The 62,312-nt window shown below is 43.5% G+C and overlaps 1 protein-coding gene across 1 annotated transcript; it reads left to right on the plus strand.

Annotated features, from left to right (window-relative positions):
- Positions 1-19,556: 19,556 nt before the first annotated feature.
- LOC108552400 (zinc finger protein 18) lies at positions 19,557-57,438 on the plus strand. The gene is made up of 5 exons (XM_017906913.1): positions 19,557-19,724; positions 19,859-20,104; positions 23,507-23,718; positions 25,930-26,156; positions 53,854-57,438. Exons 1-5 carry the CDS (start codon positions 19,566-19,568, stop codon positions 54,027-54,029), a joined length of 1,020 nt encoding a protein of 339 aa, XP_017762402.1. The 5' UTR covers positions 19,557-19,565; the 3' UTR covers positions 54,030-57,438.
- The last annotated feature ends 4,874 nt before the right edge of the window (positions 57,439-62,312 follow it).

A 62,312-nucleotide genomic window follows, 5' to 3' on the forward strand; every position in this document is an offset into this window, starting at 1 on the left:
CGGTTTCCCGCGTTTCCCAATCGCGGGCCCTCTCGCGCGGAGGGTTACAAATAACCGTCTAACGAGAGTAGACGCGCGGCCGCTCTTAACGAGGTGACGTCACAACAATAACAAACAATTGCAGCCTTTCGTTGGACCGCACCCTAACGAGACCATGGCTGCTGGCCCGCATCGCGTCCTATTGCCCAGACGAGGCTGCTGGCGACTGTTCGTGGACGAGGGACGGCTGAATTAGTCGTAAGTCAGTCAGCCACGGCTTGTTAGCGTCGTTAACCCTGACCCTGGGCCAAGTCGCTCGGTCGACGGCTGGTCCCGTTGGATTTTCGACCGTTGGAAAAGCCTCTGACTAGGTCTCTCTGCTAGCTTTCCACGATGCTCGCGGCCACGTCTTCGCGCGATTGTCCCGCCTGATCCGCACACCACTCGCGCGGAAACGCCTCCGAAGGCCGCTCCATCGAGTTCAAACAGGGTAGTTTCGACGTTCGCTCGAATATTCATAATCGAATTAGGCGAGCCTCTGAATGGAACGCTGATGCTCCCTGGGGACGATAGGGGATGCGCAGGATTGGGGAGAGGATGCGCGGGGATGAAATATGGCGTGTATCGGTGCAAACATCGCGGACGCTTCAGCAGCAAGGAATTTCGTTCGATTAACGAGGTTTTACGCGTGTGCGGTATGATTTGGGAGATTAGAGGGTAAATCGACGCGGTTTCCATGATAATTCGGTGTGTCGACGCTCTGCTATTGGTAGCGTCTGCTGCAATTCGATCGAGTTGAAATTATGCACAATTTCGAAAAACTCGCTATGGAATTTTAGCAGGTAACTCGACGCTTCCACGATAATTTCGAGGGGGGTTGAAATTTAAAACAATTTACAAAATAATCCATGGTGATGGTATTTCAACGATCGAATTATTTATGTATACAATAAATTATTACATTAAAGAGACGGAGAAAGAGAGGTAATTAAATCTTACAAATCAGTTTAATCTGTCACCAATACAAAAATCTCAAAAATCCCCCTAAATTTTCGAAAGCTCTGTCAACACTTGCAATGATCTCTTTCTCTAGAAATCGCTATTACTTTATTAAATATGAAAAAATCTATTTATTCTGAAATATATCTAATCTGTATTACACGTGGCTCTTCTGTTCTTACCGTTTTGTAATAAATAGTAATTAGTCCTAACAACCATAGAATGGCGACACAAATCGGTATTTAGGCAGAATACAAATGTATATACTACATGTATGTAGAGGATACTTTGACGAATATAAGGAATAACAGATATTGTTTAATTCCAATATATATTTATTACGAGCTAAAGAGACTTAGGAGTAAAGTACAAACTAAAAGATTAGACTAACAACTGGTCCATGAACACGCAACTCACTCACACATCGACTCTTCTTCAAACTTCGTAAAGAACTCGACTCTAACTCTTTGTCAGTGACAGGACTGTCTTTCAAACCTCGTATAGAACTCTCACTGTCTGTACCTAGGACAGTCCTTGTACCCTTATTTAATCCTTGCTCTTCGTCTTCTTTCACACTAATGCTTTCTTTCTCAATCACGTACCCTAAACACTCAAACACCTTTCACTCTTCTCTTGCGTTCCATACAGTCCATAAATATTCTGTTTATCCGATCCTTGCACGCAGTCACTCGTCCTTCCATGTGCACTCCAGATGACACTCTGAACATTCTCTCTGAACCCTAGGCTGCAGTTCATTGCTCGTCATCAGCTAGGTAGACCCAAGTGTTCCTTTACATTCACTCTCAAGACTATTATTCTCACATGTATACTCAACACTTCTTGAACAAACTGACCTACTTAATCCTAATTGCAGATAAAAATCTCAGGAATCTCTGACAGAAATTTTCAAAAGCTCTGACCTAGACTCTGCCAACCTCTCTCCTAAGACAAAGTCTAGAGTACTCAGCTCCACTGACGTTACGTTTGGCAAATGTATATCGAACAGTCAAGCCTAACTCGACGATGATTTGGTCCTTCACAGTCGCACATCCGAGACTTTCCCAAGCTTGCATCGTTAAATATTCATCGCGAACCCTAAACGTATACCAGACATGTCCTATCAGCGGAAGGTAGTGCACAGAATCTCAGGACCTTCCGAGATTTTCGTGCACACTGTCCGAAATCCTAGAAACGCACGAGCTCGAACCACTAGGACCCCGTGTGATCACCCCACACGATCGTTCATCACTAAACTCTCGGATCTCCGCGCTTCCGGCGCGATAAATCTCGGGACGTTTCGGCGTCCGCGTATCCGTGCATGCACTCTCACAGCTAGAGAAGGAAAGTTGGCATGGCGTCTGGTCGTTCGACGCTTCTCTCGATTTCGTAAAATCGAGACAGTAATTCAAACGCCTAAAGGGCCGCGATCGTAAATCCTGTCCGGGTCGCGCGACAAAGTGTCGCCGTGCGGTTTCGTATCTCCTGCGATTGCAGCGTACGTGTACGTGGCGCGGAACCAGGACACGATATATTCCATTTAATCAGTTCCACCGACCGAAATCCTGATATCCGTGGAATGCACCTGACTCCGCCCCTTCGTCGACCTCTGCGTCCGTCCCTGCGTCCATCCCTCGCGAGGCTTGCAGAGGAACAGAGAAGCAAGAAGAGGGGGAGTCGAAGGAAGAGAAAAAGGACTTCTCGGGATGCTTTCGTGGAAATTTTGTTGGTCGAGTACGCGGAGAGTAGGGGCTGGTCGTTGGGTATGAAGTCGAGAAAGTAGGAGGAAAGGACGAGATAAATTCGCGGGTTTACGGCACCTTTAAAGTTGCGGGAATCTCTTTAACGACCTGGCAGCCTGCCACCGTGTTGGCCTCCGCAGGAGGGCCGAACAGCATCGATGGTTCTGCGCGCCAGACCGGCCCGGGTTATCATTCATTTTCTCTCGACCGGGCCATGGACTCTGTTAATGACAGCGCTGCGAAATTACTGCGGAACTTCGAGTCCAACGGGCGCAATAAAAGAAGTCCGTAGACCATGCTAGGGACGCCACACCGCGACCTGGCCAGGCCTACCTGCCTCTTCGGGGAACTTTATCCGGGGAACTCGCACGGTGGACGGTGACTGAGGTATTCCGGGTACAGGAATTCGATAATCCCGAGATTCCCGCGGGTTTTTGAAAGCGTTTAGCATGCTGCACGGTTGGTCCGTGACGTGGTACCGTTGGTTGGCTTCCGGGGTCGCTATCTTCGCGAATACTGAGGAATTGACAGGTGGATTCTGATGTTGGGGTCCAGCGATGGTATAAGATTGTCATATTTAGGAATATTAATGTTGGTTATGTAGAAGAATGTGTGTAGGCAGTCGCAAATGTCTTTATTGGTTTTCAGGATTAGGTATATGACATATCTCAGGTATTATGTACCTAGGAATTCGCTAATATTGAAGTTCTTCCGGGTTTTTAAAGACACTTAACGTGCTCTATGGTTGGTCCATGTCGTGGTACCGTTTGTTGGCTTCTGGGATTGCTATCTTCGTTGATACTGAGGAATTGACGCGTGGATTCTGATGTTGGGGTCCAGCGATGGTATAAAATTGTCGTATATAAGGATATTAATGTCGGCTATGTAGAAGAATGTGTGTAGGCAGTCGCAAATGCCTTTGTTGGTTTTCAGGATTAGTTGTATGACATGTCTCAGGTATTCTGGGCCTAGGAATTCGCTAATATTGAAGTTCTTCCGGGTTTTTAAAAGCACTTAACGCGCTCCATGGTTGGTCTATGACGTGGTACCGTTTGTTAACTTCTGGGGTCGTTATTTTCGCGGATGCTGAAGAATTGACAGGTGGATCCTGATACTGAGGTCCAGCGATGGTATAAAATTGTCACGTATAGAGGTATTAATATTGGTTATATAGAAGAACGCGTGTAGTCAGTCGCAAATGTCTTTATAGGTCTTCGGGATTGGGTACATCACGTGGCTGTGGTATTCGAGGGTTCAGGAATGAAAAAAAATTCTTTTGGGGTCCCTGAAAGCGTTTAACGCGCTTTGTGGTTGCTTCATGGCGTGGTCCCTTTGCGTGAATTTCGAGATTCCTGGCCTTGTGGATGTTATAGGGTAGACACGTGAATTTTGGGGTTGTGGTTCATTGACAGCACGAAATTGTCACGTGCGTGGACATACATGTTGGTTAGTGTGAGTAGCTCACAAATTCAGATCACAATTATTAACTTTACTTTCTGAATTTTTTAAAATTTTAGTATTAGTTGGTACTCGTTTTTTATTAGTTTAGTATTAATTTGATCTAACTTTAGTATTAAATCCCTTAAGTGATGTGTAACTATTTTATTATTACCTTTTTGGAATTATTCAATTTGATCAATGTGTATATAATCGATCATGAACACGTTTATACGTCTTTGGAATTATGCAATTGTCAATCACACCAGTTTATCGTTCATTTTTATTTTAGAGACATTAAAAAGTGCTATTTATGGTTTAAAATATCACCAAAATTAAAAATATGCATATGTACAGTTTAAAAATAGTCATATTTTTCTTCCTTCCTCTCAAGTTCTAATATTTTTAACTATATATGTTCTATTAGCTGTCAAAGAAGAACAAAGTTTGCTTTAATGAAGTCACGAATGCTTCAACTATTATCAAATTATATAATTTACGTATGTCACTATGAGAATGTCAAGAAATACGTGGTCAACTATACCCATAACACTTTGTACGTATTAAAGCAAGACGCGGTGATGATATTACACGCACCACATACCCGAAAACATTAAATCTTGCCCAACTGAGGTAACTCGAGAAGTACAGTCACTAATCCCAGGTCTTCAAAGCGACTCTTCGAACTTGCACCTCCGCCAACTCGTTCTCCTCCGCTCCTAATCGCTTACATTAGGTGGTCCATACCCGTCCGCACCGGCAGCGGCGTGTTTAGGATCATCCGCATTAGGTCCCTCTGAGCCGAGCGCCGCTCTAACACGCGCATCCGGTAGGTGGAGTCCGATCCCACGAGCTTGAGATTCTGCAGGTCGCATCCGATCGGTGGAAAATCGTCGCTGCCAACCGTCAGCCTGCCTCTTCCGTATTCTATCCTGTTAAAATCAATCTCCTTTTAGAATCGGGCTTGACTGAATATTTCAGCGGCGTAGACGTTAAACCTGCCCTGCCTTTCCGCAGTTTCCGAGCCCGCGAGCCGCGCTCTCCTTACCCCTTTCCTCGTCCATCACGATCTCTAATGTTCCTCCAGCCGCTTCGGCCCCGCGTTTCCAATGTTCCCGGCGTCTCAGACGCGTCCTCTCCTCGATGGTTTATTTTACTGTTACTGCGAGGACCCCTGGTTCCGCCATCATTACCGTCAAAGCGCCTCCGCAGGCTAAGTAACGCGGGATTCCAAGTTCCGGGGCACCAGGAGGATCGAAAAGAGGCTGAATTGCGTCGGGAAGAAAGTTCAGCTGGATCTATGAGAGCCACGGTAACAGGATCTTGGAAAAACCGACCATTTTCAACGCGATCCTTCTCTGGTTCTTGGCTGATCAGCTTTCTTCTTTGTCTCCATTCCTGCGCACCGTTTGACAAAAATTGACAGCTTTTAGGTCGATTAGACGACTGATATCGTTATCCTAATAGTAGGGACTTGGTCTTCAGGATCATTTGGGACAAGGATGGTATCTGAGATTCGCAAGCTTCGAATTTGGGTAGTAATAGAAGATTTTATCAGTTTTTGATGACTCCTGAAGCTGAGATAGTGAAGAATCCTCTGATAGTGGGATTTTCAGTGGTGACACAGTGTTCCTTCATTATCGATTCGTTAAAACTATCGAATTAACAGCAACCTCATACGGTTTTGCAACTTTCTTCTTTGTCCCCCTTCCTGTGTACCGTTTGACAGAAATTGACAGCTTCTAGGTCGATTAGACGACTGATATCGTTATCCTAATAGTAGGAACTTGGTCTTCAGGATCATTTGGGACAAGGATGGTATCTGAGACTCGCAAGCTACGAATTTGGATAGTAATAAAAGATTTTATGCGTTTTTGATGACTCCTAAAATTGAGGTACAGAAGAATCCTCTGATAGTAGGATTTTCAGTGGTGACATAGTGTTCCTTCATTATCGATTCGTCAAAATTATCGAATTAACAAACTCATACGGTTTTGCAATGTATTCGATAATAATCTAAAATTTATACGCATTTGTGCGACGCTGACACGCGTGACAATTGGATTGCCAATAGGACATCGTACAGTGTGGATGCCGCTTTCGATTATTATTGTCCGCAGAATTATCGAATTAATCGCTATATATATCAGACAATTTGCTGTTTTGACCTCAGTTGCTCCTCTGCGAACCTCGTTCACCCTCGTTTCCTAGATTCTGCCGAATTTTCCTGACAGAGTACTCCATTGATGCTTAATTTCTCGCAGTTTAACTAAATTTCTAGCCTTTGTTCCGTGGAATTAACCGATTCGGCAAATGACCGTCTCGTATACCACGTGAGCCACGGTTAGCCTCGTTGAGCGAAATAATGGAGTGAGTAAAAAAGCTATCATCCCGCAACTATGAAGGCAGAACAAGCGAAGGTAACGACGATGAGGAAATTCCTTAAACGCGAGGATAACGCGAATAACGAGGATCTTTAGCGTGAAGGAGGCACTATCGCGATGACGAGGAAAAGAAATCAGGGACTGGGACGAATCCGCCTGCAGCGGGATAGCCGTGAAACGGGTGGAAGATGGCTGAGCGGGGCATTAGCTGGAAGGAAACGGATCCTCTCTTCGAGTTTTCCTCTCGTTATGAATGAACAGAGGGAGACGTCTTTGTGGATGCCGGAATCCGGCTCGTTACAACTCCAACCAGGTCTGCGGAGAATCGCGTCACATAGAGCCACTTGTTTACACAGCCCTCCGGGGATGCTGTTCCAGCGACACCACACACGGCTGTCTCCTCGTTCCTGCGTTTTCAGCCGCTTTGTCTTCCCGTCCACGATCAGTCGCATCCGATTCGAGAGAGTTCCAGACGTGGAACAACGCGCGAGGATATTGCCGACCCGCGCCACGTCCCCGTTCGCGTTCCAGTTCCTTCATTCCGCGCCATAATCCATCCGAGCCTCGGCAACGTAGCAGAGAGACTCTGCTGGAAGAGGGTGGGACCGATGAAGGGCAGGGATAACAGGGAGAGGATCGAACGGTAGATGTTTCCATTGGTAGAACACTCGCGTTCGATCGAGTCTCGTGAACGTGGAGGAAAGGATCTGTTGACTCCGAGATTGCTCCAGGAGTGGCTTCGCTGGCAAATAAGTGACTCGTGACGGTTCGATTTTTAGGGGTTCAGGTGTCTTTCTATCCAGTTTGTAGATAGTATAGTTGATTTGGTCAGGAAAGGCTATTGAGTCTGTGAACTGTTTAGGGATAGCCCTTATTGTTGTCAGGGCTAAATTACACGCAGTGCTTTTACTTTTATATTGTAAATTTATTATTTTGGACTCGAGTTATTGCACGTGCTTAGTGTACAGGACCTTGGATCTTTTTGGATAATAATGACTCGTTTGTATATATTAGCATATGTAATGAGCCACTAGGTCTCACTATGTTTTTCTTGGTGTTTCGTGATTTAGTAGTTACATTACAATACTTATGATAGGCTTTTATCTCATAATTCTGAGGAAGAAATGTAAGAATGTGCTTCCTGAACACTATTTTTATGATCGTCTTAGAGATAATTAAGATTGTGATCTGTTTAGGGATTAAGGATAGTTTCAAAGTTCAGTCCAACTGATTGGATGACTTATAAGGGTCTAATTTTATCCCGGGAAAGAATCTACACCTTCTAAATGATACTTCTAAGCTGATCTTAGGAGAGCGTTGGGTCTGTGAACTATTTGGGGATAGTCTTTATAATTCTGAGAAAGAATTATGAGAATGTGCTTCCTGAACACTATTTTTATGATCATCTTAGAGATGATTGAGATTGTGATCTGTTTAGGGGTTAAGGATAGTTCTAAAGTCCAGTCCAATTGGTCTGATGATCTATGAGAGTCTAATTTCATCCTGGGACAGAATCTACACCTTCTGAATGATACTTCTAAGCTGATCTTAGATTGCCTTGGGTCTGTGAACTGTTTAGGGATAGTTCATGACGGTACTAAAGTACAGACTAGGCTTAATCTCATAATAGTCTTTTATCTTGTAATTCTGGGAAAGAATCTATGCTCCCTAACACTATTTTTATAACTATCTTAGAGATCGTTGAGATCGTGATCTGTTTAGGGGTTCAGGATAGCTTTAAAGTCCAGTCCAACTGGTGAAATGATCTATAAATGTCTAATTTTATCCTGGAAAAGAATCTACACCTTCTGAACGATACTTCCAAGCTGATTGTGCAGTTTGTGAACTGTCTGGGCGTTCAGAATAGTTCTGAAGCTTGATCTAGCTCCTTTGAAGTACCGGATAGTTCGATCACGGGCTACTCCTCTGATAGAGCAACGTGTTCATACCCAAAGAAAATTTCTACACTCGGATCTTGGAAAAATCCAAGTATAGTCATTTCCCACCTATTTAAAATCACCCTGAAACACTCACAAATCCTGATCTGTCAACTGACATGTCTCAAAATGCATGCTCAATCCGACAAAATCGATGAAAAGTACTATACCCGAGGCCTACTATAAATTTATTATACGTTTCACGCGATTTATGAGATAGAGGACGTTTCAAATCTTGAATGCATATCCAAATTCGCTGTCAATTCCAAATCGCGAGACTGTCGACTAAACTGGAACAGTGCTTGCCTTCGCGAGATTCCCTGTAGATGGCGGGCCGATTCGAGGCGGCTAGCCGAGACCCGCGATACTTAACCTCTCGTACACGTGTTCTATGAATTATAACTCGATTTTCTTTTATCGTCGACGAGAGAAACGAGCGTCGTTTGACCCGTGCATAGCAATGGCCCCGGCCGGAGGATTCACGTCGGGACGATTGGTGTTTCATCATCAAACGAACGCGTTTTCATCCGGCAAATACACACGGTGTGTGCCTCGTAAATCCGACGCTGACGGCTTATGGGGTTATCGGTAAAAGCGTAATGGAGCATTCCGTGACTCGGCCGCTTATGTTTCCGTTCAATGGAAAATCATTGCGGGTGCCCATTGTGTGTTCGTACGCGGACCTAACCGTGAATCTCTGAAATTATTACGCGATATTTCGCGTTTAATGGAGATAATGGCCAGTGTTTGTTGACGACGTATTAAATATCCCTGCTCGAATTTTTCACCGCCTCTTTTTCTGCCGCTGCAGCTGCTTACGACCAAGACTATCGTGGGCATCTGCGACGTGCCTTTCTCGTATTTCGCGGTCACGTATACCCGACCGACGCCATTGTCCGACTGCAGACCTCAGCGTCACGTGTGTGAAATATGTCGAATCAAATTTTTCTAATTACGACCGTGATACCTGGAACGAGCAACGCAACGAAATTTCGCGAAGGAACGATGCAGATTTGATTGCAATTCCATTCCAGTTCGTCGATATCTATTTTCTGCCCAGGCAAAGCTGTCCTTAATACGATCAATCCGCGAATATTCGCGATTACTTGGAACAACGAAGGCAGAACGAAATTTAAAAGGGTGGAAGATTTTTACTCGAAATTTTACTCGGTTGTACCGATGTTTATTTCTCATCGAAGCGGAGTTAATGGGAACGGAATTGCGACGGTTAAATGGCGATAAAAGAAAATCGAGTAACAATAATAAAATCGGATAATAAACGTAATCAGATTTGCTCGTTCACGTTCATTTTTCGTCGAAACATAGCCAACGAGGATGATCGCGATCAGGTAGAAACGAATCGCGAATGCAGTAAAATCTCGCGAAGAAATGGCGAAGATTTGATCCAATTAAATAAATATTCATTAAATTTAATTGATATTTATTTCCGGTCGAATCACGGTGAATAAGAAATTGCGATGTTTTATATCGGTTAATGAAATTAATCTAAATAATTGAGCCGTTCGCTGCACAAATTGATTAACTGCGTAAATCAAAAATTGGTTTCGGTTTTAAGTAGATATTTTCTGTTTTTGGTCCTACCACGTACGACAAAATAATTTTTTAATATTATCGTTTGTCCAATAGCTGAATAATTAATGGTACTCGAGGTGGCTACGCTATATGGATCATTCTTTATATATCTATATACTATGTGGAAGTGAGGAATAAGTTGAAGAAATTTTACTTGTCCAAAGAAGGGAAAAGAATTATGACTGTCAGTAAATTTGGAAAATAATTTAAGTATATATGACCTGTTCACTGTTCAAATTGATTAACTCCATAAATCAAAAAGTGCAGAAATGCATTGAAATAATGTATATTGTTTTTTAAAATTCCCTTTATAATTTAAATCGAAATAAACATCGTAGAATGCATAAATACAAATGTAACTTTCATCTAACGGTATATAAAATTTATAAGGAAAAATAGCCAAAAGGTAATCGTTAGTAATGTTACCATTTTTATGTTACTGGAAGAGTTAATCGATTTGGCAAGCGAGAAAAGTAATAAATTTAAATTTTACTAAATTTTACTTAAATTCTGATAAGACGGCGCTAAAAAATTCACCGTTATCATTCATGGCTTGCTAGTGCATTTGAGTTGCATAATTGCAACGATTTACATAAGAGTACGGAGTTAATCAAAGCGACCTCTGAAATAAATTATTTATTATTCGGTGGCCAAAAAATTTTCGTCGCTTAATGGTGTTAATCTTAATTATCAGGGAAAGTTATTATAAATATAAAAAGTTACGACTATACCAAGTGCTTTGACACTTAAATTTAATATTTTTCAAAAAGAGGAGTTAATCGATTTGTGCAGTGAACGGGTGAATAAATGGCGGATGCAATAAAAATCGTGGATTTGTTTGAAATTTCATTGATTTTCTATTCATATTTATTTTTGCCCGAAGCGGAGTCTCCGAGGATGAAATAGCGACGTCTTACAGAGGTTCAATGTCGATTAATGAAAGTCGAGTAATCGCGAGAGAAGGAACGGTTCCGGAGTCAGTGATAAAATTCTTTTCCAAGTTATATTAACGCCGTTACTCGCCCCGCGAGCTTCCTGGACGAACTTTAATCGTGAATAATGAAGGAGTCCGAGGACGATTATTTTTCCTGGCGTGGGGCGCGGCGATATTAGACGCGGCCCTGCAACTTCGTCCGGTCGCCATTTTTCCCGCTTTCCGAAAAATCCCCGCACGTCAACTTGACAAACCTCCGGCCCGTTTAATTCCAACCAGAAGCGAGCTGAATTTCACATCGATTACACCCTGGCCAAACTGAACATCTTTCTAAATGTCTACCAACCCTGATAACCCAACTTTGGCAGTGAGAAATATTTTTCACTTTTTCGTATTAATCTTAAATATCAAAATCAATCCCTATTTTTTGGAATTTTTATTTTAACGATTATTGAGAAAGTATAGGAAGTCTTGGTGAAATTAACGTTAACTTTTATCGACAGAGGGTCGTAGTTATACGTGTCCATTTATTTTTATTATATCATATTAATTAATATTGTTTATGTATACTGTGTTTGCTCGTATAATAACGTTCGTGCAAAGCAAACGGGGAATACCGGAATTTTTAAGGGAGGAAGAAATTTCGAATATTAATTAGAAATAACGAACTGGGGGAAATTCTTTGAATTAAAATATAATTATAAAATTGAAATACTATGGTTGACGTTTATATTCGGTCAAAAGGAATTAAACCAATCTTCTTTTCATATGTAACACACGGTTAGTTACAAATATCGAGTAGTACAAGATTAATAGTACCATATGTAATTTATAATAATAACGAAAATAATAGAATTAAAATTCTGTATTGTATTGTACTTATAAATTTATACTACAATGAATTAAATCGCTGTCTTATTCAGACATAACCTGCAATGAATAAAGGAAAGGAATCAATTATAATAAATAATCGTGCAATATAGAATACAATACTATAGTAAAAACAATCAGCAGTAATAATGAAAATATTAAAATTGAAAATCTCAACCATAATAAAATAATAAATAAAAATAATCAAGTATAGCAATTAATAACGCGATATATTATACATTACTCTATAAGACAAACTCTTTAAATAAAAATAATAATCACTAATAAAAAATGTAATAAAAATAAAATTTTATATCGTACCTAATTCCAAAGAATTAAATCACGCTCCCATTTAACAATAAAATAATAAATAAGAAAATAAATAAAAAGTCAAATGCAATAATTAATAACGTAATATTCAATCCCATAATCCTTCGAATCCCTCGACTATCAACCACAGTCGACTCTTATTAATTCCTGCACTCGATATTCATCCATCATGGAGTTGACTGTACACTCTAATAAAATACTCAAGCATAACCAATAACGAATAAAAATAATCAAGTATAGCAATTAATAACGCGATATATATAATTCCATGAGACAATCTCTTTAAATACAAATAATGATCACTAATAAAAACAGTATAATAAAAATAAAATTCTGTCATACCTAATCCCAAAAAATTAACTCACGCTACTACTCAACAATAAAATAATAAGTAAAAAATCAAATGCAATAATTAATAACGCAATATTCAGTCCCTCGACTATCAACCACAGTCGACTCTTACTAATTCCTGTACTCGATATTCATCCGTCATGGGGTTGACTGTACACTCTAATAAAATACTCAACCATAACCAATAACGAATAAAAATAATCAAGTATAGCAATTAATAACGCGATATATATAATTCCATGAGACAATCTCTTTAAATATAAATAATGATCACTAGTAAAAAAATATAATAAAAATAAAATTCTGTCATACCTAATCCCAAAAAATTAACTCACGCTACTACTCGACAGTAAAATAATAAGTAAAAAATCAAATGCAATAATTAATAACGCAATATTCAGTCCCTCGACTATCAACCACAGTCGACTCTTACTAATTCCTGTACTCGATATTCATCCGTCATGGGGTTGACTGTACACTCTAATAAAATACTCAACCATAACCAATAACGAATAAAAATAATCAAGTATAGCAATTAATAACGCGATATATATAATCCCATAAGACAATCTCTTTAAATACAAATAAAGATCACTAATAAAAAATAAAAGAGTATAATAAAAATAAAATTCTGTCATACTTAATCCCGAAGAATTAACTCACGCTACTACTCGACAGTAAAATAATAAGTAAAAATTCAAATGCAATAATTAATAACGCAATATTCAGTCCCATAATCCTACGAAGCCCTCGACTATCAACTACAGTCGACTCTTACTAATTCCCGCACCCGATATTCATCCGTCATGGGGTTGGCTGTACACTCGACTTAATCAATCAACGACACGGACGTTTCTTGCAAATCGGCGAGCATCGCGGCTAATTTCGTCGAATGTCATCCCGACAGAACAATCGGGATCGAGCGGGTATCGAGACGGTGCCGGTCGTCTGGTAATTGTTGCCCGGGCCACTATTTGTAATTCATCGGTTCCGCGTGTCAAATTTTACAATGCGGGGGCCCTCATTATATTTACAACATGCGCGGGCCCGCGCAAGCGCCGTGCGCTCCTCCACGCGGAACAATTTATGACCCCCTCGAATATACATGCAGATTCATCCAACGATTGTTACCCGTCGGCCATCAAAATGCAACGACGATGCTCTGCGACCAGCGTGTGCCGTCTCTCCGTTTTAATTAGCGTTACAATGATCGGGAAAGCCCCTGGTATCACAGCGATAGGCCGCCGCGGATAATTACCTGCCTTCCCTGCCGCGTGTCCTAGTCGTGACTGCAATTTCTGAATTTCCTCCAGCAGAAAGGAAGAAAAACCGGTAATGGACGTTGCTCGCCGATTAATCGAATTTCCTGATTTTCGTCCAGAGCTACGAGCATTTCATTCGTACGCGCGTGTCGGGCATTCGCGATGCTTCGTTGCGACCGGTGTACGCCGCCTCAATCGGTAAACACCGGCTGGTTCTTTCGTAATCGAGACACGTCGACGGTCAGGTAAAAATGGTAATTATCGTTTTATCGAGGAATTCGGATAATTATACGAACGTCTCGGTGTTCTGGGTACCCGAAGTTTGGAAAGAAGCTCGTGACCACGATGTGGACATTCTGGTATTTTCGAGATCGTTGCACCTGTGATATAAATTAATTTACGATTATTCGATGCGGTTACAATTAATTCGGCGACCAACTTAATACCTGTTTATCCTCAAGATCTGCACTCCTTGAGACTTTAAATGGAAAAATAAGGGAAATAAACAGGAACTTGGGAAATTATAGAATGAAAGAAAATATTGAAAAATTCGTGACACGTGTATTCACAGTTGACAGTCAAATGACCGATAGTCATAAAAATTATTTTAAATAAAAATTTGGAAAATTTAGTATTGAAAGAAGTATCAAAAAATCAAGAGACCATGAAGAGACTTTCAGCTGACGTTGAATATAGAATGTTTAATCAAAAATTTAGAAACTGTTATTTAACTTACTGTTAAAGAGTATATATATATCAGCAAAATGAAAATACCAAAGAAAATAATATAGTAATAGTGGCAGAATTTTTATCTGTCAGATTTCTACCGAAGAGGTCTCACCTTGAAGGCTCAGTAGCATCGCACTCTTCCTCGGAATGTAACACCTGTCTGACCAAAGCTAGTCATTCTCGCTCTTTTCGAGTTCGAAGGTTAAATAAACTAACGTAAATGCGAGCTAACTCTCAACTGGCCATCGTGCGAATACGAGTAGACTGGTGAGCAAGGTGTGAAGACACATAAGCGTCACATGGGACTGCTGACCCTTGGAATAACGGAACAGCTAACAGGAGACTAACACACGGACACACTGTCTTATCTAGTACGTATGGATTAATGACAGGGCGTAGACAGAGGGCAAGACCAAGACATTTTCACAGCACGTTTATTACTCTAAGTTTACGTATATAAAAATAGGACAAGTACAAGATCCTGTTCATGTTCTGTTGATCCTCAGCGACTACCAGGTATTTCAAGAACGTTGAACCATAAAACAGGACGTTTAAATTGAGACAAGCTATCGTACATTTTAATAAATCGAATTAAGCGGTGGTAATAAATATTTCGTTTACTCGTGGCATAATCGAGTCTTCGCGAACTTAGTGGAAGCCTTGGGCAGGAATTATCGAGTGACAGCTGTACAAGTAGCTGATGTTTATGAGCTTTATTCGAGGAAACTGAGATATGAGGGAGCTATGAGAAATAGATTATAGACCGTTTACTCACAAACAGATTTTAAAATCGATTTCATATTTATGGAACTGCATAAATCCCTTGAGCTATTAAACGATTGGTTTAAAAGAAATATAACACGTTATATTTGTATATTAGAAGAGTACTCTGATCCACGGTAGCTTTGCTGTCAACACGCTGTGTTACATTGTATTACTGATACTAGAACTACCAACCACTAATTTATGTTATGTCAATGTATAAAACAGGACGAGTTGCTTATATAATATATTTGAAAATGATCGATATAAACAAAGAAGTACATTAAGCATAAAATTCAGCTCCAGGACACAGTCTGCTGTCAAAGTATGTTTAACACTGGAACTATCAATCCAGTCAGAATTTTTCTTGCTGTAATTACTAGAATCGTATACCTGCTTTTAGAAAAAGATTAATATCAACTCATATTAGAGATAGAACTGTAATTACTATATTTAATTATCTACGTGGTGTCACTAATATCACTATTATCTATGTCTGCTATGCTGTGGTTCCCATTAAAGATAGTTCTACTGTCAATAACTTTTACACTCTTGGAAACATATATTCATTATTTCCTAGACTCAATTATACTCGCACACGTAAAACCAATACTGTCAAAAAGAATACACGCCTCTTTTTTGACAGAAGCACCAGCACATTTCCACCAACTCCAGAATCAAATACACAGAAATTGGTGCTTTTAGAAAAAGATTAATGTCAACTCATATTGAGATGAATTGTAATTATTACAATATATTTCATTATCTACGTGGTGTCATTAATATTACTATTATCTATGCTTGCTATGTTTAGATTCCCATTAAAGATAGCTCTACTGTCAACAACTCCAAGACTCTTGGAAACATATATTTATTATTTCCTTGACTGCTTTATACTCACACACGTAAAACCATTGCTCGTATACGTCTTTTTTTTGACAGAAGCACCTGTATATTTTCATCAACTCCAGAACCAAAAATCTTAAATAACAGAAATTGGTGCTTCTGTCAACACGTTGACTACTACGTCAATCCCTGGGGACTGACAGTGAACTTTCATCTCAGTCCCTCAGAGCTGACAGTAGACTTTTCGTTTGGACGGCGTGGATTCTAGGGACTGACAGCGACCTTTCGTTTGGTCAACATCGATACGTGAGACCGGCATTGCCAAGATTTAAATTATTAATAACAATTAATATATCGTAAAAATTAAATTCCCTGTACTGAAGTAAATCTTCACACTTTCGTGGCTATTTCTGACTGATCGTCTTTTGGTGATCGCCCTTTTGCCTTTCTGACATTCCCGCCCTATTATCTTCAATTTATAATTTCTATATTTATGCATTGACTGTACCATTCTCACAGTCCAAACGACAAAGTGAAACAAAGCAATCTCTGTTCATACTCTTCAGTATACTTCAGTACTGGGCATCCAGTGCTCGCTCCTGAGTGAAAGGTATAGCAAAATCGGCGCTGCACTGAACGTGTTAACTCAGTCATACTGTATTTTCTGCGACAATCCTAATCCCTGATCCCAGCACCTCTTCCTGACCATCGCGTTTACCCTGCAGTCGGTTGCACGAAACTTATCGAAACTCGTGTAGATGGCCGGTGGAAATTCGCAGAAAGGGAAGGGCCTGGCATCTCTGTCCGGGATAAAACAGACTACCCTACCGCGAGCACTCTCTTTGTTACCATTATCGGGCGGCCCCAAAGTGGCCTTATAGAAAAGAGGAATTATTGCACGACGGCGGCGGAGATAAGTGGTCTCATCCGTGAAACCGGCGGACAAAACCGTCGCGGCGCTGGTAACCGTTAGCAGCGGTAATAAATTGGCGGGGAATGCCCGAAGGAAGACGCGGTCTGGTAACACGGGGAACGGTTAGCAGTTATCGCGCGGCCTTTCAGGGGGAGCAGAGAACGTCTAGCTTCGACTCGGCCTTATAACTCAGCCGCTGGTAGATCGCGTCGCCGATAATTAATATCCCGGTGGCCGGTAATAGAGCGGCGTGAAAATTTGCGACAGCGAAATAACTCGGCTGCGCCCTCTGCGAGGTGTCGGCGGGTGCTGCGAAGGTGAATAATTCCGCCGGGTGGCACAACAGGCTGACAGCGGGGTAATGAGAGTTCGTCTCGGGGAGATCAGCGGAACTTTTATTAAAAGCCGAGCTTTAATGCACAAAGAACATTCATCTTGAGCGGGTTCGCTGGTCCAGCTGCCTCTGGGTTAGCTGCCGAGCGAGGACACGCCGTTGCTATTCAAATTTCGCGCTGATCATCTACCTGGAATTTCCTGGAAGATATTAAAATCGGAGCCGAAGATGGCGGCGGAGGGGGTGCATCGGGGAGGCTGGACAAGGAGAGGAGTCGCAGCCAGGGGCAACGTAATCTCGTTGCCGAGCATGGCTCGCGTACAATTGCTCGTGCAGGGCGAGTAGCGTAACTTTGCACTTCGTCTCGAAGGAATTGCAGCGAACTGGCACGGCCTACGGGGGTGAGAGGATAGGGAGTTGGGTAACTCGCGAGTAGCTGTGTCGTCGACGACGACGTCGATGTGTTTTCGCGTACACGGCCGCGTGGCTGTTGCAGATAATTTCCACGCTGTCTCGGCAAGTTCCCGTCGCCGCAGGTGTTTGCACCGGATCGAAAGGTTTCGCCAGACTTCCGATACGCCGAAAGATAGTTCGCCTCGCGTCTTCCGCGATTTCGCCGCCGCCATGCTCTCAGCGCGACATTCGCGTTCCTAGGAATTTGTCGCTTATTGACTGAGACGAGATGTTTGAATAGTCTTCGTGGGACTTTCGAGGAATTTTACCTGGCCTCGTTGCTGGGAATACTGTTCTGGGATGAGTGTATAAATATATATAAATTATACAGGCACCCAGAGTAGCACGAGCTTCTCGTTTCTTTGTTTAAATTAATTCTTTTGAAAAGATAGGGTTAGCTATGTACAAAAATCAATGAAAGTGGGATATCAGGTGTGAATATGTCGTTTATAACACCTTGATTGCCAGAACGAATTTTTATATTAATTCTTTGCATTCGAGAGGCGACTCTCAGTCGCCATTTAACACGTTGAATGCCACGCCAGTTTTACAGGGATTGCCTGCTGGCACCACGATGAATTTTCTATTATGCGATGCATATTATGTTGAAATATTATTTACAACAGATAAAGTCAGTTGTATAATCGCGTTTTATGTGTTTTTCGTGTTGGGGGTCACCGGTGACCCCCGCGGCGCTGTAGATCATTTTCAATTGTTTAAAAAGCAACTGGAAAAAATATTTCAATTGCCGATTTTAGGATGAAGTTAACGATGTATTTAGTGAATTGTTCTGATGACGAAGATTGCATTTCATCGAGCAATTACGAACCGCTTTAGCGAAAGGGTTAAAATTACCCAACTATATTTGCAATGTCGAAGTAAAATAATTCTGCGTCTTTTGTATAGAATCTGATTAAATGGTGACTGAGAGTCGCCTCTCGAGTGCAAAGGGTTAATATTGTATTTGTTTTTAAATTAACACTAGAACTACCGATCTTTAATGGGTAACCTAACTATAACGCGCACAGATTATAGTAATTTCAGCGGTACGATGAATACGAGTGAATACATTGATTACAGTTCTTTCTTAATACGAGTTGATACCAATTTTATTCTTAAAGCAGGTGTATGTGTTCGGTGATTGCAAAAAGGAAAATTCTGGGACCAGTTGTTTTGACCGTGTTGGTAGTTCTAGTATTAAATTAATCGTTAAAAAAAGAAAAGACACGTGGTTTCCTTTATTTGTAAATTTGACAGGTGTCCGTAGAAATAGGTACAGGTAACCCTCCTATAACACGGTAGATAGGTTCCTAGAAAATGCCGTGTTGTATGAGACCCAGACGCAGTACAAAAAGTGAGGTTACGTTCCGAAAACTTAGTAAAAACAATTTTTTTTTAAATTCTACATAAACAACTTAATTTCTATTAAAAATATAAATGCATGTACAACACAAAACAAAAATATTATTTTAATTTAATCAATTTCTTCGTCGTTACCGCTCATCTAGAAGTACAATGCTGTTCAAAGGTTTCTGCAATTTTCTTATCGTGTTATAGGAGGGTTCCCGCAATTTATGAATCGCGTCATAGTGAAACCGTGTTGTAGGAGGGCTACCTGTACACAGATAGCGTGCGTAAACCTAGTGAAAAATGAATTTAAACATAAAATGGCGTAACAGCGTGACTTTTCCCGTGTTGCAGACATGCTACGAGATGGAGAGGTACCTGAAGGACGAGCCGAAGCTGCAGTCGTACAAAAAGTTGCCCACAGAGCTGGACACGGCACCCTGGAACCTCTTCAGGCCCCCTATCTCGTGGACAGCGTCGACCGGCACCGCGAGCGCACAATTCGAGTCGCCAATCAAAATGGAGGTGAGTACCGTGCAAGTGACCGGCGAACTTTCTCCCATGGGGTCGTTTTCTCGAGTTCCATCCGCCAGGAGCGTGTCTGGAGCAACGTGTCACAGTCGTTTCTTTCTTTTTTCCCTGGTGCTCGCGCGACGCAGGTGACGACGTCGTCGGAAGACAGGGAAACGATCTGTCTGGACGACATAAAGTTCAGTCCCGGCGATCACAACCACAACGGCCGCGATAGGGATCTCCTGGACCGGCACCTCGATTCCTTGTCGATGTCGTCATCGAGTTCGGCGTGTTCTGCCTTGTCCTGGGACAGTTCGCCCTCCGTCTCGTGCACGGCCTTCATTCTCAAGAAAGAGCCCAGCGAGGACCTCGAAGAGGACGAGGAGCACGAGGTGCGTGCCACTCGGATTTGCATGCCACTCTAGTCCTTCCATCGACAAGGATACGTTCCTCCTTCCTCCCGATCTTCATTCACCGCACGTCTCCTATCCTCGGGCCTATTTCTGAAACAAATGATACCGGAACGCTCGTTCGTTTGCTTGATACCCAGTATTAACCCTTTCGGTACTACTTCCGTCCAATGGCGGCGACCATCAAACGTTCTCTAGGTACTACCGTCGCCTATTCGCGGCATCTACGAAACCTTCTCTAGGTACTACCGTCGCCTGTTGGCGACATCCAAGAAACGTCACCGATGATTGTCGCGATCCGAATGAAAAGTTTAGTGTCAATCACGCTCGAGATTTCTATGAATACCGCAAAATACGTCTTCGTAATTTCCAGTGCAACCACTCTTGTGGAAAACTTCCTCGTTCCACGAATGTATAACCACGGCCAGCTCCTCCGTACCGAAAGGGTTAAAGAGGAACAGGGCTGTTGACTCGCAGAAGCCAGTGACTCGGGGATCAAAATTTCGGTACACGAAAGAATTTCAGGATTTCAAAAATTCCCGTGACATGTTGGATTTTGCTTTTATTGTTGATATAGAACGTGGAATCGGAATTTTGGAATTGCCCCTCATCTCATTATCAGTTGTAATTTATGCGATTTATCGGTATCGGTGCTATTGCTTCGTGCAATTTTTAGTTTCCTTTCAGGGGCGAAGTACAGCGAAGTATAGTAGAAGCTCGATTATACGAATTAATTCAGGAATAAATCCAATTACACAGTCGGTCCGAATGAAGCAAATTTGCAAGCATAAATCAAGTAGAAATTAAACAGTTTTCAAATATAAATGTGTTCTAATTGAAAGAATACATGTGTACAGTGCACGAAACAGGAGCAAAATTCATATTTAATAAGAGTATATACAGATTTAATAAAATTGTGGATTTTCTCTCGTATGGATTTCATTAATTTCGTTTTCAATTATTTTTGTTTTATTAACTTCCCGATTGACTCTCAGTCATCGACCTCGAAGCTTAACCACTTCGGCCACGAAACCTTGCCCACAGCCATAATGCACACGATACATTGTGCTGTGTATCGACGACGAATTCGTTTTGTTCTTTCACAGACCTGTGATGAGGAAATCTTTGAAGCACTGAAAGCTTGTTTACGTTACAGACAGCTTTACTTGTAACGTAAATCAGCAGAACATATATTTTTACTACGATATTTCTAAACGTTTGCAATTTTATTTCTATAAATAAGAAATTAGAAAATTTAATTCAAAACCAAAGTAAAAATTTTTGACCATTATCTAAAATCGTCTCTTGGCTATTCGCGTTCATTCCTGGCTGTCAATTATAGTTGATGCTCGTACCGAAGTGACTAAGTAAAGAACACGTGGCAATAATTATTCTAGATTAGGAGTGAAGTATTAAAGTATTGAAACGAGATGACTCCCATAAATTTCCATAAATTAAGCACAGGGCTTAGAAAACTATATAGTATAAAAGTGTATTAACCCTTTGGACTCGAAGATTTCTTCGTTGTGAAGATGCAATTCGACGAAATCTTCTTAGATTTATATAAGCTCATCGATACTCTTTATACTAAAATTACAAAAAGAAAATCGTGAATTTTTGTGTAAAACGAACGAGTAGAATAATTTTATTTCGATGTTCATAATATAATTATCATCATTCGTTATCTAAATTATAGCATTAAAGCAAAGGGTGACTGAGAGTCAAAGGGTTAACACCTAACACCCCGCACGTTTCTCCAGTACTGCCTATCAGCAACAAACACATTTTTGAAGCAAAGCGTCTGAGATAAAGTCTTATTTTGAGCGGAAAAGATTACACGTCCTTGTGAAAGTATTTAATTTTATTTATTTTATAAATACGTTCATTCCCTCCACTCATTCCCAATTCACAGACCGTTACGATCCTCCATAAAGACGCGAATCCTTCAATTAGACATTTTAACTAACATCCTTCGAACCTCTACCTCCATCAGGAAAAACCCAGACCTCTACCTTATCCCTATTTCCATGCATACCCTGAAGAACAAGGGACCCGAATCGAAGGGACGATGGTTTACTCGTTTATAACCAGCGTCCCACGATTCGCGGACACCTCGACCTCCGAAACTACCCCCCGAGTCAACCCCCATAAAAGAATTAGAATTTCCCAAACCTAAACAAATTAACAATTTGTTTAAACTTCCACTTCCACCTACCAGTTCCGAACCTCCTGCACTTCCCTCCACGCCGCCAATAGGAGGAAAAACACACCCACCACTTAGACATCTCGACAGCCAATGACAGCAACAGACGAACATATAAAAATACACGACACCAAGACGAGAGACAGTACAAACATCAAAACAACACAAACGACACCACGGTAGAACGCATATCGCTAGTACATCTTGTAAATTGCTGTAAATATCTTGTAATTAAATTATATTTAAATCGTCAGAAATAGTTTACGTTCTTAGAACGACGTAAAACTTCGCCTGAATTCTTCATACAGTCGACAAGAAGATTCGGACGATACAAAATATGCATTTTCCAATTGCAAATATAAGATATAGAGAACCCTTGGTCCCTTCGAAGAACCCTCCGAGGCTTCATGTTGCCCGTAAGAGCTGAGGGCCCTGCCTTCGGATTTACGAAGCAAATGACGGAGCACTGAGGATTAACTTGCGAAACAAAATGTCATTGGCATAACAAAAATTCGTATAATCGACGTTCCACTGTACCCTATTCCCCTTCATCGTGACAAACCGTATCAACGTATCGTGGACGAATTTTCCGCCATTATTTCGTATCCCAATGCACCCCCGACACGCCTTGTTACCCTGCACCCCGGATCTCGCAACGGAGTTTGGAGCAACGAGCGAGCGAAAGGGATCGATCGGCTTGCCGCGAAAGGAGCCGATGAAACGAAATTAATTATCGCTGGTGGCGCGGGTGTCGCGACAAGAACACCTGCGTTTCCGGTTGAATCGCGGCGCCCGGCGCCACCCTACGCGCGTGCTGCCACCCCGACGTATCGCGACGGCCGTCAAATTTCCATTACCGTCAAACGCCGGTGTTATACGAATAACGATTCTTCGGATTTTCCGCGGGTCACGCGAGCCCTGTGTGTGTGTGTGTGCCCGTGTAATTCGCGCGGGCACACGTGGCCGCACGAGCCACGCGTTTACGTACGCGCGGCTGCGTGTAATCCGTTTACGGGGTCATTTGGCATTGATCGATTGGCGCTTGGCCGGGAACGGGGCCGTTTGGTACCGGTATCGATGTCCGATACCGTTTTAACCAGTTGCTTGCACTTTAATCAGAGCCACCCCCGCCACCGTTATCGTAATCCCCGTTGCGTAATGAATTACGTTACCGGCACCAGGAAATCGAGGAGGAGGAGGACAGCGGCTGCGAAAGCGAAGGTCAAATCCTGACGCCGCCGTCGAGCCCGGGCTCGGGTCAAGGTCATTCCAACTCCAGTCACTCGTCGAGCGGGAGTTCGATGCTCGACGTGCAGAACCTCAACCTTCATGGCACGGGCGGAAGGAGCGCCATCGTCAGGGTTACCACCAGCAACGCGCAGGGTGTCGCAAGGTGACGTATCCAATTTTCATTTTTATTCTCCTTTTATTACAGGTATAGTATAAATTGACATATTGGGTTGGCAAGAAAGTACTTTCGGTTTTCTAGCGTGAAATAGAACTCGATTTTTTCTATACAGTAAACGAACTTTAATCGGTCAAATATCTTCCATTCTATTCGATGACCTTTTGCCATCCTTCTGGTAACTTCGTGATCCCGCGCTCGTAGAACTTCTGGTCCTTATCTGCAAAAAACTTAACCAAGCGCGTAAATCTCAGAAGGTCGACCAGAACTTTGTGGGTAGAACTTTCAGTGAAAAATCTTCAGAACGAAATTTTTTAAACTAATTATGACACGTGCGTTCTGTTAAACGATCAACGCCGTAAACTTCTCGTATCTCTTTGTAAACTTTGTAAACTTCTTGTCTTTATGAAAATAAAAAAGTAAAATGTGTCGAAAATGATTATTTTTGCACTCCATGTTAAGACTGACCGTGAACTGACAGTTATAAACGAAATTACACGGAATTTCGCGAAATAGCAACGTAAAGGTATCGTCTACCATGTCTCAAAAGAAAAAAATTCTAACATTGACAGAAGAATAATTAAACAAGCATAACGTTATTTACCGATGCAAATCGAAATTACTTTCTTGCCAACCCAATAGTATAGATTGGTATAGATTTGGAGGCACTCGTGTTTGAATTTCGTTAGCTTCGTGTGAAAATGTATCGTTAGGATATTATAGAGAGGTGTTTCAGGTTGTTTGCGAATTTAGGTTAGGTTTAGGATTTTTGTGTCTTGTATTGGAAGAAGTGGATGACACGGAGTAGACCTCATTGACATGTCTCGAGTTTCTAACCTCTTCAAGGATACTGGCACATATAGATTATGATTATTAAAAGTGAAAAGGAAATTGGAATCAGTTGGAGAATTATTTACCATAGAATCAAATTATTGTAACGTTAGATTGACAAAAATTCGTCCATGAAGAGGTTCTTAACGTAGTATAATCGAAGATAGTATGATAGTATAGGAAAAATTTGTGTTATTATATGTCACATAGATTAGTATTCTTCCTCTGAAGACTGAGGATACGCTGATGTATATAATGTAGAATTTTAAGTATAATACTACCCCGGTAAAAATTTTTGAATTTTTCAGGAATGAACAGGAGTTTCAATTATTTTTCTTTTCTTAGTTTTTACTAAATCTGCCAGGGTTCTAATGATCATTTCTAAACTTTTGGTTTAAAATTCCATAGTTAATTCTATCTCTGTGGTCACTCGATTTCGTGATTTTTCTTATAATATACATATAATTAATTATTCGATATTATTTCTTCGTTCCTCCTGTCATTAAACAGGCCGTGGTAGATTTAATATTAATTTTAATATTTTAACATTATCATACGATAATTTCGTATTATCGAATTTAGCCGAAAAATTTTTGCCGGGTATAGTATAATAGAATCACTATACTCTCGTCTTGATGATTTATAAAATTCGTTATACTACAACTATTATGGTTCCACGAAGGGTATAGTTCATGAAATTATAATCGTAATATAACAATGATAGAATCAATACTCTGATCCTGAAGATCATCGTACCCCAAAAATTGTTACTATAATATTCCACGAAAAATAGTAATCTCGCTCCGAAGAAAGCCAAGGAGCTTCGAGAATCAGTATTTATAAAATATCTGATGGACGTAGGTAAAATCTAGTCCACGATGGAACAAAGAATCCACGTTGCTGCCCCGAAGACTTTGTCTTCGTGGGAGATCGATGGGAGGAACTATTAGTGGAACGATTAACGAGCCGAGTTTTGTTTGACCGGCGCTGAAGAACTTGGTCTATTTTGTCAAACTTTATGCCTCCGTCTTGCCTCCATCGCTTAACGACGGTGCATCGTAAACTGACGCAAAAAGCGAGCGGAGGGGCGGGCTTTTTGAACTTCGGCATGTAAATCGTGGCCTAGAAACTACCACGGAGATGCCGCTTTCTTTGCATCCTATCCCATGGACGGCGATCGATCTATCGGATAAATCGTGAGAAAAATCGGCGAAATGGTCGGGGCCATGAAACTCTAGGCACTAGCTCATTAGGGAAACCGGTTGAGCGCGGAGGCTAGGGAAAAAATGGCGGGGCAAAAAGCGTTTCGCGGTTAATCACGAATCCATAGAGGAACGCAGTGGCAGTATGGCTCCGTTTTTCTTGCAGACTGATCTCCGTCACAGCGAACGGCTACCCTGCGGTCGCAGGCACGCAACACGCACACGCAGGGACAACTGCAGCTGCGAGCACCGTGGCTAACAGGCACCACGCGAGGAGCCACGAGCACAGTCCGCCAGACACGAAGCGCAGGATACACAAATGCCAATTTCCGGGTTGCAAGAAGGTTTACACCAAGAGCTCGCATCTGAAGGCCCACCAGAGGACGCACACAGGTGAGTGACCCCGTCTCCACCGTTCTCCATGGTGCATACCGGTCGCGAACGATCGATTAGCCTGTGATTAGAGTCCAGCAGAGAGGTTTAATGGAGCAAAAAGTTCGACCGGAACTGGCCGATCGATGGGCCGAGTATCGCGTTCGAAATAGAGCGCCGATGCTTCGATTAACATTCCCCGAACAGTTTCTTTGCCAGCCGATTTCACCTCGTCTTTTATGCGTCTCCGGGAAACTGTTATTACGCGAATCCAGCTGCCTTGTTGGAATACTCGAAACTGATCCCGTTAGATCATTCTCCTCTGCGTTGTCTTTGGTACTCTACCTAGTTTTATCATCTAGCTGTTCGAAAGGTGGCTCTGGTAGGCCTGTTCCGTTGTTCGTTTTTAGCAAATTCTGCGTAGAGATAATTTGGCTAGGCATCGAACTCGATGCGTGATCGTGGAAGATCACGGAAGAGGAGAGAGGGGAAAAAGAGACAGGAAGCCTCCATTTTGGGTGATAGATATGAGGTTTCTTCCTTTTGCTTCTGTCAATGGATTTTAGTTAATTTAGAAATTGGTGTAATGATTTTTCTGTCATCTTCTGAGCAATAGTGTTTTCTTCATTCTCGTCAGTGGCTAAGTTAGGATTGTATAGGATCACAAAGAACGTGAGAGAGATTTATTGAGACAGTACACTTGTGAGTAACATTGATATAGTCAGCTGTTGTGTCTTATTTTCTAGCAAGGGAACATGTTGAGGAGGGAAATGTATTTTTGCATTTGATATAAAATTCACGACATCAACCATCAATCTATTCAAGCTTCTATGTACTGGTATGACTATGTTTTAACATGAACTTTGACATTAAATTTGAGGTTTATTTCGAAAATTGTTAGACAGCTGTTGTCCAAATAGCCAATAGCGACCAATATTTGCGAGGGATTAGTGAGGAACTAGCGAGGGGATGATGCATTCGCTTGGCTTCTTCTCGCGTGCAGACAGTACATCCTACTATGTTACATATACACGTATATATGCCTCGAGAAAATAAAAAGAAATCGAGAATTGGTAGCTTAGAGCCTAAAATCGAATTGTGTATCCAATTACCTCTCTCATCCCTGTGTCGTGCCTTCCATAGACTCGCAAACCTAACCTAAAAAGTATCTATACATCGTATTAATGAACATTATAGGAACTTAAAATCTAATTGTGCCTTTGTCACTGTTAAACGAGATACGAGTATATGAGAGAGAAGGAAGAAAGTGGAATTGTCAGTGAAATAGCTAGTAGGCTCGTTGTTCATTGGAATATTAATTTTAAGTCAGGAAATCCTATGTTTAGGACATAGAAGCCTCACTAAGGATTTTCGAAAATTCTCGAATTCTTCGGAATCCCTCTGATAACAAGTATAGTTCGGTTTCCACGTATCCTATTCCTCTCATCTCTGAATCGTTCGTTTCATACACATTTAGACCTAACCTCAAAAAGCATCTCTGCACCGTAGCCAGACTAGGCTCACCAAAAATTCAAAATTGGTCAGATAGTATGGTTTCCACGTATCTAATTACTCCCTTTATCCCTGTGTCGATTGTTTCATATACACACATAGACCTAACCTAAGAAGATATCTCTGTGTCGCCCGTTTCATACACACCTAGACCTAACCTCAAAAAGCATCTCTGCATCGTACCCAGGCTAGACTCATAAAGCTCATAATCGATCAGATAGTATAGTTTCCACGTATCCAATTATTCCCTGTATCCCTGTGTCGTTCGTTTCATACACATTTAGACCTAACCTCAAAAAGCATCTCTGCATCGTACCCAGATTAGACTCATAAAGTTCAAAATCGGTCAGATAGTATGGTTTCCATGTATCCAATTATTTCCTTTATCTTTTGTATCGTTCGTTTCATATACACCCGTAGACCTAACCTAAGAAAATATCTCTGCCTTGTAGACCTAACCTAAGAAAATATCTTTGCACCGCATCTGAACTAGACTCAACAAAATTCATAATCGACCAAATTACCCGTTCAATTCCAGACGTTCAACTTACATTCGTCTGTCTTTCGATAATCACGACTCGTTACCAATAATCGAATCCGCGAAATGGGTCCGTCGATTAATAAACGTAACGGAACGCGTGTCTGTCTGGGTGCGATATCTCATGGTCGGTGGATAATTTCGCGCGCTTCACGCGACACCGCGCTCGCCCTTTCTTCGCGATTCAGTTAATCGTTAGTCACGCGATTATCCCCGGCGTCTGTCGCGAGGGGGTTCGAAGCGGACGGGGAACAATCGCGGACGCGTCCCAGCGAGCAGCCAAGGGATAAATTCCCCGACGCGTTCTCTGCCTCCCTTATCGCGGCAAATAACAATGCATAATTAATTACGAGGCTGAATTAAGGGAGCCTCGTTCGGCTTGTCGGGTCGGGTACTCGAACCGCGTACGGCAGCCGGATGAATGCGAGGCCCACGTGCGCGAAACCGGATGATACATGTTTAATAGCGCCGAGAACCAGTCTGCCCGCGTGTTTTCTTCGATCGATAGGGGGGGACAACGGTTCTTTGCCACTTCGCTGTACGAATTAAATTACGCTTATCTCGCGGCGGGAATGTAAAGCGGTGGTTGGCTTCCAGGTGAAGATGTTCGTTTAATCGGATTTCGATATGCTAGTCGGTTTTATTTAACGAGCGATGTATTATTCCCAGATGGTCCTGAGAAATTCTCCGCGTGTCTGTAATAGGATTAGCTATGCCGAACCAGCCAGTGGATTTTAGGATTTTTGGCCAAGTTATTTTATCGATACATCGTTGGTGCAATATTCATTTTTCTTATTTCGGGATTTTTTGTTTAGGTATTTTTATTTTATTTTATGTATATTAAGTAGATTATTAAATTTATTCGAATTTAGGAATTAATATTGGAAATTTTTAATTATCGTTATCATACTACACCTTGGGAAAAGTTAGATTAATTGGATTATTCGAATTTAGGAATTAATATTGGAAATTTTTAATTTTTGTTATTATACTACACCTTGGGAAAGATTTTCGGTCAGACAGGGTAATACGAGATTGAATTAACTTTTCGAATGTAGAATGATATATTTAATAGGAGGGTGGTATTAAAAATGGCTAGATTCAGTTTTCCATTCCCTGTTCTTATAATTCGTGAAAATGTGCAGCTGCTTTTAGCGAAGTTAATGGTAATTTTTGTTTAGGTATTTCTTACATTGATTAGTATTGTCTATACATACTATGTTTTGATAGTTTTAATAGTTTTGAACCCTTTATTATTTGTATTATATTAAAACTAGTTAAAACGGTTCATTTATTTTTGCAATTCATGCAAATCCTGTCGCTAAAATTACTGTTGACTTTTATTAAGATTTACATTAAATTCGCATTAACCTTCAAGCGTTTCAGACTGGTCTGACGCACATGCAGTGTTCGCCCTCTCACGTATATATAATTTAGGAAATTTCACTATTTTCTTTCTTTCTAACAGTAATTAGTGCCCCATTTTTATTAATTTCGTATTAAAATAATTTTGGAACATTTAGAAATTTAATTATTTTTATTTATTAATACCCACGGATTAATAATTCCACTGTCTTCAGAAGCGTGATTCTTCAGAAGTGTAATTTCATCTGACAGTGGACCAAAAATTACAGAGATACAAAAATTGCACAGAATCCATGCTAATATTCCTAATACACGATCGAAGATCCTTAATTTTCACCTTAACTTAATTTAATCTACTTTGGTCAAGTCAAAATCACCCCATTTTCCACCCCGTGTTTCATCGCGAAGAAAGAAATTACTAGACGATTTTTCCTGTAAGAAACTGACCAATCACGTTATTACCATGCAGTCAGAGTTCCTCTCGGTCTCTGACGACGACACCAGGTGACGACGGAGGACTGTAATTAACGAGGACTCCGTTACTCTTTCTGCCACCCTCTTCCACCCTCCTCTTTTCGACCGCGATTTTTGTCGCGTCACGCCTCGAACCCCTACGGCGGGTGCAGATACGCGTTCAGGTGTACACGCGCGTAATTACCCTCGCGAAATCACGCCCGGTGCTCGTGACTCACGAGCTCGCGCCATTTTTCCACGCACCTCGCGCCGGAAGTGCAGGTGGAGGACGCGTGGGCGTTGATTTCGATGGGAATTTCTCATTCGCTTTTTACGAACGCGATTATGAAGAGTCGTTTTTGACACTTTGTTAAGGGTTGCCTGCAATGTGACAGGTTTTTCATAAGGATTTCTGTATCAGGATTAGCAGTTCGGTGTTGGATCATAAGTAACATAAATTAGGGTTGAAGTCTAGTTCTTTGGATGCATTTGTTGTTTCTGTGAAGAAATTGGTGTTTGAGAAGAAACAGAGCCATTTGGTTCTTCTTTCGATATTTTATTATTATTATATATTAATATTATTAGTATATATTGGTATAATATACTGCTAATATTATTGTATATATATATACCAATTGTTAATATATTTTGAAGTATAAAATGAAGCGTGCTAACATTTTTTAAATTTAGTATATTAAGATATATTACCTATTTCTTTGAATAAATTAGTGTTTGCAAAGAAAAATGGCGTATTGGTCACAATTCTATTCTTTCTTTTTAGCAGTTTAATAAAATTGTATTCGGCATAATTCTGAAATTATTCCATTCATTGATTCTATTAATAACGACGTATTTTAAAATGATTAAAAAATTATTTACGAATTGTCTGTAAATTTTGTTACAAAATTATCATTAGATACAATTCTGAAATCATTCCTGTCATTAATCCTATTGCCAGCGACGTGGTTTAAGTAACATTCTTAGAAAAATAAAAATTATTTTCCAATTCTGTCAAGTGTCCATCGAAACGTAAAGAACCCGATCGTCTCTGTATCTTACTGCGAAGCCACGAGCAATCTTAAGGATAATAAACGCATCCTGTTAAGATGGTCAAAGGATATTCTCGAAAATCTAAACCGCTCGACACACGGGTAAGTCTCGTCCGCGTGGCTCTCGTGTTTCATTTCCTCCGCCAATGTTTCACAAAATGCAATAAATGTAAAGTATACTCCGTTATAAAACGCGATTCGAATTACCGTGTTTCTGGTTTCGAAATGGCGCGTCGGATCAGGTTCGTTGTAGGACGGGAACCGAATTCGATTCGGCTCGCATCCTTTCGCGAATGAAATACGCCGTCGGTCTGGCCGTCAAATATTTAACCGCGCCATGCATTTCGATGCACCGTGTCTTTTATAAATTCACCTGGAAATCCCTTCCATCGCGTTGCAACGGGGCCACGGCGTGTTACGCCACCCCGGGCGCACGCCGCCCCGTAATATTGTACGTACAGGTGATTAAGCGTGTATACGTGTCCACATATATTTGCTCACGTGAATAGTTACACGTGCGCGCACGGTCGCCTTCATATGTGTTTATTTACCCGTCCGCGTGTGCACATGTGCACGCGCACAGCTTCATCCCGTGTCTACAGGAAGGCGCGCAGATGTGTAATTTCAGCTCTGTATTAGGGTGGATGAGCTAGCGAGAGTGTTCCCGGAGAAGGGAACACCACTGAGGGAGGTCGGGGGCCGAGAATTACAGAGAAATAGGAACGAAGATAGAGGGGCAAATAGTTGGCGAAGAACTATAGTCCGAAGACAGGGTCCAAGAAGTTTGACAAGCTAGTATTTCTCGGATTGTGTCTTATCAAAGTAGCGCAGGATACCTGGTCAACGAGGATTTCAGATTCCACGAATTTACAAATTAGTAGCATTAGTGTTTGGGCTTAGAACGAAAATGACCGCGTGCAAGAAGATTACGATGATCGATTTATGAAAATCGAGCGAAAGTTTAACCCCTTGCGCTATATTCACGGGTCTGACTCGCGATGAAAATTTTGGACCAAACTTGAATATCACGTGTCCGACTCGTGATCGGCGTTTCGGGTCGAACGTGAATATCACGAGTCTGACACGTTATTGGATTCTAGGCCAAACTTGATTATCACGTGTCTCACTCGTGATCGACGTTTCGGGTCGAACGTGAATATCACGAGTCTGACTCGTGGTTTTAATCTCTGGTCAAGTTTGAATATGTCGAATGGGCTCGCGGCTATCACGCACTCAGTCATAAGATATATAGGAACAGCCTGAAATAAAATTCAGCCGTGCCTAAGAGGTTAAGAAAGATCAGAAAAGTGTGCCGTCAGCGAATCCCTCTTGTTTCATAGCCAGCCGTCGTCATTCTATTCGCGAGCTTATTTTATTCTATTAACACTATGCCGTCTGCAGGTCTAATCGGGATTCTTTTGTTTGGCGCCAGTAGGACTGACTAGTCATTTGCGCGTGATACCAACGCGGTGTCAACGGCATTTGCCCGATAGTTCTCGCATGACACCAACGTGGTGCCAGCGGACAGCATAGCATTAATTACTCGTTTCTCTAGCTGTTCGAATGCGCTCCGGTGCGCCTTTTTCTTCGCCTGGCTTCGGTAAAAGTAAAGTCCACGCTCTCTTGACTGCATATTTGACATGACAACAGGATAATTAACACGGAGACAGTTTCCGTGTTACGTTAAACAGGCAATACTGACACTTGTAACCAATAAGGAACCTAGGCAGACCCGTCTCTTTACCAATCAGACCGCATTCCAATATCTGGGATTCCTAAATTCCTCCGGCGCAGATCGGCCTGCATGAGCAAACAGGGAAATAGGAGAGAAGTAGAAAACGGGATGTTAAAGGGGAAAGGCAAGGAGGACGGGGAAGAAAGGGACTAACGAGCGACACAGCCGGGGAGGCTCGGGTAGGCGAATAGGAAGAGACGAAAGAGAGATGAAAGGGCGAGGCAGAGAGGACGGGGGGGAAGAGAGGGTAGGCAATAAGAGAGAGGTTGGCCGGGACGCCTTCATCCTGCAGCGTGGCAGGTACGTCGGGATTGCTTCTCGCGGATCGTTAAGCAGAACTGCTAACTACGGGATTATGCATACTGCGGGCCCCGTCCCGCAATTATGACTCTGTTATGAATTCGTCCTGACGCAAGGATCCCCTCCGAGGCTGGCACGCTGCACCAGACGATGTCTGCGTCACGTATCGCGGCACGGCCGAACGTTTATTTCGCTGGGAACGCCGGCCGGGCAACTGGCTGAAAAGGACGCCGCGCGTGTGCTGCCCCCTAGCCGGCTATTACCTCCGTCGTAATTGGTTTCCCGGTGACGGATGTTCCCGCTGACGGATCCCCGGGATTTTCCGGTTAATCGTTCGCCCGCGGACTCGTGTAACGCTTCGACGTTCACAGGGTTTCGCTTAATCCAATCCGATATTGTTTCCTTTTCGGGTAACCAGTTTTCGATGTCCCGTCGTGTTTGCCGGTTCGTCTGCGGCCAAGGACTGCACTCGTTCCCGCACGTGCTTTCACCGATCCCAATTTTTCTTTCTCCCATCTCCTACCATCGGTTCATCCTCGCGTCTCTCTCGCGTCTCGCGTTACTTCCTCACGGGTTTCCCTAATTTTTCCGATCGAATTTCACCGAGACGACGGGATCGCCGGGACCGAGAGCCAGCCCAACCCCGCCGTTTGTCAAATTCCGGCGGATTCGACGGCGAATTGGAGGGCGACAGGGGACAGGGGTCGGCGAGGGAGAGGGGGAGCTGGCAAGAGACGCAAACGAAAAAGTTGGCCGAAGGCGGGCGGAGAAAAGTCCGCGGAACTTTCTTCCAGAGATGGAAATACCGGTATACTTTGATCTCGGTCGGCGAATCTAATTACTGCCGGCTTGGAAGGAGCGTTCGCGAGGACCGGGACGCGAAACGAGGCGAATCGTGGAATCACGGGAGTCCGGGCGATCGTGTGGCCGAGTCAACATGAAGGCTCGTTACGAATTCCATCGGCGAACTTTCCTTTCGAGGATCTTTCGGCATGTAGATATCCGCCGGGCCAGCAGCGGGAGGTCGTTCATCCCTGACCCAGCTCTCCTTGGGATCCATCGTTGCTTCTCTCTTTCCGCGCGGGCTGCGTCTCGAGACTCTCGTCTTAACGACGAATCGATCCGATTAGACGATTTAACAGTCAAAGCCTTCGTCCAGGCCGTTAATTCCCTTCTAACGAGCCGATAAGACGCGAACTCTAAACAGCGCTGGCCTGGTCGATCGGATCAATCGCGGTGTTATTGGTCTGTGTAGCGAACCGAGCCGACCGTTTCATTGATGACGAAATGCATCTCGGGAATGAAAGATGGCGGCCGGCTGGTGCCGAGACACGGAAGAGGCAGAGGCTGATTGCATCGGGGTCGGGATGGATTTTTCGAGACGTTTAACGGGAGACACGGTTGTTCGGACGAAAGTATTGCCAGGAGAGCGTTAAACATTTTTCGAGGAAACAGGATTTCTTCCTTGTTTATCCACTTTGCCCGTCAATATCGCGTTTCAGTGATTTCTTCGTTTTTACGCCGGCAAAGCCTTTCTATACGATTTCCTCGTGGGAATCGAGCAACTATCGATCCGATGGTCCAACAGTCTCTCAGCGACTGTACGTGCACAGAGAAACCTGGGAACAGCAGCAGCCAGCGGCGACGACGGTGGCGGGAGAGAAGACTCGGAGGAAGAAGAAGAAGAAGAAGGGAAAGAAGAAGGGAAAAAGAGAGAGATTTCCAATTACAGAGACTTTCTGTTCCGGAATTCCATTCCAAACACCATTGTTCTCGCGTCTCGAGCTGTGGACAGGACTTTGATCCCTCCACGGAGTCCAATCGTTTCGCTGGAAACTTTTCGCAATCGTTCCCTTAGTGCTCGTTGATGGAATGTCAATATATTTGGAAAATTAAGGAACGACAGGTTCGTTATCCCGTGGATTTGTCCGGCATCGATCGGACCTTCAGGCTTTCCAGTCTGCGTCTATCAAAGGAACACGTTGGCAATCGCGTGTACAGGAATAGGAGACTCTAAACGTTTCGGATTTAATCGTTTCGATTCCCAATAGCGTTACTGTCACTGTCATCTATAGTAAACTTCAGTCGAGCCTTTCGCTAACTTCCTGCAGCTTAGTTTTATTAACTCGTGCATCCGAATGTTGTAATTATTCCTGTCTGAGTCACAGTAAATTCGAGATTTTTAATAGCCTCTAGTCTGCAGTGTATTGACATACTAATTTATGTAGGAGGGTCTTGGAATCACTGACAGCGAGTGTCTAGATGAAAATTCTTCAGTCAAAGACTAGCAAGACTCGATCCAATTGTCAATTATTCACGTACATATGGATATATAAGATCATGCATCAGTGTCTTTTAGCTAGATCCGTTGCTTCAAGGGTCAATTGTCATAGGTGGCTTCCATATTCCCTAAATCCTAAGGAAGGTTACAATACATCTGTTGTTATGACGTAGGATAGGCTGAGTACTTAAGCAGTTATTAAAATTCTTATCTTCTATCAACTTCCCTGTGATGTATGATATACCCGCATCACGATACATTAACAAACAGGAGCTAAGACAAGTGTAAAAGCTGTCAAAGTATATAACAGGAATGACTTAATCCTTTTGGTCAGATTCTAAGTGTCAAGTTCGGTACAAAGACACACACGAGTGTCAAATTCGGCATAAAAGCATGCACAAGTGTCAAATTCTTCGCAAATGCACACACAAGTGTCAAATTCTTCGCAAATGCACACACAAGTGTCAAATCCTTCGCAAATGCACAAACAAGTGTCAAATTCTTCGCAAATGCACACACAAGTGTCAAATTCTTCGAAAATGCACACACAAGTGTCAAATTTGACATAAAAGCATGCACAAGTGTCAAATTCTTCGCAAATGCACACAGAAGTGTCAAATTCTTCGCAAATGCACAAACAAGTGTCAAATTCTTCGCAAATGCACACACAAGTGTCAAATCCTTCGCAAATGCACAAACAAGTGTCAAATTCTTCGAAAATGCACACACAAGTGTCAAATTCGGCATAAAAGCATGCACAAGTGTCAAATTCTTCGCAAATGCACAAACAAGTGTCAAATTCTTCGCAAATGCACACACAAGTGTCAAATTCGTCGCAAATGCACAAACAAGTGTCAAATTCTTCGAAAATGCACACACAAGTGTCAAATTCGGCATAAAAGCATGCACAAGTGTCAAATTCTTCGCAAATGCACAAACAAGTGTCAAATTCTTCGCAAATGCACACACAAGTGTCAAATCCTTCGCAAATGCACAAACAAGTGTCAAATTCTTCGAAAATGCACACACAAGTGTCAAATTCGGCATAAAAGCATGCACAAGTGTCAAATTCTTCGCAAATGCACAAACAAGTGTCAAATTCTTCGCAAATGCACATACAAGTATCAAATTCGATGCAAAGGCCCACACAAGTGTCAAATTCGGTGCAAAAGCACACGCAAATGTCAAATCCTGACAGGAAAATCTTCGTTTATATTCATCACAAAAATCACATGAACAATCCTCAACCGATCCAACCGATTTCATTACCCTGAACTATCACCAGTTCGAGCTTCATAGACGCCATAATTTCCACGGAATCATTCCCAAAATCAATTATGACGTTGTTATTAGCTACTTTCGATTTTTCTCATGGACGATTAGGACTCCACCAGCCAGACTATCAATCGGTTCATCGGGAACAGGATCCTGTTCGACGGAGTAGCGAGGTATCGTCAAAGCAACGCAGCCGGGTGTCACTGGCGCGAATAATATTACGCGATGAGGGGACCGGAAATGGGTCAGCCGGGGCGCGATAATTTAGCCCGGGACGCGCGCCTTAGAAATGGATGGCATTCCACGGGGCTTAAATCAAACGGAGGATGGCAAAATAAAAGGCTGCAGAGGTCGGCCACCGATACAGGCGTGTACACCCGCACACGCACACGGATTGCGGGAAATTATTTATCGCGGCTTGGCTGCTCGCGATGCGTCCTCCCGCCATTCGTAGGAGGCCGTTGTGCACATTATCGGAGCGTTTCCTCTTCGCATTCAATCTTGAAAGATAGGAAGTCTTTGAATTCCTCAGATAAATCCACGAGCAATCAAAAATTTCTCCACTCATCGGTCTGTCAATTGTCAAACTACAAAACAACATTTTTCTCTACAATTTTCTTCCATCTTTGACAGTGACTGAATAATTTCACCTTATATACAGTACTACTACAGGGACAACCCTATATAACTGAGAAGAATAATCCAAATACCATCGATTTTCCTCTCAATAACCCTGACAGCCAGCCTAATTGTCAAACTGCAAACCAAAATTTTTCTTTGCAATTTTCTTCCATCTTTGACAGTGACTGGATAAATTCACCTTACATATAGGGACTGCAGGGACAATCTTATATAACTGAAAGGAATAATCCAAACACCATGGAGTTTCCTCTCAGCAACCCTAACAACCAGCCTAATTGTCAAACTGCAAACCAAAATTTTTCTTTGCAATTTTCTTCCATCTTTGACAGTGACTTGATGAATTCATCGTACATAGAGTCTCACAGGGTCAATCCCATATAACTGAAAGGAATAATCCAAATACCATGGAGTTTCCTCTTAGTAATCCTAACAGCCATCCTAATTGTCAAACTGCAAAACAAATTTTTCCTTTGCAATTTTCTTCCATCTTTGGCAGTGACTGGATAAATTCACCTTACATATAGGGACTGCAGGGACAGTCCTATATAACTGAAAGGAATAATCCAAACATCATGGAGTTTCCACTCAGTAACTCTAACAACCACCCTAATTGTCAAACTGCAAACCAAAATTTTTCTTTGCAATTTTCTTCCATCTTTGACAGTGACTCCATAAATTCATCGTACATAGAGTCTCACAGGGTCAATCCTATATAACTGAAAGGAATAATCCAAATACCATGGAGTTTCCTCTCAGCAACCCTAACAGCCAGCCTAATTGTCAAACTGCAAACTAAAATTTTTCTTTGCAATTTTCTTCCATCTTTCACAGTGACTGGATAAATTCACCTTACATATAGGGACTGCAGGGACAATCTTATATAACTGAAAGAAATAATCCAAACACCATGGAGTTTCCACTCAGTAACTCTAACAGCCAGCCTAATTGTCAAACTGCAAACCAAAATTTTTCTTTGCAATTTTCTTCCATCTTTGACAGTGACTGGATAAATTCATCGTACATAGAGTCTCACAGGAACAATCCTGTATAACTGAAAGGAATAATCCAAATACCATGGAGTTTCCTCTCAGTAACTCTAACAACCACCCTAATTGTCAAACTGCAAACCAAAATTTTTCTTTGCAATTTTCTTCCGTCTTTGACAGTGACTGGATAAATTCATCGTACATAGAGTCTCACAGGGACAATCCTGTATAACTGAAAGGAATAATTCAAACACCATGGAGTTTCCTCTCAGCAACCCTAGCAGCCATCCTAGATAAATTCATCGTACATACAGTCTCACAGGGACAATCCTATATAACTGAAAGGAATAATTCAAACACCATGGAGTTTCCTCTCAGCAACCCTAGCAGCCATCCTAATTGTCAAACTGCAAAACAAATTTTTCCTTTGCAATTTTCTTCTATCTTTGACAGTGACTGGATAAATTCACCTTACATATAGGAACTACAGGGTCAATCCCATATAACTGAAAGGAATAATCCAAATACCATCGAGTTTCTTCTCAGCAACGCTAACAGCCACTCTAACCTTGACCCTCCTCACTGATTCTCCACCCAGCGACCAAAATACCTGGACTCTATTATTTACGACTATACTGTCAAAATATTCCCCGATGATCCTCGAAACTGCTTTCTAGCAACGCAAGACGATCCATCACGACATAGCTCGATCTTCCTTTCTCTCGCGAAACTACCCCTAACTGAAGGAAACGACACTCGAATCGATAGTGAACTTTCGAGAGGCGATTTTCCGCGACGAGGGCTCCTCGACGGGAATAGTAGCTTGCCGAACCTAATCAGCAGCTCGCTAAATCTTCAGCCTCCTCTGAATATCGCGTTAAGTGCGACTTACCCTGCCATAGGCCTGTTTTGCCCGCGGCGCATCCGATCAGCGGAGACCTATAGACAACTCCAGAGGCAACTCCTTTAAGTGTTCCGCGCTGAGCTGTCTAACTTCCGGCAGCCAACGGAAACTCTTAAACCCGGAGCTTTTGTCTCATCAATACCTAACAGCGCTTCATACTCGTTAATTCACCGCTCGATTATTCGCATTCCCACGCGCATTCGCCACCGGGCCAATCGGTGAATACTTAAAATTCTTATCAACGCCTCGTGCATTATTCGCGGAATAATCTTGCGGGCCCTTCTATTATTTACAGCGAAGTTTGTTCTGCCCTGGGATTATACCCGCGCGCGTGTGGTGGTAGCGCGTACATCTCGTACGTGCGTATCGATTCGCGGCGCCGGGTACTGTTCGAAATACGCTCGAAACACGCGGCCGAAGTTAGAAGCCGCGACGGGACCCCGGCACCGCAAACAATTGGAAACGTCGTCAAAGTTCTCGCTACAGTTGACAGCGAAACCGCAGTTCACAACACGGGCAACGTGCTATCTCTAACCGGAGTCGATACCGCCGGGACGGAAACAGGCAGCCCAAGAACCGAGACTGCACGCGCGCACCCTCTTTGCGCGCTGGAGAAACCACGCGCGTTCTGTCATCGATCTTCGACGATCCATCCTTCCAACCTCGCGTTCCCATCGTATTCGGGATGCTTAATTGTCGCGGGCTTCGATTTTACCTCCACGGTTTCCGTTCGCGAGCTGCGGCCTCGGTTTAGGGGTGGCTGCGCGAGTTTCGGGTTGTTCAATCTTGGAGTGATTAGGTTCGATGTTTTCTCCGATGTGGGTGACTGTGGGAGTTGCCGTGCAGTTGAGGTTTTTGTCTTTTCGCAAGTTTGGATTGCTGCGTGTTCTTGTTGCACGATGGGTTGCCAGGTTTCAGGGGGTGGAATAGGTTGCTCGTGGTTGGTCGCGTTGTTTTATTGGGGCGATGGATTGCATTTGGAGAGAAGTTTGCTTTAAATGTTTCAGTGGTGATCGGTTAGGAAGTATTTATTTCTTTATGAGGGAAAATGTTCTTTTAGCTTCTGTATTTTATGGTTAGGGGACTGTGCAGTTCTCTAAATTTGTTTTTAAATTTTGTATTTCTTAAGAGATTATATTGCGAAGAAATAGTAGAGTGGGGAAACTGTATAGATATTTATTAAACAGGCAAATGATTAGAACTGTCTGTTAGGGCTACGTAGATCAAAGACGTCTCCAAAAATGGGAGACAAAAGACAAAACGTAATGGAAGGGATCACCTGCACATTGTTAAGATGTAGAGTTTATTTTAGTATTTAGTTTCTACTTACAAAAGTATTATTTTTGGGTAGGTTGCAGGCCAAAGTGATCGAGGTTTTAATAAGTATTTCGAAAATTTCGAATATTTAGTGTATATTGAGTATTTGAGATGAAGAAAAGTGTCCTTAGAGTTAATGCACAGTGGGCACAGGAGTCTTTGCAGCCCTAAATTTTTAACAATTTTGTATAATTTAGAGACAGGCTATGAGACCAAAATTCACCCTCCTAAAATTTCCTGAAATTCACCCTTTTTGGTACAACATGCAATTTCATTCCCAAGGGAATTTATATTAACTGAAGAAGTAGAAGAAATATTTCAATCTTTGTCTATATTATTTTCAAAATTGTAGTTGAACGTACGAGTGTATAAATTTCTATAAACTAGCAGTGGAACAGAGAGTCACTATACTTTTGTAACATTAGTTTTCTCAAAGAGTGAATTGTATCTTTTAATATCATTTGTGACACGACGGTGAACCAGGTTGCAGGAAAATTGGCACGAGACTTGGCGTAGTTTCTTAACTCAGCAAGGTTCTCGAGACGCAAGTAGAATAGCCCATATGTGCTCAGCCACGTTGTACTTAAAGGAGATTAAATCCTTAAGAACGTTACCATCCAAGAGTATCCTCTCATTTCCAATGTAAATCCTGTCCACGACGTTCGGAAGATAGGTGGCACCCAGCGAAATTACGAAATTAATCCCTCCGTGACGCAATGGCGTCGAATGTCCTCGAAATTCTGGGATTATAAATCAAAAATATCACGTGTCACTTAAAATTCAAGCTATTAATTATTAAATTCCATAATTTCCTTTGTGGTACAGGCATGCTGAATTATGTTCGATTATGATCACTATTAGCTCTGTCAAACTGTCATCGATACTTATTCCACCATTGTTTTCTCTTCAGTAATAAACAAAGTTTGTTTAAATTTTAATTGTACATTATAAATTATAGTAATTTTAGATGCTTTCGTATTATCGTGTTTGTCCAAAAATTTAAGTTAAGTTAAGGGTAGATGTAAATTTATTTCATTCGTTTCAAAATGGCGGACGAATTTTAGAGTCTGAATAAATTTTGCACACATCGAAGCATCGGAAGTGTCAAAGGAACGCGGAGATACAAAAATTCGCGAAGATTACTTAGTTCCTTAACATCTGTCTGTAAATATACCACGGATTGAGGGTCGGAGAGGGTTAGTTTTTCAAGAAAGCAGCCCCTGCTCGGCCCGAAACGAGTGATTTTATACCGTTCCTCTTCTGGCACGCCCACAAGGAGGCGGAACGTTTTATTCCGGCGGAAACGGGGACGTTTCCGAAGTAAGCGTCGCGACGTTCCCCGAAACAAACACCTCGTACGCTTCTCTTTCGTACGATATTTCTTTACGGGGAAATCCCGTTTCATTTTTCATTTCTATCGCGCTTCATCCCGTTTTAGTATACGACCGCCACGGTAAAATTTGTCCCCTCCCCGCCGCGGAAGGCAACGGCTTGGCAACTGGATCCCCTTGCGAAATTCTCTGCCGATCCGCCCCTGTCGGGGGTGGGGTTTGACAACGTCGTTTCTCAAGTGGAATGGCGGGAAAAAAATATAAAACCCCGTGCCCGGGGAGCCCTTCGTTTCGTGGGAAACGTAAATTCGGCACCACCGCGGACCATCCATCACGCGGACTTACAAGATAGGGTTGTGTGCCTCGATAGTAGACGCACTTCTGCCTCCGTAGTAGACGCACAGTCATCCCCACCACTCCTTCGCGTTGGGTGTCCAATTCCCGTTTTTCTATATTTTATATTCTTATTAGAGATTAGATTATTAATTATATTTTATATTTCATTTTATATTATTTTATGAGTCGATATTTGACAAATTTGGTAAAGAGATTTGATAAGGGATGATCATTCGGATCATTTACTGTGGAAGCTTGGAAGAAGTTAGTCGGAACTGTGTATAGGAAATGTGTTTCTTTTTGAAACGTGACGTTCGTTTTCGCTGTCACTTGTTACCTACTGCAGGAAGCTCAGAAGAAGTCCATACGGTATTTTTCATTATTATATTCTTTGTTTCACCTGTCACACGTTGTTTACATGTCCAAAATTAGTTGTAACGAGCGTTTGGTCGATTACAAAAATTTGTGTGTAGCTAGTCACATGCATTCTGTCCACCTAGCGTAAGTTGACAATTGGAATAAGTCACTAGCTCCATCTGTCACTACTGAAATTCTCTAAAATCTATGAAACGGGCTGACTATGGTATGGGAATACGTTCTTTGTGGGAAGCTTGGAAGAAATTAGTCGGATTTGTCTATAGGCAAGTGTCTCTTTTGGGAACGTGACGTTCCTTTCCCCCGTCACGTGTTACTTACTGCAGGGAGCACAGAAGAAGTCCATACGATATTTTTCATTATTGTACCCTTTGTTTCCCCTGTCACGCGTTGTTTACGCTTCCCAAATTAATTGTAATAAGCGTTTGGTCGATTACAAAAATTCGTGTGAACCCACTAACACGCACTATGTCCACCTATCATTGGAATAAGTCACTAGCTCCATCTATCACTACTAAAATTCTCGTAAATTTATAAAAGGAGCTGACTGTGATATAGAAACACGTCTTCTTTGAAATAATATACACACGAGACCAACTTCATTTTACGTTTGTGCTCTAATAGATCAATTTCCTTTATTTCTTCGAAATTCCCAAGTTACCAGTGACGAACAGTGTCTCCCTCTTCGACAGACATTGTCGAGACCTCCCTGATTTTTCACGTAAGCGCCACATTTTCATCCAAAGTAGTATAAACGTGTATAAAAGAATTGGATCTCTTTTGGGGTTAACATTTTTCATTTTTGGAGCCGAGAGAAAGGACGCTGGAATCATTGTCGCGTGTTGATCGATGCCTAGATCGATGGTGAAATTCATCACGGGTGGCAGGATCACTGGAACCTTGGGGAAAAATGCGAACAGGGAGACACCCGGACTGTCCCGTAGTCGCAAAATTGTCACGCGCCCGTGACAGAGGCTGGTGTCCTTTAAAACCAGCTAAATGCGAGGAAAATAAAAGGGTCGTTCTCTGTCCGCCACAATGGCCCTCGTAGAACAATGTAGAATCTTCTTTTGTGGCTCGCGAAGTTTCTCCCTTTGTCACGCAGACTGGAAATTTTTCCGCGCCTCGCGTAATATTTTGTTCGAATTCTCCCTCCCTCTCTCTCTCTCTTTCTCCCTCCTCTATTTTCCTTCTGCCCTTTCTCTCCTCTCGCCACCCCCTTCAACCCCCGTACGATCAGTCGGTTTTGCTGTATCGAATTTTCGTCGCGAATAGCCCCGGAAGATGTTAAATTCAACGAGACAGAGTCCACCTGGTCGGACAAATTCTCGCAACCCTTTCTTCCTATTAACACAGGGGTGGGGGGTTAAACGTTCGCAGCTGTAGAAAATCATGTCTCGCTCTTGTGGAACGCGCAATTCTTCGCGGGAAGAAAGCTGTTACCGCTTTACTGTCCGCGATATTTCTCGAAAGGAAATCAAGAAAATCCCCAGCTCCCTTGATCCGTCATTGTGCACTTCCGCTCGAGCGAAACGGATCGAGATTTTTTTCGATCGCTGCTTCCCGATTTTGCCTCGTTGGAAATTGAAGTGCTCCGCTCCGGCGTGGAGAATTAGATTATTTTCGATGCTTCCCCGTTTCGTCGTGTGCAATTCGTTCGGCAAAAATACGGGACAGATGTACGCGTAGGAAGTTAAAAATGGCAGATACGTATCGGGGTTAATTAAAATTCCATTTCCGATGAAATTTCGAGGGAATATTCGTTTGCGAAAATTTTCATCTCCATTTCGTAATTCCACGCTCCTCGTTCGCGTGACTTTTTTTACGCGCAGCGTGACGCGAAACACTTCTCGAAAGGGAAGACCGAGTAGGAACTGGGAATAGGAATCTTTGAGAAATCGGTGTCACAAGTTTGACCTATAATTTTTCTCTTGCGAATCATTCTAATTCTTCCTATCGAGATATATCGAAATTACGATATATCGGTCAAGAATAATTATTGGGTACGATTAGTAATTGTACGGAAACATGTATGAGAGTAGAACGAGGCTCTATAATCTTCTAAGCAATTCTAATCTAGCAACGCGAGATTCTTTTCATCTGTCCGATGATTTTTTTTGGTAAACGAATTACAGTGGGCCCCCGACTTTTGCACACAATTGGTTTCTGAGAGTGTGTGCGAATGTTGAATGCTGGGATGTAGAGAGATGCGAAAAATATGCACCAAAAACTATGTTTTAAATTTTTATTTATTTATCAATACGTATACATAAAGAAGTTAAGGTGGTGTGTTTATATACTTTCGGGTGTTTTCTTTAGAAACTTGTCAAGAGTTATTGAATATCATTCTTTTCTTCAAAGAAAGGCTTAAAAAGTAGAATTTTTAAAAATAACTGTGTTTTAAAGTATTAATTTATCAATATGTATATATAATCAAGTTAAAGTGATGTGTATAAGTTAATAATAATGGTGTGAATAAGTTTATTCTTTATAAACTTGTCAAGAGTTAGTTGAATATCATTCTTTTCTTGAAAGAAAGGCTTAAAAGGTAGAATTTTTAAAAATAACTGAGCTTAAAATAAAGTATTTATTTATCAATATGTATATATAATCAAGTTAAAGTGGCGTATTTAAATACTTTCGTGTGTTTCCTTCATTAAACACTTTCTTGTGAAGAGTTACTTGAATACCACCCGTTTGCTTCTTTTCCCGGCAGAAAGGCATAGAAAATTGAATTTTTAGAAATGTGCGAAAGTCGAGGTCCGTATTATCAGCGTCTCCAATTGTTAGCAGGAAATGCCACGCGTGGAAATAAATATCTTGCACGGATCTCGAGCAATTCCCAGGCGAAGCGACGCTCCGAGGTCCCAAAAGAATGTGCACGTCGCGATGAAAAATTTTCCAAGCGAGTAAGAACACGCGCATAAAGTTGCTGCCAGATTCCTGATCGATCTTCGTGACATGGCCGGACCGCCGGAGTATCCGCTGCCGGCCAAGCAGAATCTCTTGCACGTCGAAACTGTAAAAAATTTTACATCCACCGACCCGGCGGGTTCTCGTCCCGGAATCTCTCGTGGTGCACGTTGGCGCGAGAGACGGAAGGGAAAAAAGAAGCCGGTCTCGTAGCCCGATCCGTCATGCGGATCCGGGGAACGTCCTTCGGTATTAGACGCGTTTCTCTCGTCGAAACGTTCCTCGCGCGGAACGTGTTCGGATGTAAAAGGCGGAGGACAGGAAGGAATAAGGGGAGGCCCGGGAATCCACGGCCATAAATTCCGGTTGTCCTATCCCTCGGCGACATGACGGAAGGTAGCCTATACATCGTCGCCGGCGACGGACTTAATAAAATGCAAAGACGACGAACACACATTGCCAGGGACGGTCTGACATATCGACGCAATACCGACCCACTCAGACCTCTCGAGGAACGTCAGATGGAGGGAAGGACGTAGAAAAATCGTTTCCACGCCGAACGGGACGAACGTCATCGGGGACTACGTGAAACCAGCCACTTCTGGCTTCTCTGCCGACTGTCCTCGCCGTCTCCCGCCTGCCCTGACCTCTTCTATTCCTCCTACACTGCCGGGAATGCGCGCGGAATACGTGGGGAACGTGCATAAAACGCAGCCCGACTGGCAACTGGGGATTCGTTACACTAGGAAGGAAGGTAGGAGGTTTTTGTTCCTGGTGGAACGGTATGGCTGAATGTGGAACTTCGTGGGAACAAAGATCGGAAGTCATCGAAGAGTTTCGATTAAAGTTGGCTGGAAAGTTGCAGCTTCTTCTGCTCCGGTGTTCGGTGACAATGATTGCAGTTAGGGGAACAGGGGTGCTACTTTTATAGAGCAGGGACAACAAGCACTTTTTAACTAGAGGGACGTAGAAATTACCCAATCCTAGTGTCACTGTATGCTAAGTGTGCTCTATCTGATATAAGTTCTGAGTACCTGAATCTACTTCCTCGTGAAATAATGACAGAAACTAGGATTAAATTAGCAACCTGAATGACTGTCTTCATAGAGCAACTATATACCCCTGTTGTGATGAAAAGCTGCACAATCTTAGAATTTTTCCTTGCATATGGATGAAGGAGATAGATCCGGTTGCTGATACTCACGTGGATCAGCAGTAAGCTCTGATGTCAAGTCGGAGGTTATGCATGGATTTTCATTTTATCTGGGTGAAAAAGCTTGGGAGAAGCTTCCCTCTTTTCGTGTTCAATGATGATGACTACGATATATCTGTAGGAGTCCCTCCATGGGGTATTATTCTATGGTGATGAAGAAAGTCTTCGTTGTTTCCCTGTTGGTAATCCCCTTGATCGTTGCACTATGATATGGTAGCAGGTAGAAAGTGTAGACTCGTGGGGACTTGTCAGTAAGGTATTCCCCTAGCAGGCCCAATTTTCCAATTTTTTTCCAATTTAACATACGTTTAGTGCATCAGGAACTAGATACAATAATATTCTAGCAAGTCCTGCCTTAAACGCGGATACCATTAGAAAGTCTGGAAGTTATATATATAGGAAGCTAGGTTGTCCGAGCACTTGCGAGAAAGTCCTCGAACCTCATTCAAGTTGGGATCCATCTAGCGGCGAGAGTGAGAACGATAGTCGCTACATATCCTTATATATCGATGAAACGACAACATTACAAACCAGTGGTTCTCAATCTGTACTACCCTCGAACCCCTATTAGAGCAAGCACAAAATTACCCAAATTTGAGAATTATACACGTATAGCAGAAGAGGATCTCTAGATCTCTGTCAATTAACGTGGATAAAATCCTGTACCCTCCATTTCTCAAGATCCAACGACAACGAGGATCGACCGAGTCACTACCCCGTGACAGTGCTGTAGCACGAAGGGGCCCCTAGAGGAGCCTGCTTCGGCAAGGACGAAATTACCCAATCCCAGGACTGTGCACGCTCCTCGAGGAAGGAGAGATAAACAGACGGCTGATACTCGCATGGAACAAAGGTGTCGGCGCAGTGGCGAGTCGGGGGTTGCGCGGGGCTGACGTATCGCGTCGTTTAGCAACGTTCGTTACGGGGTGGAACGGCGGAGGGGGCGGGAGGCGCAGGTTAACACTTTAAGCCGTCCTGTTTAATATGGCTTTATTACGTAGGTGGTAACGAACCGCCGGGAGGCCATTATGCGGCGATAAAATGCGCAATGCACGATTCACCTACACATCGTTCCCCCCTCGTCCACCTGGCGCGCGTCTCCGCCGTGACACACGCGCCTGGCCGCACTCACACGCGCGCAGGTTGACTGACCCGCGCGTGCACGCTCCTGCTCCGCGCGTACACGCGCTGACTGCGGTCGTTCGCCGCGTTACGCAGTCACCATGGTTACTCGAAATTCAATTTGTCTTTTCGATGGGGCCTATGCACGCACGCGACACGTCGCTGGTTGATTTTTTCCTCCCCACTCCCGTCCTACCCCCTTACGCGTGTCTGTTCCTTTTTCACCTGTTTTCCTCCCCTTTTTTCTCTCTCTTTTTCGGTTCGTTTAATTGCACGTGTAATGGTCCCGTTGATTTTTCCCTAACTCCGCGATAGGGATTTTAGACGGGCTCGGATGCACGGGGTTCATTTCATGGTGGAATGGAAGGTACATTATTGATCGAGAGGGACTAATGTCCTGATAATGAGAGTGCAGAGGTGGAGATAGGGGATCGGAGTGCAGAGATAAAGTTGGAGGGCGTAGATGCCGAGGGTTATAATGATGAGAGGGTAATGGGATTATGATTATGACGTTTCGGTGTTTTATCTGAGAGACGGGTGGAGGGGGATGGTCTCGAGGTGTGCATCGTAGCGAAGGGGTGTTTAAATTTTACTATTACGAGGTTTAGTAGTTCTTGAGGATGAGATACATCTGTGATAATGGGATTCGAGTAAAATAAATTTTTCGATGATCTTCCTTCGGGGTTTTACAGAGAGTTTATTATGGACATGTGATCCTCTGTCAACAATTGAACCTCTCGCATTATCGATACGTTATCTAGCTTATCTAGAAGACATTTTCGTTCATTTCGAATTTACAATTTTGACCATTCATCGATAATTTATTAATGACCAAATATTTATAATATTTCCATCTAACGTGTCATAACTTTTCGTCAATACATTGACTCGAATTTGACGTTTAAATTTACTATGACTGCTGAAATGGGGCATCCTGGTCGATAACCAGGTCTGCACAGGGTGGGAAAAAAGAGTTTGTAACTTCTAGGGTATATAATATTCAACAAATGGAGCAGAAAAATTTTAATAAATATGGTAAAGGGATTGTTACTACGATAAAATTGTAAACAATTTTTTCTTTCTGCTTACGCGAATAATTTCCTTCTTCTTAGAAGAAAAGAAATAGGGAAGGAAAAATTTGGACACTGAACAATGATCTAAAATTATCAGAGAGAATATTTTCTGTAATGGTTACGTGTGTAATTGACTTTTCCACAGATGGAGGAGGGGGGCATCGGTCAATTTAATTTTTAAAATTTAACCAGGTATTATTGCCTTCGTGAACAACAATTATTCAGACGAATAGGATGACTTGGCACATGATATCATTCCACGCAGTAGAACGACATAAATTAAATCCGTGGAAGTCAACGCTAATTGCTATCTGAACTCGTATAACTGTACCGTCTAGCCGTGTCGAATGACGTCAATTTCTCTATGATCTATAAATCTAGTTTATGTCATTCTGCTGCCTGGAATTATATCGTGTGATAGGTCATTGTATTCTAACAAGCGTTACTGTATTACGAAGAAAACGTTACGTTTGGAAAATAAACGAATTACGCTTGGAAAATTGACTCGACCTTGATGTCTCCTTCACCGATGTCTACGTCGTCAGAAAAATTAGGTTCATTACCCGATATAAATAACTTTTATTGTAATTTTCCCATTTCCAAATATGTATACTACAATTATAACAAAAATCTAACTTGGTATTAATTATTACTATTTTATTCATAAAAGGACCGTAGTGAATTTACATAAAATTTCACGTATAAAATATAAATTACTCTTGTAGAATGTTTGAGAAGTATACTAATATAATCAGTAACCAAAATTCTTTGAAATAAATAGTGAAGCAAATTTCGAAGAGAATACTTAAAATAGTGGGGAGTTATTATCAAGAAGATTGAAAAATAATTCAGAGTGCAAAGGGTTAGTACTAAACCTACCAAGACCTAAGTGACCATTTCTAAAACTTTTACCAAAAATTCGTGACTTTCCTTCCAATATTCTTATTCATTTCTCGTATATATTTCTCCAAAGTCTCCCATCATTCCATATATTTAATATCCTTATTAATATTTTATCATTCACTTGAGTCATTCGATAGTGATATATTTAGCCTTAGATTAAACCACGAGCGATGTACACAGGATCAGCCTGGACACAAGTCACGTCAGCGTTGCTAGAACGACAAACGTGGAACTGCACCCCTCGTTTCTCCACGCCATGAAGTCACCAATTTTTCCTTCCGCCACTGGAGGCGCGTAATGTATTCGCGGCAGCCTCGCGAATATATTGCTCGTCCTTCCACCGTCACCCCGAAGACAGTTTCACCCTATCGTTCACGGGGACTCCCTTCTCCGGGCAATTTCCAGCCCGGTGCGGACTAGGTGTCTCTCACCCGTGCCTCCGTTTCGATGTCCGCGAGAGGGGTGGCTCACCCCCTGCAAGGAAACGCGAGAGTCGTATTTTCCACGGAAGTCGCGGGGCTATCTCTGTCAAAGCAGCGAGCGTGACGCGAGAGGGTGGCGGAGGATCGGATTTTGGTTATGCGTCGCCACGTTCGCGCTGGATTTGTCACTATCCAGGATGGAGGAGCACGTGGGGGGTGCGCGGATTCTTGCAAGTCGAGTAGAGACGAACCGGTGTAAATTCTTTGGTAATTTAACGTCATTGAAGTTGGACGCACTGCAGGGTAAGCGTGGCGGATTTCTCGGGGGTGGTTGCGGTTCTTCCGCGCGAATTCGTTAGCGCGAATTGATCCGCGAGAGGGGGTGGAATATCAAGGAAATCGTAACGAATGGCTTCACGGATGTCGTCCGTGTGCGAGAGGGTAGATACCACCGGGGGTTGCGTGCGTTTGAAGCTGCTCGGTGGTCGAGGCGTGTTCGTGGAATTGAAGGGAGAGGGGTGCGTTTTAAGGTAGGTCCCTGGGTTTGTAAAGTGCTTGCAGAACTCCCCGGGGGTGGAATGCTTCTTGATGGGGTGAGGGCGTTCGTGGAGAGGATTAGCGAATTGCTACAAGCTTGTTCGTTGTATTCCAACCCCTTCTGTCGTGGGTAATAAAAAGACTGATCGATTGTTTATTGTTAGTTATCGATGTAGAAAGATTAAGACATTGTTGACCGGTGACGAGTTAACTCGTCATTGCACTTGGATTATTTGTTTCAATTTACGAAACCCAGGGTGGTAGAGAATATGAGAGGCGTGTGAAAGTGATTTTGAAAATTGGATTACAAAATAATAGCTGGCGACATGACGTAGTTTCTGTGCAAAATTTTCAGTCAACAAAGTTGTTTACTATCGATTAATACTGTTAAAGTCATCTCGAAATTCTTCTTAAATACTTTACCGAATTCTTTGTCGTTTCAAAATTCTTTTCCACTGACAGGAATTGAGAAACAAAATAATTTTGGTGTATTTCGTATCTTCCGAATGAGTTCTTTTTCTCAGTATCTCCTAGAAATTCTGTTTTAAGTCCCAGTGATTAAAAAATTGATTGAAGTATTTCAGAAAATGAAAAATGTACTTGGGATCTTGGAACTAGTAGTACAAGTAAATAAAAGACGATTCTATACCCATATGTAAGTCGAAAGGGAGGAATAAAATTTTCCATTTTTCAGAAAATCATGTAATATTTGTAAATCCTTGAGGAACACGTGTATTTAATAAGAATTGGACAATCTTCCACTTTCTATCATTTTCTATCATCTAATACACTCCATACGGATGTAAAAAGACCAAAAATGTGTGCAAATATAAATAAATAAAAATTTCACCTTCGATTTCCCCAAGATCCAAGCGTGAGTAAACTGACAACCTGATAAGAATATTTATTGAACACAATAACAGCACAACATTAATTATAATTAAAATAAATTCGCTTCTAACTGCCATATAATCTCTCGATGACTCTCTCACTCACAACGTCTATTTGTAATGACTGTCATTCAGCTACTGATTGTTTTTCGCGACGCTGTCATACTCGTCGCACACACATTCCTCCACACACTCATACCACACATTCTCTGACAACCAAGAACCAGGATCCAAGAACCAAGTACCAAGTCTCGACCAAAAAACTTTTCTACCTCGGTTTCGACTTACTTTCGCACGTATACTCGCTTGCAGGGAAGCAGGGAAAAGTTAGAAGAGCGTAGCACTCCGAGCTGTACGCTTGTGGTAAATGACGCTGCCAACGAACGTGTCAAGAATCGCACCGAATTTCCTGCCCGGCAAGTTCTCCGGGACGATTACCCGCGATACTGCAGGGCGAACAATGTGTGCGAGGTGGCGGGAATATTTTTCAAGATGGCGACATTACCGGCGTCTAAATTACACGCGACGCGTTGGCCCCGCGCAAACAAGCGCTCGACAATAAAAACGCCACATCGCGCGAGTGTGCCCACGCTAAAGGCCTCTCCTCTCGTTCTCTCTCGCTCGTAAACCAGTCGTCTTTTCCCTTTTTTAATTCATTAAGTTTAGAGTCGCGCGACGTAGATGTCAAACGTTTCACTCGCCGGTTTTATACGCGCGGTTTATATCGCTTTATCCACGCGGCCGCCATTACGGCTCCCCTTTATTCCGGTTTTTATGAACGAACCGTGCACACCGCGTCCTGATTAGAGGCCTGACACGCGTTTAAGCGAGACCCGTCAGCCGATTCCGCAGTTGCTCTGTGAAAAGCCGCGACCAAGCGTCCCTGAAACTTTAACGACGATCATCGAACGCTCCCGGAGTCGCTTCAATCTCGCTAGTCGCCTCTCAGAGTCCCGCGAAATCCGCCAAGACAAAGTCTCCGAGTTTTTCAAGCTCTAATAGCAGCCTCCACGGTCTTTGCTGCCTCTCCTCCAGCTTCTTCCCATTTCACGCGATATTTTATTTAGCGAAAATCGCGCACAGCGATCGAGACGGCTCTCTTCTTTTGCGTGCGTTTGAAATATTGAGTGCGAGCCCGTCTCTGTGTTCTTCTTGCATTTTTCTACCTTTTTCTCTTTTCTCTTTTCCCTTCCCGATGTTCGTGACTCGTTTTTCAAAGCACAAAGCTCTAACCGTTCGTTAAGCTCGACTGGCAAAGCGCCACAGGTGGCGTGGCCGCATTTCCTGTCCCGTAACGCGGTCTCATCAACGTCAGCCTCTTTCTATATCACCGAATAGATTATTTACGTGTTAATAATGCGCCAGCCGGTTCACGATCATCCCTTGTCGCGGCGCACGTGCTGCCATAGCATCCTTTTTCCAGCAGCTCGCGGTGTTTTATGCAAGCAATTTTATGATTTCGTACCGATCGAAGCAGTTTCGATTTGTGTGCTTGCAACGGGGTATCTGATCGCGGAAATTATTGCGATAGTGCTTTTCGGAAGATTATTAGTATTACTTCGATATCGGGGTAGTTATTCCGAAGTTCTTATGTCGAAATTTTGATTAGTTCAGGATATTTTAATTTCTTGGCATAAAATTTAAACTCGTGGTCTTTAAATGTGAATTGGATACCTAGGTAGTTTAGACCTAGTATATAGATCACTGCATTTTTCTAGACTGATTTAACAGCGAAAACACACGTCGACGTATGAAGTGTCGAAATTCAGATTGAAAGATTTATAGATATCCGTGTGATAGACGCAAAGATCATCGATTTCTTTGTGATTTCTGTACAAATGCACGTCCCTGAAACAGTAGAATCCAGGATTAAAAATTTTATATGGGAAATTATCGATTTCCTCACACCCGGAGTGCAAATCGTTGTCAAGTTCTGTCAAATTTCCTTATTAGCACGTTGACTGCCATGGTAGCCATCGGTAACCGGTGCTGTCTCCTGCAGCATTGATATGGGGTTGGGGAATATTCGCGGAAGCCAGATAAAAGAGATAAGACACTAGACAAGTATCGAAGGAGTCGCGGTGGATCCGAGTCCCGCGCAGAGGGGTGAAACAAGCGATAGTGGATGATTTCTTGGGACTAATTTGCAGATTTCGGGAAAATTTGCAACCCGGCACGGAAATTCGAGTCGTGGACGGAAAGAGGGATATTCTAATGCTAACCTAACCTGTCCTTTCTCGTTGCAGGAGAGAAGCCGTACAAGTGCAGCTGGGAGGGTTGCGAGTGGCGATTCGCGCGTTCCGACGAGCTGACGCGCCACTACCGCAAGCACACCGGCGCGAAGCCGTTCAAGTGCCGGCACTGCGACCGATGCTTCTCCCGCAGCGATCACCTAGCCCTGCACATGAAGAGACACGTGTAATCGACCCTGCCCGCGAACGGTCCTCAACGCGCGGAACAGTCCAGGACCGGCAGACGAAGCTCCTTCCTTCCCGAGGATTCCCGAGGCCGCCGCGCGACCCTGGCCTCCCCGTGATCGCGTTTCTTCCACACAGACACCTGACGGCGGATCCACGCTCACAGCGGACGGATCGCTGACGATCGACAGCGGCGAACCACCGCTCGGCCACGAATTTCCTCGGATTCGCGCGATCGCGCGGGTTCACGCGTCTGCAACCGTCGGGGAATCGATGATCGGCGAGACGGTCGGTGAGGAACGGCCACTTCCGGTGGCGGTCGTTCTCCAAGAAGGGGCAACGTCGAACGAACGGTGTCGTAACTGCGTCGTGCATACGGGACGATGAGAGCGGAACGGATGATCGGATGGTTGCGATTGGAAATTGCAATCGGGGGAAAACAAGAACGCACGTACGTCGAGCTTCTACCCCGAGACGGTTCGTTTGGCCGGAAGGGCGGTCGGTGAGGGGGTTGGAAGAACGTCCGATGGTATTTTCTACGCGAGACAACGCTGGCAATCGAGACAGCAGGTGGGTCGGCGACGATCGGATAAGGATCAGGCCTGGTACGGTTGATGCGATTAGGAGCCTCCGGGACGAGCAGCTGGAGGACAACGCGAGGAGAAGTCTCGTCCTGGAACGTTAATCACTGCCAATTCATTAAATTCTAAGATCAGCGCAAATACCGTCGGAGATAACCGTAGTCGCCCGGGCGAACCACCGACTCGGGGTTGGGGAATGGGGTGTAGAACCGGCGAGGAATCGTCCAGCGACAGCGGTGTACAGCTCGCGTGAATCCCTGTAAGTCGTCTGCCTCCCGTAAAACGGTCGAATTCCTCAACCCACGCCAATGGTACTCTCAGTGGTACTGCAACGATGACGCGATGCGAAAATCACCGAAAAAATCACCGAAAAACGAGAAAAAAAAAAAAAGATAAATGGAGAAACGATGCGCGTGTAGGGATGTTCGTGTGACACGAACGCTGGTGTTTCATAGGCGTCGCGATTGGATTCCGGAAAGTCAAGGAAACCCGGTTCGCGAGGACAATAATACGCTGTCTGTCGGTGCCAAAACGTTATTTCCTTTCTCCCTCGTTTCACCACTTTCTCTTCTTTCTTCCACACGTATACACACGCGTGTGTCCGCGCGCATGAACAACGTACACCATCCCCCGTGTCCCGTTAGCAGGGCCACGCGAAAAGCTGTTCGCGGGTGGAGAACGTGCACGACGCTTTCGAGCTTCGATCTTTCGAGCAATAATCGGAATTGTATTCGCGACCCGCTGGAACCGTGTCACACGGGGTGTGTCGTGCAAGGGCGGAGGGCCGCGCAGAGGCCACGGGTCGTAATTGAATACGTGATTTCGGCCAGTTTCCACGGAGGCAAAGTTTACCCGCGCCAGGCGCTAATCCCGAATTTACAGTGCGAATTATATCGCGCGACGCCTCCGTTCGAACCACCCTCGCTCTTTCAAACGTCAACCCCTTCGCGTTCCCATCGTGCTCGCGCGACCGACGAACGAGATACGCGAAAAAATAGAGAAAACAGAGAAAACAACAGGAAAAAAAAAAAAAGATAGACTCGATTCTGATTCACGATTCGACCGTTTTACGATCGTCGAGGATATTCACGAGTGATTTCTCGAGGCGGGTGAAACTCGGTCCTCGAGGAACAGCTCGGCCGAACGGGGCTTCTTTCGTAGTGGCGCGCGTGCTATTGTTTTTAACGAAAATAAGGGAAAAAACTAAGATTATATACGGAATCTGACTTTGTACTTTTGTACGATTGCTTTCGTAGGTGACGTTCTCCGCTTTTGTTTCACGCGTAACCGCGCATGCGCGGGTGGGGGCGGCGACGCGTGCCGGCATGGCGGGCAGGATTCTTGTCGGAGGCTCAACAGAAATAAATGATATATATATATTTTTTAATATTCTCGTCTTACTCACCGAAACAATATATTGTTATACATAAGGGATTATACAAAGTATAAACGGGCAACATTCCGCACAAAGCTCTAGAACCGTTTCCACGCGTCAGACCCGCCCGTCGAGCAGCGCCGCCATCACTCGCGCATGCGCAAACCCAGGGACGGCAGACGGCCCTCGTTCACGAACCATGCGTTTGCGTGTATATGTGTGTGTGTGCGTGCGTGCGTGTGCTCGGAGAACGCTACGAACTTCCGGTCGGTGTGCACCGTTGTCTCGCTGATCATCGATATATCCCGAAACGGGACGAGCGGGATCGAAATCGCGCGAGGGGGTGGGAGAAAGAGGGGAACGGAAAAAAAGACAGAGGCAAAGGGGTGTGCATGAATGGCACGGCGGAGAGACGAGATGAGACGAGAGGGGTACGAGAGAGAGCGAGAGAGAGAGAGAGAGTTAGATGGGAGAGAACGTTAGAGGAAACGGGTAATCGCGGTCGGTTACCCGAGAAGATACGACGCGTTCGTATTATCCGTGGACTGCACGAACGAAAGGATCGTGGATCGCTCGTCGAACACGGAGGGTGAACAAAATAGAGTAGTAGAAAAAGAAACAAAGAAAGAAAAGAAAAAAAAAGAAAATAGAGTAATAACGTAAAACGATTAAACACGAAGGAATGAGAGAAGCAGTACGGGGCAGGAGTTTACCGCTTAAGAAGACTAATCTTACCTGAGGGCGCGGAACGGCGCAAAGAGCGGCCGAGCTGGCGGGCGAAACGAAGATTTAAGGGGGAAAAAAAAAAAGGAAACTAAATTTTAAATGTTCAGTGGCCAAATAAATTAACTGATAACGCACGTAGAACGTAACGATACCGTACCTACCAAGTAAGCCTGACTGACATGAGAGCGTCGACGCGGTTCGCGCGCGTGTGGCTGCGTGTGCATGTATGCGCGTTATTCGATGTCTGTGGCACCTGTGTATTTCTTCTTTTCTCTGTATCTTTATCCTTTCGTTCCTTTTTCTCTTTTTTTTTTCCTTCTCCTTCTTCTCTTCTTTCCTTGCGTCAGTTTGCGCGTGAGTGCGTCCGAGGTGCGTGCGCGTGTGTGACCGTCATGCATCTTTTTCCCCCGCGAGAATGTGTTCCAGAGTCAAGTTTTCGGGGGTCGTGCGAGGTTTTCGTGGAGAACGCGAAAGCGTAGGAAGACAGGGAGAGATAGGCAGATAGAGAGAGAGAGAGGGAGAGAGTGAAAGACGAATTCGATGGGGAGAAAACGTATACAAGGGGAGCGTGTGAGTGCGAGGTAGAGAGCGTGAGCGTGTGTGCGCGACAGAGAGAGAAAGATAGATGATAGAGAGCAGAACACTAAGTTTGTATATTGTGCAATTTTTGTCAGTGTTTCATTATTTGTTACCATGTTCACGGATAATTATAAATAAAATAAATATATATATGCAGCATTTACAAGGACTTAGGATAACGAAGATAACGAGAAGCCAGATGTCTTTTTGATAGCCATATACTGCGAGGTATCGTGCGGCGCCCCGACACAGAGGACGCCCCGACCGCTCTTTTTTCTCGGCAAAACTGTTTTCATTTCTTTGTCTCTGGTAGGCGAGAGAGAGAGAAAGAGAGAGAGAGAGAGAGAGAGAGAGAGAGAAAGAGAGAGAGAGAGGGGCGAAACGAGGATACAAAATCGGGGCTCGTCGCTCGGTAACGACGCGCTTCTCGTTACACACGGGCCCGTCGTCCCAGATCGTTCGGCCCACACCCCCGAGCGAGCAAACGAGCCCGCGTTTCGCTCGATCCTCCCGCTCCTCGAGATCGGAAAATCTCGAAACGACTCGTGCAATCTTCTTCTCTCTTCGTGGCTTCCTCTTCGCGTGTCCTCGCGCCACCGTCAGACCGCTCGGCGCCGATCGGCGATCAACCACGAGGAGGAGGAGGGACAGAGATGGGATTATGGGGCAAGGGAACGATCGGGTCTGAACGATCGGTCCTCGCGATCGCGACGAGCGTTTCGCGCGTTTCCATCCCGGCGACCAACGAAACACTGTAGATATAATACACGTACATTAATATTATACGTAACGAACGATCGCACGCGAGAGTGAGAGTGTATGTATGCGTGTGTGTGTGTGAGAGAGAGAGAGAGAGAGAGAGAGAGAACAGAAAGTAACCGAACGCGAGTGTCCGCGTTGTTTTAAACCCGTTGTGTGTGCGAGTGAGGGAGAGAGAAAGAGAGAGAGAGATAGACAGAGAGCGATGGCTGAGATAAATCGGGACGAGGTGTAATTAAGGGAGAAAAAGAGAGGTGGTGGAGGACGAGCTGGCGAAGATAAGACGGAAAAAGCGGACACCTTAAAAGAAAACTAATAAATGGTAGTTAGAAGTTTAGATAGATAGATGGATAGCTAGACCGTTAGATAGACACCTTAGATAGGCAGATAAATAGATCGACGAAGAGAGGAAAGGCGTACGAGAAATGAAAGAATGAAAGATCAGATGTAAGTACCTAAGAGAAACTCTAAGGAACCTTTTAGAAGATGCTGTATCGTTGTACGAGGTACGATAAGTGGACATAAGTGTTTTATGATACTCGCGTACAATAAGCCCGAGACGAACAGTGGGGGAGTATAGTGTATAAGGTATAAGGAAGATCGTGAAACGTGAAGGAAGATCGAAAGGACGAGCGTGAGAGTGGGTAGACGAGTGCGAACACGAGCAAAGTTCACCGGAATGGAAAATCGAGAGAGAGAGAGAGAGAGAGAGGGAGAGGAAATGTAGAGGATTTCACGCGGCAGACGATTTGTATTTGTATTCATTGTGGTTTAAGATATTTTCGAGTCACGTTGTATAGTAACTCCGTGAATTGCAGGACTATTAAGAGTGGAAGATTGCGTGTGACAGAGAGCCAGCGTGAATGGACGAGTCTGGGGGGTTGTGGGGTGATGAGAGTGATCGAATGACGAGGAATGACGAGGAACAGAAGCAACCAAAGGATACGATAAGCGAGAACAAAGCGAACGAAACGGGATGAACTCTCGATCAGAGTACTCTCCTCGTTCGAATTCGATCGAGGAGAGGAGAGAGGACGAGGAGAGTGCGCGATGAGAAACGTGGATGGGAAAATCGACGCAACCGAGAAACGAACTGATTAAAGAACTAACGTTATTTTTAGGAAATTACATCTTTAGGAGAGATTTAAATTAATGGCGGTTAGGGTAAGTGCTAAGGGTACTTTGGTTTCGCGTGCAGCTTTTCTGTGTGGGTATACGAGTGCGTGTGTGTGTGTGTGCGAGAGAGAGAGAGAGAGAGAGAGGGGGGGCAAAAGGAAGAAAGACGAGAGGAGGGGCGAAGTTGAGGGGTGGAAGGTTGCGGGAGGGTAGGGAAGAGATACCTATATTTTTAAAAAAGTGACCTTTGGCATTTAAAGACTTGTAAAAATCGTGCAACGAGTTAAGTAAAACAAAGAACAAACGAAAACTAATATCACAGAGGGCGCAGCGTACTAATGGGCGTCCGTCCTTCTTCGTGTCTCAAACTTCATCTTACACGAATATGCACGCATGCACACATCGAACATACACATACACACACGCGCGAACGAACGAATACAAACGCGAGCACGCCTGTGAGAAGGTGATACATCCCGAAAAGCAGCCAAAGTTTCATATAACTGGGCAATGGAATGGCGTTCGCTTCTTCGTGTACCACAAAACGGGTCAAGACGCTGTACACTGTACACCGACAGCGACATCTCTCTATACCATAGACAGCACGCACCGTGCACATACCAAAACGGAAAGGCAAATTCAGGAACCTGACACAAGCACATGCACACTGCAGAAACACGAGCACACACGTCGAAGAAAATATACCGGGACAGGCAACGTCGTTCTGCAACCCGTTACACGTTATTATACACACCCGCGTCTTGATCTCGACGCGACGCAACAGCGGATGAGACAGGGAGGTAAAGAGGGACGCGAGAATCGCGGAAGGGATTAACAGCGACAAGGAAACTCGACGGAGAAGAAAGACGAGGGGAGAAATTCGGTTACAACGCATAGTGGTGTAGTCTCCCTATTTAGCTGACAGGGTTAAGGGAGAACGGGGTGAGGAGAGGCAAACAATGCATTCCGTTAGAAATTCGCTTTTCACGAGGTACTCGGGTACTACGACGAATCGTAGCAAGGTCGATTCGCCTCGAGGCCTAACCTAAAAGGAGTCGAACGACTTCCACCGCCACACCATCTTCGCGGTACCAGCCGTGGACCCCTGGGACAGTCCGTTCGCTCGCTTCCCAGTCGGCCATTTTAAACGCGAAGAGTCACGAGGCAACGCCAAGGCGCGCGGAGCGTTGAGGTTAGGGCGCCGTTCCCAGGGGCCAGATGGCGCCGAAGTCGACTTCGAAAATGGAGAACGATCCAACAGTCACCGCATAGTCACTATTGTCATCCAACACGATTCATGGTAGGGTTAATAGTATTTTTAGGGATTTTATACAGGCATGCGACCGCGCTCTATGTTCTAGCCACGATTAACTGTCGATCATTGACGTTTCTTCTTGTACGTAAAACGAACACGGTGTGTTTTAGATGTATCGATAATTACCAATGTACGCAGCGACGAATAAACGGTGGGACGAGTGGCGCGTGTGTCTCTTGAGCGAGAATTGTGGTGTACGAGCGAGAGGATATGCGTGTGGAGCGAGTGCAATTTTTTTCTGGAATTCCGTACCTCGTTGTGTATACATCTCTATTTGTATAATTGTGAATATTAACATATTATGATAATGTGATTTATTACGTGTGATCCTGCGCGCGAAGAGACGTGGAGAAACTTAAGCGAGTATTTTGTATTACGATAAAAGCGGAACGAACTAGAGAAACAGAATCGAACAAAGGCAGAGAAACAGGGAAAGCCGGAAACAAAAGAAAAAGGGAAAAGGAAACCGGAAATAATGCGAAACTGACGAGTGTGTTGCGGTTAGAGAGGGGAAACGAGAGTCGAGGGAACTAGAACGAGAGAGATAGAGAGATATACGAAAGAAGGCAAGAAAATCGAAGGAAGACAGAGACAGAGAGAACGAGATTAAGCGAGTAAAGAGTCTTGTAATCGCAGCTTTTTTGCCGCTCGGGAATATAATTAAAATAAACGAAGAATGCGCTTGCGCAGCCGTCGCTCCTTTCTCTCAGCGTTATTTCTTCCTCTTCGTCTTCATCTTCTTCTTCTTCTTCTTCTTCTACTTCTACTTCTTCTTCTACCAACGCCGTGTTGTCTGCTACTTCCTCGTTTCCTCGTCGAGGTGACAGGTAATCCCTGAATCGCGAGGTTGCTCCGCAAAGTTCCACGAAAATAAATATAAAAATACCAAAAAAAGAGGGAAAATAGGAAACGCGTCTTCGTCATGGACTCTGAAATAAAATCTCGAACGACCACGTCGCACGTGCATCCAGGAATATATTCGATATCCCGTCGAATCGATCGCTCTCGAACGAAAACAAGCGGTCGTCCGCGCGATCTCGTCTACGTGTCAGCTCGTTCCGGGGCTTATCGATCACCTCGTTGAGAAAACATCCCTCGATACCGCTCTACTTGGGGCTGTCCAGCCAAGGTTCACGCGGGGATTGCGCCAGGCCCGCCCCCGGCCCCCGTGAAAACGTCCGCCCCTGTGCTCCGTGGCCCGATGGCCGTGTAAACAACGCAGCGGCGCGTGTAACGCGGGAAACGCGATTTTCAAATCTTGGCGGGATCGACGAGTACGGTAGGGATCGTTGAAGGAGCCTCGCAGTTTCACAGACTCGACCGGTCGTTCGTGGATCAAGCGAACCTGTATTGTATACGATTATTAGGAACCTGTCCTTCGGTCACACTCGTTGACGAGAGGAATATATAAAATAGAGGAGAATTAAATAGGCGCGCGCGAGAAAGACAGAAGAGGAAAATACAGAAGCTCCCCCCAAAAAGAGAAAAACGAAAAAAGAAAAAAAAGGAAAATGTGATGGAAGGAGAATTTAGACGAAACGGACTAATAGCAGGAGTACCGATGGACGAGGAACGAAACGAAGAGACGGAAACATCCTTCCAGAGTACCGGGACTAATTTACACGCCGCGACTTGCAACAGTCGAGAGCCGGCTCGAGAGCACTCTCGAGGGCCCGACTCGTTTTGTACAACGGAGTTAGCGAGTACTCGTGTAACGAGTCTAGTAGGTGATCACATGTGATATTTGTATCGGCTATTATTATATAAATATATATATAAATGTAAATGTATAATTAGAGTACTCCGTTAGGACAACCGCCAGTAGCTAGGCGGAAGG

The sequence above is a fragment of the Eufriesea mexicana genome, unplaced genomic scaffold, assembly GCF_001483705.2.
Source record: "Eufriesea mexicana isolate 0111107269 unplaced genomic scaffold, ASM148370v2 scaffold6395, whole genome shotgun sequence".
In the NCBI taxonomy this organism is placed as follows: domain Eukaryota; kingdom Metazoa; phylum Arthropoda; class Insecta; order Hymenoptera; family Apidae; genus Eufriesea; species Eufriesea mexicana.

Excerpts from the sequence above, each read along its gene's own strand:
- LOC108552400 (XM_017906913.1), top strand. The coding sequence starts at position 19,566 with ATGGAGAGGTACCTGAAGGACGAGCCGAAGCTGCAGTCGTACAAAAAG. Across the intron at positions 19,725-19,858 it reads AGTCGCCAATCAAAATGGAG|GTGACGACGTCGTCGGAAGA; the intron begins GTGAGTACCGTG and ends CGCGCGACGCAG. Across the intron at positions 26,157-53,853 it reads CCACCAGAGGACGCACACAG|GAGAGAAGCCGTACAAGTGC; the intron begins GTGAGTGACCCC and ends TTCTCGTTGCAG.